This window comes from Parasteatoda tepidariorum, chromosome 9, assembly GCF_982258835.1.
Source record: "Parasteatoda tepidariorum strain Cologne lab strain chromosome 9, Ptep-v5.0, whole genome shotgun sequence".
Classification (NCBI taxonomy): domain Eukaryota; kingdom Metazoa; phylum Arthropoda; class Arachnida; order Araneae; family Theridiidae; genus Parasteatoda; species Parasteatoda tepidariorum.
Window position 1 is genome coordinate 10,665,328 of NC_141763.1, and position 60,948 is coordinate 10,726,275.

The following is a 60,948-nucleotide window of genomic DNA, read 5'->3' on the forward strand; positions in this document are numbered from 1 at the left end:
ATATGTTCACTTTTAAATAAAAATTTATAAAATAATTTATTTCTGTCCTATAAATACTATTTATTTCTATAAATACTATTTATCTCACCAGGTGAGCCTCGGCCTTCTTCAATTTGAAGATCTCATGTTCATTTTCGAATGATCAATAAATTAAAGTGCTATAAGTTCTGTTTACTTTTAATGCAAAGATATTTCAATTTGGTCACAGCAAATCTATTTCATTTGCAGTTTGTAATTTGATTTAAAGATTTGTTATATGCTTGTTTCTTGTTACTATATTAGAAAAAAAAAAATCATACTTCTGTCTTAACTACCACTCTTTTTTAAGAAGTTTCTTTTGCAAAAATGCAAACAGGAATCCCAACCACGTGTTAAGAGTAAATGAGCAGAGAAAGGCAAATTTTGTCGATAATGGCACAGATATTTTTACGACGAATGTAACATGAATTATGTTATAAGGAAAACTAGAATATGCTTTCGTAAATCTGTCGTAATTCAAAAGAATTCCTCCAAAAGCCATGTGTGATATTTTATAGTCAACGAAATCTACTGGTGATCTGTAGTATTAAAGAAGTTTATAATTTTCACTCTTAAACCCAGATAGCCTAATAAAGTTTGTAGAAACATTCCTTCATAGCCACTGAGTACATATTTTCCATTCGAAATTTTAGTAGCATTCAATACATCTTTAGAGAATCCCGCTGAAACTATTAGATATTTAAAATCACACATTGTTTTTAATGTTTGCAGTCAAAACGGCTTATAGTTCAATTTATAATTTACATTAAAATACAAATTCAGAAAATGCATATTGCATTGGACTATCTGGCCACCTATGATGATGATGATAATATACAAGTCAATCGAATAAATAGTTCAAAAGTTGAAAGAGTTTTTATGTGAGCAATAGTTTAAAAGGTTTTTGACACACAATTTTGATTTCTTGCTGTCCTGGAACTATCCGCACATGTAAGATTTTTTCGGATGTAATTTTTCACATGTAATGCGACTGATTTCGAGATGGTCCGACCGATAGTTCAGAAGTTATCAGATTATTTTAATAATAAAAACAATTCAAATATCGTCTTTGTGCATTTGGTCTCGTTCGATTAAATGAGAAAAAAATTCACAGAAAAGTACCTCCGCTGTCTACGCAGTTTTGTGAAATGCGTAAATAGGTACAAAATTGTACATTAAACGCTTATAACTTCTAAACTTTTAGTCCAGTCGTCTCGAGATTGGTCTCATCCAGCTTTAGCGTAAAGCAATACATTAGAAAATATGCCTAACTTGACTGTGTAAAAGAAGTCTGGTTCATGTACAATTTTAAAAGGAAGTTATTCTAAATTACATAAGAGCTTTTTTACAATATTCAAATTTTCTTTTCAGAAATGATTAAAGAAAAAAATTTTATGGATTTTTCGTTTGCCATTTAATTGGTGAGTAAAGTTATCCCATATTGCAAAATTTATTAATCAGATTAGCGCATTGAATTTTAGAGGTAATTTTAAGATTTTCATCTTTAAAAAAAAACAGGGTGGGTAGCCAAATTTCTTAACAAAAAATAAACACCTTTTAAGCACTCAAAAAATATTTGTAAGCACCACATACATTAACAAAATGCAAAATAATTTTTACAGACTTAACATGATCATGATAAAATAACTACTTTCTGACAAAGAACTCTTTTCTTGATTATGATTATATTAGCCACCAAATGAAGATCGAGAGATTTTTCGGTTCGATTTCAGAGGGTGGAAAATGAAGTCTGAAAATCAGAATATCTTTCAAAATGCAGCAAAGTTGCACACGAGATTGCAAGAATCTCATGCGTACTCCTATGTATTTCATCAAACATGTTACATGATAGGCCCTATCATAAGTTAAGGACAGATGGTAAGCCGGAATGAAATGTGGTACCTTCATGTATCATACTTTGTGCAAATTCGAATTTGGCACTTTTCAAGTGCTGCTATTCAGTATTATGTTTTTTTTTTAACGTTAAAAATGTGTAGAATTTGAAGATAGAAGTTTCCTTTATTACTACAAAAATTCTTTCGAATTTTAAAACAATCTCAGAATGCGTTTTGTTTATCCAATGTCAACGACTTTCTGAGAATGTCGGACGTCGAAAAGTGTGCGTGGAAACTTTAGCTGTGAAATGCAAAGACGTTGATAAAACAATTGTAGTAAGTGCAAAATATTTTATTTATATATTAATAAACAATTATATCCTGTTAGCGTTAAAAAAAAATTTGAAAATTAATAACAAATAAACGGAAAATGAAAAAAAAATGCACTGTGGGGTTACTTTGTGCAAAGTTTCATTCTTTTTTTTTTTTTTTTTCGACAGAAAAATGGTCCGATGTTATAAAAAAAAAAATACCTGGAACGAGAAACTACCGTGATTACACTTTAGAAAAGCTGCAACAATGTTTGCAAGCAGTTGCTGGTGGTATGTCGATTGCAGAAGCTTCTCGAAAGTACAAAATCCACAGAAATACTATCGCTAATAAAATTCACAAGAAACGTGCTGGTAAACTATTATTTTTCTTCTACAAAGATTTTTCCAATGAATTAATCAAACGATTTAACACATAAAAATATATTTTATGGGAGATCAGGTGATTTTGACAGAAACTGAAGAGCAAGTTCTGTCATGTTCAGTCAAGCATGTTATGTTCAAATTTATCAATATTATAAATGCTAATCAATATGAAATAATTATTATTTTTGAAATTTCATCCATTTCAATGTTCAAAAATGTATATGGTTTCCTTTTGTTTAAGCTCAAATGTTTTGAAATAAATATTCTTTTTAAGAAAAAATTCTTTATAAAAAATAGTTTTTTAATGCTGAAAATTATTTTCAAACTATCTTTACATATCTTGATGTTTCTGCTATTTAAAATGTCAACAATTAACTTTTTTAACAATTTTATATCAATATTTTACTAAAAACATGGTAACTGAATTCCTATCGCTGCACAAAGTAGACCCACTTGGGGGCTACTTTGTGCAAGCTATGTTTTGACTTATTATTTGTAAATATTACATTCAATCGAATTTTCTTGATTTCTTTTTTTAAAAAAGTGGTTCAAAGCTGATTAATTCCCTCTAACACTTAGTAACAACAGGGTGCGTAGCTGGATTTTTCAACAAAAATAAGTACCTTTTAAGCACTCAATAAAAAATTTTAAGCACTTTCCAAAAGAAATTATAAATAGGATATGGGCAGTAATAAAAATTATTTTCTTCTAGCATTAAAAGTTCTTCATTAATATAAAATAAACAAAATGCAGAAACATTTCCAAAAACTTTACATAATCATGATAAAAATAACTAATTTTTTGATAAATATTTCTTAGAAAATTGTGAAAATCTTATTTTTTTTGTAATTTATGACGACAATCGACAAAGCAAAGAAAAAAATCTCTTTTTACAATATCGAAAATTAAGCACTTTTTACTCCGAATAAAAAAAGCACCTTAAAGGGCTTTAAAAAATTGCAGATCCTAAATAAGCACTTTTTAAAAACACTAGGCACCCTGAACAATAATTAAAAAATATTACGCAACATTTTCGAAGCAGCTTAAATAGCTCAAAATGTTTTGATATCGATGATTAAATTGTTACAGGGGTGATTGTAAGCCCAAGTCAAAATTCCGGAAAATTTATTGAGTTAAAAAAAAAAAAAACAGTTTAAATTGAAAAAAATTTTAACAAGTTTTTTTTTTCTTTTTCTCAATATTTCTTAGTTTATTTAAAATTTTACACATACCTATGATGACCTGGAGAAGTAGTCAAAATTTACAAATATGTCTTTCGTTCTTGATTATGACAACTATTTACAGATAAAATAAAAAAAATGAATATTAATCATGAATATAAGCTTATAAAGTATGCCTCTCTCTTGCAGACCGCAAAATGCACCTTTCCATAATAATGGCTCGTAATCAATTTTTTTTTTCTAAAAAAGTAAAACAATATTTTTCTTTATTTTATTAATTTATTTTTACAGCAAACAATATGGTACTATTTTTCCTTTCACCATTAGCTCTATAAATTTTATTCTCAAAAAAAAAAAAATAATAATAATAATTATCGCAATTTAACTTGGGCTAGCATTTCACAATGTCAGGTAAAGTGCAAACTAAAGCAGAAAAATAGTGAACAATAGTACTAATATTGTTCGCTGTTTAAATAATTACACACTAGTAAAATGTTGCAGGTTTAATTCTGATTACTATTAAAAATACTTACTTAGTCAATATCTATCATTCTGAACTAGAAATTTTTTTTTATAAGTATCTCTTTTCGGAGCTTGGTATATTAAAATTTTTTACATGATTTTAAAATTTTTTAAATAAAAAAAAAAAAAATTTTTAAAAAAGCACCTTATGTCTATTTTTTCATAATTTTCAGTTTAAATTATAGACAAAAGCTTTCAAGTTTTTTTTTTTATCAATTACTCATTTTTTTAGTGTACTATTTTTTTGAGTGCACAGAGATTATTTTGCCAACATCCTATATTTATTAGCTACAAATTTTCCTTTATTTTGATAATGAAAGAATTATTTTCCGAAATATACACACGAGTGCAAGAGAGTAATTCAAAAATTGCTGAGAATCAAATTCAGTTATTACATATCACACATTTTTAAAATTTTTTAGGACGCTAAGTGATTGCTTTTTCAAAATTCAAAGAGCCCTTTTTTTAAGAGAAAGCACTCTGCCATTTTCTATTTTTAGGGAGAACGCAGGCATTACAATTTAGTCGTAATTTTTCTTTTTAAAAAATTTATAACTTGATAAATATACACATTTAATAAAAATACACATTTATATAATTTACCACAATTTTAAATCTCGAATTAGCATGTAAAAAAATTTATAACAGTCAGTTTTAAATATGTTAGGATTTATTTTAACATTTCAATTATAACCTTAAAAATCTGATAGTAAAATAAAAAAATCAGACCAAAATCCTCGATTCCTTTAAAAAACTGAATCCTGGTTCGAAGCTACTCTTACAATTTGATACTATAATTTAAGAATTTTAAGCAACATTTTGAATACAGTAGCTACAATTTTATATGTACTAAATTACTCAGGCAGATTTCAATTTCTTCGAATAGCACATTTAGTGTAATAAATTTATGCGATATTACTAATAATATTTACTCACTTGCCTTTAAATATAAATACACAAACGATTGCGTTCATGCCAGAGAGTGTACTTAAAATGAAAAAACTTACTAACTTTACATAAATGAGTGTAAAATTTAACTTCATTTTTTAATTCTATAGCTGTTAAAATATCAAAATCAATTTTTCTTTAATGCTTCAAAATAAATAAATAGCATATTTCTGTAAATAGGGTTGCTACTAAAATCTGGAGAAAATAAATTCCCAGTTTTCTCTGTATTTATCACACACAATATATTAAGAGGAAACACACAATCACTGTGCTTTTGAGTGACCTATATTAGTCTAGCTATACAAATTTTAAGTAAGGAACAGCTCAACATAGTTAAAACAAATAATGTTATAGTAAATGAAACATTTTAGTATAACTGAACTGTCATCCTTAAATATCCCATATCCACTTTTAAAAGACTAAAATAAGAAATAAAATCCCATGCATTTCCCAGTTTGTAAGAAAAAACTCAAAATTCCCTGCATTATACCTGTTATTATAGGTGATTTTTAAATTCCCTGTATCTTTCAGGTATTCCATGTGGAGTAGCAACACTGAATCAAATAGCATGAATGGTAAATGAATTGAAAATTCTTTATAAAACTGAAATTTGGAAGAAAAAAAAGGTAACAAAATAAAACAGATGTTTGTACAGAGACATTTTTTTATTTTTAAAATAACAATACTTTAAGCAATAAATTCATATGGAATTGGTTCAAGATATTGTGGTTCATTATTTGTCGTGCTTACAAAATGAGCTTTACGGGGCTTAACTGGTTGCCTCTTCAAGTTGACCTTGACGCCAGATTCCTTGGCAGCCTTCTTCTTTGCTTCATTTTCAACCAATCTTTGTTTGAAATCTTGCCTACACTTTGAGTGTTTGATGTGTTCCACCCTGATGTTGATACGCTTGGGGATGATGCGGTTGCGTACGCGCTTGTTCACGATGACGCCCACGGCGTGAGGGGTGACATTGAAGACTCTGCCAGTCTTGCCGTGATAATATTTGAAGGGCATCCCCTTTTGAAAGGCTCCATTCCCTTTGATGTCAACAATATCGCCTCTCTTGTAAACTTTTAAGAATGTGGAAAGTGGTTCTGTACCACGATGCCTGAACTTCCTTGCAAAAAGATATCTGGTACCACGCCTGTAACCTTTGGTATTAACCATCTTTTCAAGATTAGGTCAACCTAAACAGAAACAATAATAATTAAATATTTAGAGTAACACTGCCAAACACACACACACAAGGTGCGTAGACAAATCTTTCAACAAAAAATATTTGTAAGCACTACATACATAAATAAAATTCAAAATAATTTTCTAAGACGTAGAAATGAATTTCTAAGACAAAGAACTCTTTTCTTGATTATATTAACCACCAAAAAATAGTTAGAGAGATTTTTCTGCTCGAAAAATGAAGCCTGAGTTTGAGAATATCTAGCAAAATGCAGCAGAGTTGCACATGAGAGTGCTAGAATCTCACAGAACCCAACGCAGTAGACACACATGCAGACTCATCAAACATGCAAAATGATTGCATATGTAATTATTTCATCAAACATGTAAATAATTTTGCATAATATGTGAAGAAAATCGACATGGTAAAGAAAAAAAAAACCTAATTTTGAAAAGGGAAAAATCAAGCGCTTTTTAAAAACACACAACAAAAAAAACTCTTTCATAGGCTGAAACGAAAAAAAAAAAAACTCCTTTAAGAAATGAAAATAAACACCTTCACTGGTGACTGATAACAGGGTGGGCGTATTTAAATGATCTAAATTTTTTTAAACAGCACAACCTATAAATTTGTTCTTTAAATTTAAAATTTCTGTCTCATACATAAATAATCTAATTCACAGATAGTAAATAAAGCCCTACAAATTGTGCAACAATCTGAAAACAGTAACTTCTGAAGTTGCTGGTGAGAAAGATTTTAGAGAGCGGTAGTAATATAATAATTTAAAAAATTTTTAAAAATTAAGCTATTTTACCAACACACATACGGAAACTTGTATTAGTACAGAAATTGAATAACTCACGTACAGAAATAATATATCTAATATACATAGGCTTGAATCATTGAATTGGCGTGGTAAATAAAACCATAAGACTTAATGTACAATTTGTTTAAATTAAGACTTGAATTAAAATATAAATACTACTAAAAACGTGGGGGGAAAATTCTCAATAGCAGTACAATTTGGCACATATGCAGTTCTTCAACAAACGGATCAATCAAACAATGCACCTATGCAGCTCTTTAACAACGGATCTCTGCAATAAAACGGATTGGAATTATTTAAGATAAGAATTTATTTGGAATTCAAAAACTGCTTTAAAGTAAACATTGTGAACATTTTAAAAAAAAATTTCAGCAATTTAAATGCAAAAAATATAATGGAAAGGTAATAATCATAATACATTCCCATGCAACTAAGGAGATGAAAGGAAAGGGTGACTTTTCAGACATTTAATTGGTTTATTTGTATTATTGAATACAAGTTCTTTGAAGTGTCTTTATCATTTCTTCACTGTGTTCTTTGGATAAGACTTATAGCTTGAAAAACATGGCCAAGGGGCCAGCTAGGCTGAAGAGGTAATGAGAGTAGAAATCTTATGCGGAGGTCTGTCCAGACATTTTTTGTTTTTATAAAATTGTGAAAAAACTATTCATAATTTGTGAATATAAAATAAGTGTTAAGTCAAATTCTTTCAACCAGGGTCCCGCTTTTGTGAATTTGTGCAAATAGGGCCCTGTTATTGCAAGAACAAGATTCTGCTCAACAATTGCTGCTAATAAATTAGAGATGCAACATACAAATATTTGGTATTTAGCCTATACAGCTCAACACAAAATATTCAATTTGGACAAATAATGGAAACAAAATCACTCACATTTTTAATAATTTCAATTGACATATTTTAAAAAACGCAACTTAGTAATGTATCACTTTTAATGTGTCATGCATAGCTGCCCTCAGGCCAAAAATAGTTGCATTTTAGTCGCCTGTGGCAACCCTGCAATACAAATAAGTCAATTTGTCTCAAATGTTGCTTTTTCCTCTCCTTTACTCAGTCGCAAGGAAAAGTATTACGATACTTTACCCTTCCATAAAACTTTTCATATTTAAATTTCAAAAACAAAGTAATGAAGAAAGAATAAATAAGGCCAGTATTGTGCTACAATCGAGTTGTAGCGTAAACGCAACAGGGGTCTGCCGTCTCCGGTGAAAAATAATAGGACTCTGGTCCATGTTTATAGAGCTTGAATCCTTGAGAATTAAATATGAGCTATTGCCATTTGCTGTATGAGAGAGAAGAACACTATGTTTTATGCAGTTTCTTGAGTTTCAAATAGTTTCTTATCTTAAATGTATGTATATAGAACAGGGTGCATAGCAAATTCTTTTAACAAAAATAAGCACAATATAAGCACTCAAAAAACATTTTTAAGCACTATACATTAGCAAAATACATGAATAAATGTATTTACATGAATAAATGATCAACAGAATAATATAAAATGATCAAGAGATTTTTCGGTTCGATATCAGAGGGTGGAAAATGAAGTCTGAAATTAAGAATATCTAGCAAAATGCAGAAATTAAGAATATCTAGAACATGAGAAGGCAATAATCTCACCGAACCCAACTCAGTAGACGCACATACGGACTAGCGAGTACTTCCTCAAACATGTAAAACAGGGCTCGAAATTAACGGTGGTCCGTTGATCCATGACCACTAAAATCGGAGTCGGACCAGCATAAAATAATAAGCAGTGGTCCGCCGGACCACCATCCGCCGCAGCCGATCTCCGTTAATCTATTCTCGCAGCCGATCTATTCTCGATCTTACGAAACTTAAACGATCTTACTTAAAACTATTTTAGAGCTTATTCAAAATTTTTTTAAAAAATTTTTTTATAGAAAATTAATATTAATAAAAAAAAATGCGATTTATATCAAAAATTTATGATTTTTAAAAAAAAAATCATGATTTTTTCAATCAAAAATTTTAATTTTTTTTATTTATTTGCAGCTAATAGGAACGCGTAGACGGACCAGTAAAGTTTTGTGCGGACTAGTAAAATGTTTTAGTTACTGGTCCTATGGACCAGTAATTTTTTTTAAAAATTTCTACCCCTGTAAAATGATCGGCGCTTTAGCTATGGACCGCTGGTACGCCAAAATGAATTGTGAAAACGCCGAAAAACACGCGTTTGCATAATATGTCGCAAAAATCGACATAGTAACGAAAAAAGGGGAAAATAAAGCACTTTTAAAAAACATCCAATGAAAAAGGACCTTTAAGAGCTTTTAAATAATGAAAATCGAAAATAATCACCTTTAAGCACTTTTTAAAAATGCTACGCACCATGTATGATACTCCACCCTACAAAATTTGCTGATAATAAATACATGTGCATGGCTATTCAAAGCCAAATTCAACTAAAGATAACGAAAAACATTTTCATGTAAAATATTTAATAGGGTTTTCATTATCCCAAGAAATTTGAATTAAGTATATCTTTTCAGGGAGCTTAGTACATTAAATTTTAAAATTATCTTAAATACAGTTTATAAAACAATTGACCTGAAAATGTTTATTTTCACATAATTTTCAGTTTAAATTATAGAACAAAGCTCTCAATCTTTTAATCATTCATTTTTTTTTGTACTTTTTTGAAAAAAATTTATGCACAGGGATGTCTTCCAGCATGCCTTTAATTATTTTATTAAACTGCAAATTTTCTCTTATTTTGATAATGAGACAATTATTTTTCGAAATACACACATTAAGAGTACAGGAGGGTAATTTAAAAATTGTTGTGAATCAAATTCAGTTATTACATATTACAATTGAAATGAAACAATTAAATTACAGTGAACAGGGGTCTGTCCAGGCCAAATTTACCATTAAGCGGTACCTTCACAAATTTAACTTTAGGAAAAACAGTAATTTCACAAAATACTTTTTCTTAAAATTTTTTTTTTATCCCGTAAGAAACGATAAATCCATAATTATACCATATTTTTGTGTTGATTTACTTGGATAATTTATAATTTCCACAAATTATGTCTAAATTTTCACAAAATAGGTACCTCTCAGGAAAACCTAGACAGACCCTTGATTACATAATATTACACACATATTACAATTTTTAAGGTGTTAAGTGATTGCCCTTCTCAAAAGAAAGTGACTTGCCCTATTCTATTTCTAGGGAGAACACTGGCATTAGAATTTAATTGTAATTAATCTTTTTAAAAAAATTATAACTTGATAAATATACACATTTAAATAATTTCCCACAACTTTGAATCTCGTTTTAGCATACACTATGCATTACAGTAAAAAAATTTATAACAGTCAGTTTTAATGTGAGAGGATTTATCTTTAGAGTTCAATTTGTCAAATAGTATAAAAAAAAGTCCTAAAAAAATATCTGATTTAAATTAGGATAGAAAAAAATCCGGTAAATTTTACACACAGGGAACTTTTATCGCTATCAAAATACAAAAACTCTATTACAATAATAACTATAAATGGTCTGGCAAAGTTTGCATATATGATTCACATAAAAATTAAGTTTAATTTAAAATGTTTTTTAAATAATAATAACTCATAATTTTAAATTGTAAAAAAAAACAAGAAAAGAAAAACATTAAATTGATTACTATAAATGATGTAGCTACAATATAAACCAGTAATACTTATTAGCAATACTAATAACTAATACTTATTTAAATATTCAAGAAAGCAGTAAATTGTGAGAAGTTTTAAATTTAAATTTTTTCTTTTTTAGAGAAAACTTAGTCAATCTTAGGAAATTTTCTAAAATGTACAAAAAGTAAAAGAATCTTTATAAAACCAGTAGACCAGAAGAAACTAGCAAAATTCAGTAGAGTTGACAACTTTGCACTTCAGGGAATGGTAATTAACTAGGAGAGATTTACGTATCGTAATCTGTGGCAGAATAATCACCAGGTCTTGGAAACTTGTGGGCAGTGGCCCCCAAGTTACTAAAAAAACATCACAGAAAGGGACCAACGCGAATGGTATAACTCATATCCACCCCAAGCAAACGCCTACATGCTTTAAAAATTTGCAAGTTTAAAATCTATTTGACGTCTTGGCAATTGTAGTTGATGAGACAGATCATGATATTTATCTATAGTATTATTCAAGAATACTTTTATTTCATTCGAGTTCAATTCTTTTAGCATAGTGGTGTTACATCAACCAGTGTCAGTTACTGAAACTGATTTTATGCCCTTCAAAACTGTTAATACATTTTTCAGTTATTTTGTATTTCTAATTTAAATATATTTATATTTAAAAACATTTGGTTTTAAATAGATGACTTTTATTATCCTGTGATGCGGAAATTATAAATTTTTTTCTTTTAAAAATATAGCGAAAAATAAATGGTAAATTTTTAAGCAAATTTAATACCTTTTTTTAAAAAATTATTGTTTTTTAATATAGCACTATTTATCCTTATGCAAAAACATAACTTATCAGTATTAAAAGCATATTTATATTTAAAGGATAAGGTATTCACTTTTGTCGTTCAATGAATTGTGCAGCTTCAAAAATTATAAACCTTTATTTATATCCCACTTGTCCTGCCCAAACCAGTTTATGACATCCAAAACCCCAACCCTGAATTCAAAGCATCTTAAAATAAAATTTTTATCTTTTTAAGTTTCCAAGTGTCTGAAGTTATTCAGAAGTTACAAAATTTTGTACATTTAAATTTTTTTAATTTATTAATATAAATGATAAAAGATGTACTCACACTAAAACTTGAAACATGAATCTAAGAAATAATATTTAACACAAGAACTAAGAATAAGTCTATTATTTTGATGTAATTGACCATTAAAGATTTAATCAATAGTATAAATCCTTTAACACTATTATTGAACCAATTAAAAAAAACATTTGTATTGGATCGATAATAGGGGATTATTAACATATATGTGTGGGTTAATTTTGACAATGAGCTAACAACTAAAAAATACAATAAATTAAAGAAGAATTTAACATATGTATAGTTATAACAAACTTAACTTTCCTCATAATTTGAACAAAACTTCAAGCATACAGAGTTGAATGCGCAGAAGTTTTCGTGAGTGTTTAAGATAGTGTCAACCGTAATCCTAACAAGTTGAACCTGTCACAAGATAAATTTTCAATTCATATATTATTTTGGAGGAAGTGGTGATATAAGTTTAGTTTACTTAGACAATGATCTCTCCAAATACACATGGTTTAATATTCTTTGAATAACATTACAAGTTTAAACATGTTAAAAGGTTAACTAAAAATGCATACAAAACAGTTTCTTATATGACAGTAAATCCTATTTACGAAAAAATACTGAAAAACTAATGATAAAAAGAATTAACGATTGCTATAAAGATAAAATAATCGAAGAAAACCGTAAAAAACAAGTTATCAAACTATACACAATTTAGGGTTATACTACTGGTTTACATTGTTCAACACTTTTTAAAGTACAAATTAGTCCTATAATTAATAATTCGAAATAAACTTACGATTCAATAAATAATTTAAAACAAATTTAATAAACTTTATTTAATATTTAATAAACCAAACAAGTAATACTCACAAGAACACGTTGCTAGAGAATTTTACCGAGTGTTGCACAGACGATATTGTGTTGAGTTGTTTTTCTTCATATAAAAGTATTCTTGCAGTTACCGAGAATCTATTAATCACTCAGTATCATTCTCGCTGCGTTGTACTTCAGACGCATGGAATTTTTTTAACGGATATATTTCACTAAGCAGGTTCTTATTCAGCTCTCCAAATTCACAATTGTGAATTTTTCACATGCAAAGAGAGAGAAAAATCATTTCTGCTGCATGTAATTGATTTAGACAGGTTCAAGAGGGAGACTAATGTTTCAAAACTGCACATGTTCGAATCGCATAAACGTGCGTTTGCATTTACAAATCGCATTCAGTGAGAAGGCTCCATGAGAAAAGAGTTAGGTGTACATCCGTTTCCTGTTCAGGGGCATGTAAACTCACTAGACTATCGTTTGTGTGAATCGTATGCAGAAAATTGGTGCATATGCGATTATGAATTTTCGAGGGGGCCTTTCTCTATTCAAGGGATTACTAAATTGTGATGTCATCTCTTTGGATTATCTTCAGGAATGTGATTGACTAGTTTTTCAATGTTAAATACCTTTCACTAACAAACCTATCATTTGCATATGGTCCAACAGTGGTGATCATGCAGACAAGCTTCAAGTCAAAGACAAAGTCAAGCTTCATAAAGTGCTCGACGTCACGCGCACGTCGTAGGGCTGTGGCGTAACTACCACTATAAATATTGAATACCAATTCGCACTAGTATATAAGACACGTTAACTTGATTCCATCTTGTGGTACCTTTTGACAGATAAAAGTTAACATCGTCTAAGATTTAATCCCATCAGGGCTACCACAGCAGTTCTGCATAAGATCAGAATTGTGATGGCAATTGTCAATCTCACAGCATGTGGAAAAAATATCGAATAAGAATTCGGATAAGCGAAAGAGAACCTGGATGGGTTCTCGGGTGAAATTTTTATCATACAGCAAGAATGGCCCCTTAGAGAGACAATGCGAAAAAAGTAAATGATAAAATTTTATAACGTAGGTACTTTATTTACGTCGCCCTAGAGCTGCACGATGGGCGACGGTCAGGGAAGCATCCCAGAGGATGATCAGAAGACATGACACCGCAATTTTGATCCTCTGCAGACGATATGGCTCCCCTGCTTCGGTAGCCAGACAACCTGAGCGGGAAGTCGAGAACTTTACGGTACAAGTTTAACGGGGATCAATACCGCGCACCCTCGGTCCCAACGTAGGCTGATTAAAGTGGGCACCCACCCGCTTACTGACCGCAGCCAGTAATGCTTGATTTCGGTGTTCTAATGAGACCGCGTCTTTACGATCAGTCAACTGCGGGCAAAATTTTATTAAAATGTTAAAGTATATTAATTAAATTAATATTAACTCATTTTATTAAATTCACTGCATACGAACAGTAAAGAAAGATCTGTTTCACTGTCAGATTTGAAACTGAGTAAAACAATTCTTAAAGAATAGAATAAATAACAGAATACTTTTAAAGAAAATTAGAGAAAATTAACATTCAATAGCTTTATTCATCATTCTAAACCTTTTTTTTTTAACATATTCTAATATTACTAATAAAAACAACGTACAACATTTATTTGAGTAAAGTGCCACTTTCTCACCAGTTTGACTAAAGAAGGGCCGCACACATATTTAGACATGTTGACGCAAATATGGTCATAATCGAACATTTTTAAATAAACAAAAAATATATTCTTAGCACTAAATTTTTTTATCAGTAAACTTAGTAATACATTTGTAGAAAATAAACATTTTTTTTAAAAAATTATTCGAAAATTAAAAAAATGATATTTTTTTTAAAAAAATATCTCTTTTCTTATTTATTAAAAAAAATATGTATATAAAAACATAGGAATTTTTTTTCCTTATCATACAAAAGTTCATTTGAAAACAAACAAAACATCTAAAGGGGAAAAAAAAAAACTCATATGCCCATGGAATGAAAGAATAAAAATAAAAACATATTTTTAATGATTATTATAAATTTAAATTGAATATTTTAATAAGTGGAAATTTATAGCGTTTAAGCAAGAACTAAAATCAAAACGAGACGGTTAAAGTACAAAATGAGTACCAAGCATGCTTGAGAACTAAACACTGGGTGTTCCGCGTTCGGCTGACTACCTAACCGGAATCTGCTCTTGCAACCCAGAGCTCAAGAAAACTGAGATGGGCACAGTAGGCCTTGGCCCTCTATGGGCTGTCACGACACAGAGTTTAGCAGTATAGTACAGTGGCCCCCATCCCCCCCAAGCTCTTTAGCGCATTCATCCCCCCCCAAAAAAATTTGCTAACTTTCCCCTTCCATGTTAGCTTGTTCGAAATAGTGCTACGTTGCTTCTTTTATTTATGTACTTAAAAAAAATTCTCGCGTCTAAATTACCCCCCCCCAAACTATTCGTTTTATTAAGTGTAAAAATCCCCCCCCCCAAAGCTTTAAGTGGGTGCATCGTGCGTCCACCTTCTCCCCTGAGTTTCAAACCCAACCCAGAAGACAAGGGCTCTCCTGGATCAATCATTGGGGAAAACTAGCTTTTGTGGTAGGCTTTTTGATGGAATGGAACTAATCCGCATTTGCGTTACATTGAGAGGGAAAACACAAAAACTCTATTTAGCCTGACGGCAAGGGCTTACTCATAAACCATATACTAGGACAGGGCGATGTTAAGATTTTAGCCTCGTGATCTATCGTCAAGTTAACATCGCGATGTTTTGGTACATTAATGTTTTACATTTAGTACTGCGTAAATTCGAAATTATTAAATTGCATTTTTTAATTATTATTTATCAATATTTAAAGACGTGGATGTCTGCTAAAATAGCGGTTAAAAGCATTAAACGGCTGGATTGATTGTAAAAAAAAAAATCACAGGATTTGCACATACACAATTAAGAAAATAACTAAGAAATTCAGCAATTCGCGATCGCAACACTCGAATACGCCATCTGGGGAGAGACCGGTTTCATGCCTTTAGCCCTTCTCCCTTCCCTCTCCTCCTCTTTTCAGTTGTATAGGAATGTACTACGATAATTTCCCTTTTCTTAATATTTTTCCTTTTTATTTAATAAAAATATTTTTTAAAATTTCTATGATACTTTTCTTTAGAACTATGTTTAATGTAGTTTTCAGTTCCATATAGTTTTTCAAGTTAAAAGATTTTAATCTATGTGAAAATCAAGAGAGAAACTAACGTACTTCCTTCGTCTGACTTTCCACACGCTAATGGGGAAAGCATGTGAAGTGTTGCCATAGGAAAAGAGTTCTGCTCTACGCCACCTGCAGCCCATTTCGATCGCCAATTTGATTCTCTATCACATTTGGATTCATTATGTCAGCAAAAAAATGAGTGACCTAATGTAAAAAAGACGGGGAAAGATAACGATCATCGCCACAGTTATCACACTTACAGCGGAAAATGCTTTTTGAGCAAGTTAGCAGACATCGATGTCAACGATACATCTGGAAATATCGTACACATCTCAGTAAATCACAATTTCTGATGCTTCGAAAAATTGCCAATCCAAACCTCGGATCGGCGATGATTGCATAGAATAGATATTTTCCAATGCATCCATTTATCGCCCCGTCCTACCATCTACCACTGAGATATTTTAAATCAGCACTGTGGTCGTTGCGAGCCACCGCTAGGATTCGAACCTGGGTCACCTTTTTGGGAAGCGAAAACTCTATTACGAGTCTCAGCGGCACTCAAATAGTGTTTACTGAAATTTGTGTTTCATAACATCGTATTAAAAATAGTTGAGTTTTCATAAAAACCATGCGTCATTTCGTAAGCAATAATCGCTGAAAAAGCGATAGAGAAACAATATAGATTTAAAATAGAATCTGTGCAAATTGAGCGCATCAAAAAATGATGACTCGAAAGTATAATTCAAAATTTTCGGTATTTTATTTTTTTAAAATTTTTTTTCTTCGCAGTGTGTTTAAAAGCTCCTGCGGGCAGCAGATTGGTCACCCCTAGTCTACAGGGGGAAGAAAATTAACCTTGTCTATTTATATAAAATATTGAAAGCATCCTTTTTAGATCAACAAATTTGTAAAGAAAACTTCAAAGCCCACTAAATACACACACATACATATAGGGCGATACTTTAGTTACGTGTGTTACTTTTACATTACATTTTTCAACTTTTGCACCCTTTATAATTAGCTTATTAAATATTTTTTACAGTTTTCTTAATTAGTTGTTAAGTCTACATGTGTTCTAAGTTAGAAAAATAAATATTGAAGGCACAGATTAATTTGATGTTGAATAAAAAAATCTGAATATGAAAAATGTCCAGACATGACATGAAAAAATAAATAAAGTGTAAAGCACTTCTAACACAGGTAAGACTAACATACACAACTTTTTGTTACGTGTATTACCTTGAATAAAATTAATTTTTAAATAATAATTATTGGCAATTCTAATTCGAGAATTTTTCCTTTGAATATCTTGCCTTCATAATTTATAAAACAAAAAAATTTAAAATTTTCTATTTTACTAAAGTTTTTACAGAAAAAAATGTAAAATTATGTTACCTATGTTAATGGGAAATCAGAATATCTTTATTTATCAACTTTAAATCAGTAAAAAAAATGTAGGCCAAATTTAAGAAATATATAAAACAAATATGAAATAGTTATATATAATACTAAAAACTATTTTATTGCTCATCATTATTTTCAAAACTTAATGGGGAATATAACATAACAATGTAGGGTGTTTCACCTTTTTTTATGAATTTAACTAAACATTTTTTATAATTTAAAAAAAAACATCGTTACTATTAGAAAAAGTACATTTTCTAGATTCCAAAATGTTTTCATTTTTAATTTTACGAACATTTTGAATATTTAGTCATTCTGGACCACTTTTCGTGGAATCGCCCTATATATGTATGCACATACGTCAATTAGAAAAAGATACTGCACAAGAGTTAAAATATTTTAATTGAGAAAATAACCTTATTGTAATCAAATATTAAATCTCTAACAGAGTTCATGACCAAGCACTGCACAGCCAACTAGAAGTCTGCAAATTATGGGATGGGAACTGCTGACAATATAATTATTAGAATATCTTCTTTAAGGCAACTATAGAATAGTGTCCCAAAGATCTTTTATTGGAATTTAGTGGTTTACATTTAAACCATCGGGTAAATTTAGAATTATATTAAAACATATGTTTTAAAAAGTCAGATATTTAAAATTCGATTTCTTAAAAAACATACAATCAATTTTGCACAAATTTCATATTTTGCCACGCAATACATACTTTAAAATGATGTAAAAAATTGTATAACTTACAACACAACATTTTTTTGACTAATATTAAATAAAATAATAAATATTTACTAAAATTTATTTTTTGCTTGGAATTATATTTTGATAAACGGATGTTATAATGGTGTGCAAAATTTTTTCAATTAACTTAAAAAGTTCTCGAGATATAGCTATATACACAAAAAAATAAAATTAACGTTATGAGGTCCAAACTTTAAATCGCTCTCCTGATTAAACTATGGGGACCATACATCTCAGATTCCGGTTACACCCTATATTTTGGGGTTCAGGCAACTGAATCATTGAAAAAAAAAGGTACGTTTATTCAAAGAAAAAACTTTTTTTGTGTCTGATTTTGAAACTTGAAATATCGTCTGCATTAATTAATTAATTAGCATATTTGAAGTCACACCCTTGAACCATTAAGTTTGAGTTAAAACGTGAAGTGTGACCTGGAAAGGTGATCCTTTTTTTTTGCACTGTACATAAAATTAAATCAACATGTCACAGAATGAAACAGTATAAAACTAAAAAATTAATAGTAGCTTCTACTTAATGATAAGATTAATGCTTCATTATTCTTTTCCTAATTTAATTTTTCTGTTTGCTGCATAAGTTAACGGTTTTGCCTAATTGTTAAGTTTTAACATCATTAGAAGATAACACGTTGAAACTTCTAATGAATGGAAAAATTTTCAACTTTTATTAAGTAAAAAACAAAACATATGAAAATATTTATGAAGTAATAATTTATATAGAAGTAAATTCAGTAATTTGAAAGAAAAAAACTACAAACCTTTCATTGAAGTAATAAAATTGTAATGGATATCATAATTAATCTATGTCAATACATTAATGGAAGATTAGTTATTGAAATGTTAAAGTTACTTAGAGGAATATGGTCTTGCAAGTTAAAACTATTCTTTTTAATGCTTTTGTATAAAACTTCAAGTATTGAAATAATATAACAAACATATTTGTGTTAAAACAAAAATTAGCATGTTTAGGATCTGTGAATTAATAAAAGGAGACTTAAAATCAAAACATTTAATAAATTAACATTTGTGTCGAGTAAGTCAACAGAAAATTCCTGCTTTACAGACGTTGAATCGTAAAAAATGTCACACGTTTGACAGATCACATAGAAATGAATGTCAATAGAAATTTTAATTTACCCCTAAGTAGGGAAATTTATACTTGTCAACCATGACACATGCTATAACATAAAACAATCCAAAGTACAAATTCAACTTTGCTGTTTCTTTGGGCACTTTTTCCAGTGTCCGGTCCCTAAACATTCTCTCTAACCGAAATGCAGCTGGAAGAGTTATGAGGGGGAGGAAGAAGGAAAAACTATAGCGCAAACCAAGAAAAAAGAACAATAAATATGGCGTGAATAAAAGAAAAATGTATAGCACGTAGGAGCCAAAATAGCCAAAAAGGATAGCAAGTGTGACGACGCCAACTTTGTGATCGTTCTCCATGTCACGTGTGTTGTTACTGTGCAATATTGCCTCAGTGTTTAACGCCAGCGGCATAGCATAGAATAAAGTGTAGAAGTCCATGTAGCCAGTTTGCGCCATGAACGAAAACAGGACGCTCAGTGGGCCGAATGTCACGATGATCAAGACGTCACCCATAGCTATGTACTTCAATCCTATGCCACCTGTGTACAAGAAAGAACTCGATAAACCACCAAAATAAATTAGTGCCAGGTGCTCCATCTTAGCATGGGACAACCAAACAGTGCCGATGAAACCCACACATCCTAAAGTGTACAAAATGACTCCGAGGTGGACAATGTCATCTGGTGTCAGAATTTTGTCCACGAGAGTTCGATCATCGCAACTTCTCCGGGTGTCGATACCTTTCATGTAATCGAAATAGGTGTTCACCACATTACCGGCGGCATGAACAGTTACAGCAGTCAAACAAGTGATTAGAAATATGGCAATATCAAATTGCTCAGTTGATTTGTAGGCAAGGGCAGCCCCGATAGCTACGGGGGTGAGTGATGCACTGAAAGACCATGGCCTTAGTGCGTGCACATAGGTAGAAAAAGTAGACTGTATCGACGACCTTGAAGAGATGTCATTCGAGTGATTTGAGGCCTGGTCTTGAAACTGCAAATTTGGTTGACATTGTACTGAAGACATAGTGAAATTTCCTATAAGAAAAAATAATATATTTAAGAACGATATAAATATGCATCATTATAAATTGTAATATGAGAATAAATCATAATATATTATGTATAAATAAATTTCGAAATGTTTAAATTAAATTTTTTGTTTATCAGAACTTAATCTGAAACCGAAAATATAATTAAAAAATATTTTTAGTCCAAAAATTGTGCCCTGTGGCAGAATTTTTTTGGGTTATCTACGACAAAACTCTCTAGCACTAATATCTTTCTGCAAGATACTTTTAATAATAACAATAACTAATATACATGTTATTAATTAAATATACAGTAACAGAAATGTTGTATTTACAAAAAAAAACTAAGCTTTTGCCAAGCGTCCCCATTTGCCATGACCACTAACGAGAAGAAATAATGATAAAAATTTTTAACCTGATCTTTCTCACTCCCGTCAAAATCAAGGGGAGAGCTTTTGTCTTTTCCTATTTCTCTAACCTTTGATAATTCCATGCTAGAGCGTTCAAAAGTGATGCACCAGAAAGGTTTAAAAACATCTATATCTTGTGCCCAGAAATTTTTTTATTTCTTATTTTATACATTAGATGCTGTGCAGACTATTTTTAATGTAAATTGACTGTGATGTTGACCTTTGCAGCTCATGCTTTGAAATTTATCATACAGGAAATATTTTTTTTAAATATTTATTAATGTTATGCATAAGCTTAATAAAATTCTGTTTTAATGTTATAATGCATATTTTTTAATTTTTGCTTACTTGAAAACCAACATTCCGTCTCATTAACTCTTAATTGAAAGGTTAGTACTCTTAGTTATGTGTACACATTGATTGTTCTGTACAAAATAAATATAAGTCATATACAGGCTTTGAGTCCTCTAAAATGTTATTATCTAATATCTGTGATATAAAAAAGATTATTTAGGGAAACACTGAATTGCCAATTGGTTGAATGCTGTTGTATAAAAGATTAAGGATGGCCACTTCGTTCAAACCTAGTTGCAACATTTTGTTGAGCAGAAAATTTTAAACAAAAGGTTTGGTCAAGGAAAACCATGATATGCACATTCACAATGAGGCTATTTGCTTTATATTTACATTTTTTAAAATAAAAAGTGGTTCATTAAAAACCACCTTGTTTAAGAGATAAAAACTTAAAAATTTCAGTAGTTAATATTGTCAAAAATAAGTGGATAGTTTTTATTCCTCTGCCCTTGAAAGGGATAAAATAAAACAAAGTGCAAATTTTGCCTAAAGTTTTTTTAGAATTTCACCTTTTAAGGATGTTTTTCAAAAGCTCCATTGTCATATGAAATAATGATTTTTGCGAATAAAATATATTTCCATGTTGTAATATCATATTAAAAATTTATTCGAATTAATTGTAAACAAATAAAGAAGGGGACAAATATATCACATAGATTAAATAATTTGACTAATGATTCGAATAATGAACACATACTTAGAAATGTTAATGGCAAATATGATAATTTTTTTTAAAAACATTAGTGTTCTGAGTGCTAAATTTCTTTTATCAGAAAACTTAGTAATATATTTGCAGAAAATTAAACATTATTAAGTACAGTACAGGACCCGTTATCCGGAAATCAGAAAACCGGAACGAAACTCGATAAATTTTCCCACCATTTTTTAAAAAAAATTTTCTTCCTCTTAAGATTTTAGGATTTTTCTTTCTTTTTTGAAAGATGTTTACCTTACCATCATTATGGAAATAATCATTAGTGCATTACTTCATCATTTTTTCTTCTTTTTAAGATTATTTTCAAACATTTTTTTTTTTTAGTTTGGTTTAACAATAAAAAAAAACGGCTTTTTGTAGCGATTCAGAAAACCGGAAAAATCAGTTATCCGGAATAGCGATGGTCCCGATCGTTCCGGATGATCGGTTCCCTACTGTATTAGAATTCATCCAAAAATGAAAATAATAAATATACATCTATATAAACATTGAGAGAAAAGAAATGAGTTTCTTCTTTTACTACACCACACAATGCAAAAGTTCATTTCAAAATTAATTCTAACTACAGTCAAACCCCGCTATAGTGAACACGGTTTATGGTGAACTCCCGGCTACAGTGAACGAAACGTTCAGGCTCGTGCCTTGCTATACATGCATAATGTTATTTTTTATGGATATAGTGAACTAAAAAAGTGAGGAAGTTGGATATTATGAACTTTTTCCTCTCTTCGACTAATTTTTTTCTTCATTTTTTTAAAAATAATTTTGAAATGTCTACTTCAAAATAAATGCTTATATTAATTTTTAAAACCATCTATACAGAGGAATGTAGCGTTAAGCATTTTTTCTTTTCGTGTTTGCCTCTTTAATCCTACTTTTCCATCCCTAAACAAAGGCCAACCCAGGCAGATGTATGGACAAATTTTTCCCTGCATCCGCTAAAGATTACTAATTTTTTTTTGTACACAAGACGGAGAGTAATAAAAAAGAAAAGCAAGTTAACACATTTTTTGTTACTACGTATTATTTTTCAGTCATTTTTGTGTTTAATTTAATTGGTCATTTATTTAAAAAATGTACAGTACAGAACCTGTTATCCGGAAATCAGAAAACCGGAAAACCAAAAAACCGGAACGAAATTCAAGAAATTTTCCCGCCAGTTTTTTAAAAAATATTTTTTTTCTTCATAAGATTTTAGGATTTTTCTTTCTTTTTTGAAAGATGTTTACCTTACCATCACTTTGGAAATAATCATTAGTGTATTACTTAATCGTTTTTTCTTCTTTTTAAGATTATTTCCATAATTTTTTTTTTTAGTTGGGTTTAACAATAAAAAAAAACGGCTTTTTGTAGTGATTCAGAAAACCGGAAAAATCAGTTATCCAGAATAGCGATGGTCCCGATCGTTCCGGATAATCGGTTCCCTACTGTATAATAAAGAGTTCGGAACCATTCGTAAAAATTTTTTGCGGAACGGATATAGTGAACTTCCAGTTATAGTGAACCCTAGATAGGTCCCTTGAAGGTTCACTATAGCGGGGTTTGACTGTATAAAAAAACTGCAATGCTTACAGAATGAAAATATATATAAAGAAATTAAATACATGGGGATATTTCTGTATCTTGATCTGTTGCGGCAACTACAATCGCCAAGGTACTTGGCGATTATTCTGCCACAGATCAGGATTAATCTCCCCAAATACATATTTCAATTAATATAAAATTAAATAAAATATTTTAATTGAAAAAAAATTTATAGGCTTTACACACAAACCAAAAATTAAAACAATCTAGCAATAGTACCAAATAAGATTCAATATTAATTTGGTAATATACTTCAGATATTTCTATTTATTGAATTCTTAAAGGTTCTATAAATGTTAACAGGGGTCTGTCTAGGTTTTTCTGAAAGGTACCTATTTTGTGAAAATTTAGACATTAATTTGTGAAAAATTAAAAATTATATTACAAAATCAATACAAAAACATGGTAAAAATATAGATTTATCGTTTCTTAAAGGATACAAAAATAAAATTTTAAGAAAAAGTATTTTGTGAAACTACCGTTTTTCCTAAAGTTGAATTTGTGAAACTACCGTTTCACCTAAAATTGAATTTGTGAAGGTACCGCTAAACGGTAGTAAATTCGGCCTGGACAGACCCCTGGTTAAATTGTGAAAATTTTCCTTTTTTTAAAAAAAAAAAAACACATAAGCACCATAAAATTCAGAACAAAATTACAAAAATATGAGAGTAGCTTAAAAATTTCTATTTATCTCTGTTTCTGATACATTATGAATATTATTTATTTTGCTTAGAACAATCAATGCATACACATGAGTAAATATACACATAGAAAAGAATCAAACTAAAAAATATTCCTTAATTTGATAAACATTATGATTCATTAATTTCAACCAATGAAATCTAGATTCACTAAAATGCTTCCTCCTTTCTTAATTCTATGTTATATAACACTTTTAACAGATAATTAGTAACATCAATAAATTAACTCTATCAATCAACAGCTTGTTTAAAAAAAGTATCTTGCAGCATTAGTTTTTCTAAGAAACAATTTAATTAATTACTTCTGTTATAATTATAGTGACAATGAAGAAGAGTATACTCATTACACAACAAATATAACCTTTTGCAATGTCTATCAATGCATATGCATGTTACATTCACATTTGAAATGCGTTTTAATATAGATACATTCACTTTTAATGTACTTTCTGGAATTTATTATAATACATCTTAGGATATTTTATTGATAGGAAGCTGAAGGAAAGAAAAATAATTCGAATATGTTAGCTGTAATTTATCAAGAAAGCGATTTGAAGACAAGGAAAAATTGTTAACAGGAAACTCACTTTATATTATTCGTTAGAAAGGGTTTATTGCAAGCTCAAAGATCGTAAAAGCTCATTTATGTTAATAGGATACATTTTCCGATTACATATGTAATGAATACTGCAAATAAAATTAAATGCAATACATTAGCACATCCTCAGTAAAACTTTAATTAAGTGTTGTACGTGCACTATAATTCAAGAGAATATTTCATTTAAAATAAATGTAGTTAAGATTTACTGTTTATTCATCATTAGTAGAAATATTTTCTCATCTCAAATAGTAAATTTTTTTTTTTACTACATATTTACAATGGTGAAGGTGAGTTGTTATTTTTACACGAATATTATTTTGGTTCAATAACGGTTTGAACGGTTTATACGGTACGAAATTTTTCATCTTACTTTGTTCACAAAAAGCTTACAAATACAACAGAAAAACTATTTTATGAAATACTTTTTCAACTGTTTACAGTTTAAGATTATTAAAAATTTATTTATATGATTTTACGATTGATCCTTACCCGCATTTCAATTTCCAAATAAAAGATTTCTTTTAGATATTTATGATGAAATAGGCATATTATTCTTTTACGAAATTTCAGAAGCATTTCCTTCGGGGTAAAATATACATTTATCTAATAAATTAAAAAAAAAAAAATAGTTCGTAATATACGGTTGGCAACAATATTCATATTGTTGTCAAATAAATGTTGAAAGTGATAGGGACAGGTTTCGTTTTTCGTTATGGCTAATTCAAAAAATTACACTGATGTAGGTTTAAATAATGATAGAAACCTAAATATATCGAATAGTTCGCCAAGTAGTGATTTCGATCGTTTAGAAGACTGTAATGAGGCTGAGTTTCGTGGAGCTACTCTCTCATTATCTCGAGAAACTTCTCCACCGGAATCGGTAGCGGCTGCTGGTTTAGGTGACTCATCTCGATTCTAATCTTTGTTGCATTTTAGAAAAAATTATTCATCTAAAGCTGTTTAAAATAAATGTTTCAACTCTCCTTTGATATTTTTATTACATTAAGAATTTTATGTGATGGTTTAGTTACTTATTGAAGCTTACCGTATGGTTGAAATATTTACTCAAAACCGGCGTAAGTTGACTACATGCGGGGCATTGCTTGTCCTTTTGTGGTCAACTTAGGTGGGTGATCAACCTACTGCTGCTATAGGTGACTCCTCTCTTTTATAATCTTAGTTTCATTTTAGAAAAATCATTTATGTGATGGCTACTTTAAATATATGTTTCAATTTCTGTTAGATATTTTTATTACATCAAGAGTTTTTTTCTGGTTTAGTTACTTATTGAGGGGAGATTTCTGTATCGTGATTTGTGGCAGAATAATTGCCAAGGCTTGGAAGCTTCGGGGCAGTGCCCCATGAGAAACTTAAACGAACATCACAGAAAGGGACTAACTCGATAGGTATAACTCGTAGTTACCCCCGGGCAAAACATCTACATGTTTTTTTGTTTTTTTTTTTAAAAAAATTTCAAGTTTAAAATCTATTTGACACTTTGGCTATTGTAGTTGGCATGACAGATCAGGATACGGAAATATCCCCCTTATTAAAGTTTACTATATCGTTTAAATATTTACTCTGAATGCTATCTACTGTTATCTGTGTAATTTGACCACTTGCAGTGCATTGCTTATGCTTTAGCAGTCAACTTAGGCAGGTGATTGACTTACTGTTGCTTTAAGTAACTCCTATCTTAGTTTTATTTATCCGAATCTGTTGTAAGTAAATATTTAAATTTGCATTAAATGTTATAGTCAGAGCAAGAATTTCGTTTATATGATGGTTTAGTTAATTACTGAAATCTACTCTTTGGTTGAAATATTTGCTCAGAATATTATCTAGTGATACCTGTTTAAGTGCAGTGCATTGCTTTTATGGTCAACTTAGACAGGTGATCAACTTATAAAGTGGGATGAGTCGTCATTCTTATTTCATGTTAGTCTGACATATTACCTCAGAGAATGTATATAATTTATCACATAATCTTACTAATGAACTGATTGTTTTTGAAAAACACATATGTAGGTATATATTTTGTTAATGATGCATACCATTCATAATTTATTAAAATTTTATTATGCATGAGCATATGCTATTAGAGCATTATAATATCATACCGAGATGAAGGGTTTAAAATACAGTAAAGAACCGATTATCCGGAACGATCGGGACTATCGCTATTCCGGATAACTGATTTTTCCGGTTTTCTGAATCGCTACGAAAAGCCGTTTTTTTAATGTTAAACCCTACTAAAAAAAAAATATTTGGAAATAATCTTAAAAATAAGAAAAAACGATGAGGTAATACACTAATGAATATTTCTGAAATGATGGTAAGGTAAACATCTTTCAAAAAAGAAAGAAAAATCCTAAATCTTATGAGGTAAAAAAAAAAAAAATTTTTTAAATTGCGGGAAAATTTATCGAATTTCGTTCCGGTTTTCTGATTTCCGGATAACGGGTTCTGTACTGTACCTTTCTGTAACAAACCTGAATTTCAATTTAATTCTGTGTTCAAGAGACAAGTAGTCAGGTTACAAATGTTTCGTTTCCTTTTAATTTGTAGGATAAATTGGGCTTTTGATAATGGTGGTCACAGGGTTGCCACAGACTACTAAAATGCGACTATTTGCTACTATTTTTGGCCTTAGGCGACTTTTTTCGCCTGAAAAGGCGAAAAAAGCAACTATTTTCAGGAATAGGCGACTATTGGGAGACTTTTTCTCTTAGCGAAGTTTTTTCTCAATAATGAACGTTACTTTTCAGTCCCCTCACTGACACATACTTATTGCCGCCTACCATGTGCGTAGTGCAGTTAAAACAAAAATTTTTTTTAAAAATTAAATAAAGAGTTTAGTAATGATTTGACGCTTTTTAATAATTTAACATTAGTACTTAAAGTATTCTTTTTTTTTTTATTATAATATTTTAGACAGTCAGTATCATTTTTAAACAAATAAATCTTTAGTCTATTTTATTTTCAAAAAGGAAAATAATGGAGAAAATATTTTTACATTTATTAAGTACAGAATTTGACCATTAGTCAATAGTACTTTTTATTATTTTAAATAATTAAATAAAAGACGGTCTAATGATGTTTCAAAAGCATAATTTCTTTTCAACAAATAATTTAAAAGTAATAATTTTTTTTTTTCGAAAATGAACATTTCTTTGGTTTGTTTTCTACTTTCGTTTTTTTCTTTTAATTTTTAATTTATTTATGCAAAATATTTTGTTACAATATTATTTTTAAACCAGTAAATCTTAAATCATTTTTATTGAAGAATAATGAAATAGAACTTGGGTTTGCTTTTACTTTGACTTCTTTATTATTTTAATTGAAAATATTAAGCAATGATATTGATATCATAGTGGAATATGTTTAGAATTAGTATTTTCTTTTGTAATAGACTTATTTCTTTTTATTTATTTTTGATTGATTTAAAGATTTGCCATTGGTAATTTTTGAGCAAATTTTTGATCAATTTTTGACCCTGTTCAGGCAACTATTTTCGTAGTTTTAGGCAACTATTTTCCTTCTTGAGGCTACTAAAAGCAACTATTTTTGTTCCTCTTTTACTGTGGCAACCCTGTGGTCAACTGGACTGGTTTCACTGTACATCTATACAGGGTATCCGCGCACCTCGAAAGTCATGAATTTTGGTATTGAACAAAATTTGTCATGGTTTAACTATTTTTTATAAAAAAAATCATTGAAAGTCATGGATTTAGGTCAACAAAAAATGTAATTTTCAAAATGGATTTTACCCTTCCCCCCAATTTCATGGTGTTCAAATATATGAATGTGTAACAAAATCCCCACACACATCAGTCATGTTTTATTAAAATCAGGGTTGGAATTTTTGCCGGCAAAAAGGGGTTTTTGCCAGGACAGTGGCAAAAACCTGGTAAAAACCGGCAAAAACCAAATTATCTAACTAGCTGATTAAATATTATTACAAAATACTTGAAACAAATTTAACTCAATCATAAGGAATAATAATTTTGATACATTACATGAAAAAATTATTTTTAACATATTAATAATTAATATAAAGGTAATAATTTTTAAAAGATTGAAAGTTTTTGATCTCTTTTCATTTTAGAATCCTAAAATAAGTGTTTTTTTACAAATAAATAAATATTATTATTTGTATAATATTATTATTTATTATAAAAAATTATTATTTGTACAATGATTAACTACACATGTTGATAGATACTTTATGCTTTAAATTATAGTTATATTAATTTAAAATAAGTTCATTTCTCTGGAAAAAAGAGAATAATCACAAATTTTCCAATCAATAATGTTTTAAACTACTAAAATGATATATTATTACATTATCATTTAATTATGGAATAATAATTTTGTTAATTTTTTTGTAATTATTTATATTTATAGTATATATTTCAATTTTAGGAATAATTTTGTATCAAAAATGTGTTTTTGTCCTCTCATCTTGGAAAATATAGGTTTTTGCCAATTTGCTTGGCAAAAACCTGTTTTTGCCAGGACGGTTTTTACCGGTATTTACCATGGTTTTTTCCACCTGCGGCAAAATCTTGCCAACCCTGATTGAAATATAAAATTTTTTTGTCTTGCTCTTTAAAAATTATGGTGTTCTTTTAAAAAATGAAAGAAAAAACATCATTTCAAGAGCGAATTTGATTTCAAAATTTTTATTTGTATTTTTATTTTATCTATTTAAAATTCTAGCTGAAGCAGGCCAGTCATTGGTGAATTTTTTTTTGTTCCGAAATGAGAACAGAAAAACCAGGAGTATTTCTTTCCTTTCCTATGAACAAGAAAAGTATCTTTAGAATATAATTCTGTGGAGAAAAAAGAAAAAAAAATTTGCTTTGGTATTTTTTTTTTAGCTATTTTATTGCTTCAACGCTTTCTTTACTCTGTTTTTTTTTTTTTTTTTTTTTCTTTTTTAATTTTGAAATCTATGATTATAAAGATGCAGAGTGTAACAGTTTTGGTTATAACTATCATTTCAATTAATGTTATTATAATGTTTTTTTTTAAAAAATTTATTGCTGTGTTTTTGTATAACTTCGTTAAGTCATGAAAAATTCTCGGAATTAGTTATGAAAAGACATGGATTTGAAAATCTAAAACGTAGCAGATACCTTGTGTATAATATAGGTATCAAGATGCTGTTTAAGTAAATTGATACTCTATTTCGGCTGGGAAACTGTAGTAATTACATAAAAAAAATATTTTCTTGTAATAGATGCTTGCCCATGGCAGAATCGGGGTGACACAGCAACACTATCGCAGAACGCTGCTGAGTTCTTACAGAAAGATTTTTCCTTTGAGAAGTAAAAAATTTTGCTTTTCTTTTCTGCAGAAATTTTTGAAATATTTTATCTTTCCTTCGGAATTATATTCAAAAGATGCCTTTCTCGTACATGATAGTGGAGAAAAAAAATGCTTGTGATTTTTCTATTCTCATTTGAGAATAATAAAAAACAAAGAATAATGAAATAAAAAAACTTGGTTTTCTTTTCTGTAGAAGTTTTCATTCTATCATGGGTGCAAGTCTTCCGTCCCCAGGACGGATTTCCGTCTTTCAAAAATGTCCGCGGACGGAAGTAAGACGAAAACAAGACTTACTCGAAGACGGAAATCAGAATTTTTTTTTTCTGTCCTTAAAAATATTTTTTAGGTCTGCTTTATTGGTCTACTTTCTTATGTCCTTCTGTTATTTTATCAAAAGAGAAATGAATAAATATTTTTTGTATAGTATTTAAACTTGATGTATTATGGTAAAGCTTTCTTAGATATTTTGCATATGTCGAAGGGGTATTGTGTATGTTCGGTATTTCAGTCAAAAAATTTTCAGTCTTGGCCTTTTTTCCAACTTGCACCCATGCATTCTATTTTTTTATGCAGTTATTACTATTGATTTCCACTTAGTTTTTAAAATCGGATATTTAAAATATGCTATTATTTGTTACAACGACTGAATCTTGAAATGAAAACACGCAATTAGTAACCCCTTTTTGAAGAGTCCGTTTCGCGTGATTTCGTCATCGGTATATATATTTTTTTCGGTGGTTACTGCTAGGATTTCACTTATTTTTTTTTTTAATGTGATGATGAATTACAAAATGCAAAAAAAGAAATAATTAGTGTGTTATCCCCCTACAAAATGCAAAAATATTGCCCAGAATATTATAAAAAAATATTACATATTTCAAATAAAAAAATTTTTTTATCTGATTCGAATTTTTTTTTGTTGAATTTGTTGCTTTTGTTACTTTAAATTAGTAATATCTATATTTGTTATTTTTATAAGTATATTGCAGAAAGATTTTAGTATTAGAGGGATATGTCGCAGAAAGCCTGAAAAAATTCTGCCACAGGGGATGCTTGTTGTTTTCTAGAGTTTCTGAATAACAAAATAAAACCGTATATTCGTATTCAAAATAAAATGAGAGTAAAAAAAAAAGAGGTTAAAATAAAAAACATTTAAATTTTTTTCTTATTTTTAAGTTTTGGGTACATAAAGTAGAGTAGTAAAGTAGATCTAATTTTGCTTTGTTTTCAGAAAATACACTGTTGATGAATTTGAATAAAAGAATAATCAGAAAAATACATTGAAAATCCAAGTTTTACCTTTGAAAAGAATTAAAACTAGCAAAAATAATAACAAAGTTAAAAGAGTAAAAAAATTTGTAAACTTGCTAATTTAAAAGAAATAAATTTTTAATGTCTAAAACTAGAATGGTAGATAAAAATGTGGACATGCTCAAAATTCTTAAAATAATTTATTAACTTTCTTTTGTCTCCAACGTAATGCCAATTAAAATGTATTCATTTATAGCTTCATTAAAGATATATAACCCTATTATAATTAACATTGTCACCCGATTTTCGCGTGGTAAATCAAATTGTGGACTCACTCAAAATTCATAAAAACGTCAATTTTATTTTAAATTAAAAATGTTTTTCTCCGAATTATTTTGATTTTGAAATTTTAAAGATGATAAAAAAAAAAAAATATTTTTTAGTTAAATAGTTAAAAGTGGTATTTTAAAAATTAAATTGAAGTGTTAACCAACATTTCATAAATAATGGCTATATACTATCAGTTGAATCTGACCGTTCAATATAGGGAATATATTGGCCGAGTAGGGATTAAAAAATGTGGTCTGAATCAGATAATTCTACATAGGGCTGATATTGGTTGAAAAGTAGCTATAAAAAACAGGCGAATCAGACAAATCTATTCCGGGCCAATATTGGACAAATAAACACTATGAAATATTAAGTGAGTATCAAGTGAAAATAATGGTCCTTTAAACCCTTAATGAGCCAAGATCCATGAATATTAGTCTAATGAAGTTACAAGTTGTTTTGCTGCTTGGATTGCCATGCTTTGAGTGTTGTTACCTTCAGTTTTTTTTTATGTTTACAACTAATTAAATTAATTTTCAAATTAAATAGTAAATATTGCTACTGATATTTGTTGATGGCGCAAGTACAATAATAATATAGGATGGCATGCTGATGACATAAAAATAAGTAGTAGCCAGATTTTTTTTAAACAAATTTTAACTGCTAGTGCCTCCTGAGTTTAGCTTTATGCAGTTTAGCTTATGCGGTTCTTATAACGTCGTAGAAAAAAAATAATCAACTTTCAACCTTTAATGTTTTGACATTGAAACAAACTTATTATTTATTTTCTAATTAAATTTTTTCTTATTTGGAATAATAATAATAAATGCTTCATCAGATGATCTTAATGGTAATGTTGGTGCTGAAGCATCTGGAGACGATAAGCGGCGTCCTTCTTCGACTCGTCTGGCACGTTCCACCAATGTTCAAGATTTCTTTGCTGTTAGAGTAAGCTTATTTATTACTTGTTTTATTATAAAGAAATTACCCATTTATATTTAACGTTTTTTTAGTTGGCGGCTACTATTCGACTTGTGCAATATTTTTTTTTGTTTATGTTTTTTTTTGTTCATATACAAGGTTGCCACTCCACAGGGAAAACCTGGAAAATTCAGGGAATTTAAAAAGTCACCAAAATTAACAAGGAAAATGCAGGGAAGTTTATTTTTTATTTTCATCTTTTAAAAAATGGTGACTACACAAAGGGTGATGTATGGGATATTTAAGGAGGATATTTTACTAGGTGCATAGTGTATTTAAAAAGTGCTTAAAGGTGCTTATTTTTGATTTGCTGTTTTTAAAAACCCTTAAAGGTGCTTTTTTTTTATTCAGGGTTTGTAAAAAGTGCTTAATTTTCTATCTTTTAAAAAGAGATTTTTTTTCCCTTTGCCGTGTCGATTGCCATTCTAAATTACAAAAAGTACATGATTTTCATAATTTTCTCTGCAATATATTTCAGAAACTAGTTATTTTATCATGATTATGTAAAGCTTTTGAATTTTATTTATGTTAATATATGAAGAACTTTTAATGATGGAAATTTTTTTTTTTTATAATTGCACAGATCTTAATTATGAAAGTGATTAAAAAATATTTTTTGAGTGCGTTAAAAAGTGCTTATTTTTTGTTAAAAAATCTGGCTATACATCCTGTTTTAGCTATACTAAACTATTTCATTTACTTTAACTTTATTTGAGTATGTTCAGCTGTTACTCTTAAGTTTTTCCACCAATTAAAACTAGTATAGTTAGCCCAATATAGCTCAAGCAAGAGCACAGTAATTCTTTCCTCTTAATGTATAATACATACAGAGAAAAAACAGGAAATTTTTTTTCCTCCTGATTTAAGTGGCAACCCTGATATAGTTCAGTAAATTACTAATTCATTACATGAAAATTAATAATTCATTGCATGAAAATTACTAATTCATTCCTATGTGTTGATTAAAATTTTAATACCTGATAATTATGTTGATAATTTTTGTTAATAATTTTTTTTCACCTTTTTAAAGTAATGAGTACGTAAATAGTCTTTATTCTTATTATGCTCGCAAATTGAATTAAAACACATAGTTAAAGTTTGCAGGGTGTGTAGCTTTTTTAAAAAGTGCTTAAAGGTGCTTATTTTTGATTTACGTTTTTTAAAAGCCCTTAAAGGTGCTATTTTTTTCTGGGTTTGTAAAAAGTGCTTAATTTCCTATCTTTTTATAAAGAGATTTTTCTTTGCCGCATCGATTGTCGTTTTAAATTACAAAAAATTTATGATTTTCTCTGTAATATTTATTAGAAACTTAGATTATTTATAGTCTTTGAAAATGTTTTTAATTTTATTGATTTTACGTTTATAAATTAAGAACTTTAAATGATAGGAAAAAAATAATTTTTATTACTGCACAGATCCTAATTTTATATACATATATATATATATAGGCAAAAGTATGGCTTTCACATTGTTCTATTCAATGTTTTCACAATTAATTAAAAAAGAATGAATTTCAACGCACTGTTGGTCTGTAGCGCGCTAAAGCGCCAATCATTTAAAATGTTTGATGAAATACTTGCGGGTCTGCATGTGCGTATACTAAGCTAGGTTCAGTGAGAGTCTTGCACTCTCATGTGCAACTCTGCTGCATTTTACAAGATATTCTCAGTTTCAGGCTGCATTTTGCAAGATATTCTCTGTTTCAGGCTTTATTTTCCACCCTCCGAAATCGATCTTTTTATGGTGGATAATATAATCAAGAAAAGAGTTCTTAGTCAGAAATTATTTTATCATGATCATGTAAAGTCTGAAAATTGTTTTGCATTTTTTTAATGTATATAGTACTTAAAAATATTTTTAGTGCTTAAAAAGTACTTAAAAGGTACTTAATTTTTTTGAAATATTTGGCTATGCACCCTTCCCCAATATTGAATTGAGTTAGCATGTCTTATACACTAGTGAATTGATGTTTAATAATCGTAGTGGTAGTTACGCCACAAGTTTATAATTGATTTATATTTGAATTCAGGAGGGTGCTCTCCAGAAGGCTGCCGAGCAATGTCGCCCAGTACTCCTGGATCACATGGATGGTGATTTGAGAGGCATTTGGTTACTCACAGAGTGAGTTGATATTTTAATTTTAGTTAAGTTAAACACTTTCCTTTGGGCCATGCTTTTTTATTATTGAATAGAATAAATATATTAAGAGAATATCTATATAATTCAATTCTATAAATCACAATTGAATTCTCATGAACCACATTAGCAGTTAAGAAATTTCTAAAACAAAGCAAGAGCTATTAACCTCTTTCATCGTTTATTTAATTGTTCAGTTTGCAGTAACTGAGATAACCAAAACTGATAAATTTGTTTGTTATTTATTTTATTCTTAATACTTTAAAAAAACTCCAATTTTATTCTGTAAATAATAAATACATTAAGAGAATATTTTTGAATTCAGGGAAAATCAAAATAAATTTTTACCAAACATCTGGAAAAAAAAGTTCAAAACCTGGGACAGAAAATTAAGATTTTCAGGCCTTTCTTTCTCTTTTTTAAAGAATTTTAAAAAGTCATAATTTTAGAAAAATAAAATACTATACGTGTTTGGTTGCTTGTGGTAGTAAATGCTTAAAGGGTTGATTTTGCATTGATTTTTATTTACTTTTTATTTATTTTTTTCATGCTTGTAAGGATTTGTTAACCTTAGTTGAACCGCTTTTGTTTCCCAACTGCTTTTGTTTTTGTTGTTTTGTTAGAAATTAATATGTTTTGTACACCAATGTTATAATTTCTTTACCTGTGTTACTTTGCAAGTTTTTACTTTAGAGAAGGGAATTTTTTCACCACAGAAATTGAGTATAAACCCTGTTTAACACTAGCAGAGCAAAGCTTTTCTTTTAATGTGTATGGTAGAATGGTCCCCATGTTTTTATCAAAATATTATCGGTGCTGATACAAGGTTACAGCTCCACAGGAAAATACAGGGAATTTAAATATCACCTAAAATAACAGGGAGTTTTGAGTTTTTCTTTAGAAACTGGGAAAATACAGGGAATTTTGTTCCTTATTTTCATCTTTTTAAAAAATAGCAACCACTCGAAGTGAAAACTGAGGGCTATTTAAGGATGATATTTCAGCTATATTAAACTATTTCATTTACTATAGCATTATTTGTTTTAAGTATGTTTAGCCGTTTCTTTTTTCTCTAAGTTTTTTCATCAATTATAATTAGTATAGTTAGCCCAATGTATGTCACACAAGAGCACAGTGATTGAGTTTTTCCTCTTTATTATGTATACTATGTACAGGGAAAACACTGGGAATTTTTTCCCTCCAGATTTGAATGTCAGACATATGATACTTTTCTGCTGTATTAGGCTGGCAATGTTGTGATAAAACAATGCGCTTGATCCAAAACAATTCAATTGAGACTTAAAGTAAAGAAAAGTTCTGTAAACTAACACCAAACTGTCCTTCTCAGAGTCAAATGTCATCTAGTATGGATCCCATTTTAATTTTCTATTCAAATTTCCTCCAAAAAAAGTATATAATAATTTTTTTCAGTGTTTATTTTCCTTATATGTGTTACAGGGTGCGTAGCGTTTGTAAAAAGTACTTAAAGGTGCTTTTTTGGGGATTTCGTTTTTAAAAGCTTTTAAAGGTGCTTTTACAGCTGGCGTTTTTAAAAAGTGCTTTTTTTCCGAATTTTTTTTTCTTCTCCCTTCAGTGATATCTGGTGGATCCCATGCATTTCTAGAAAAATGGGAAGTTTGCTACGTAATCACTCATGCGGATTTCGTGTCGTACCCACGTTATGACTTGTGCATGCGCGCACACTTTAAACCGAAACCCGAGTGCTCCAATTCGGATAAAGAATATCAGATCCTTATGAAATGTTTTTCTTTTTAATTTATTTTAATTTTGTTCTTGTTTATTTTATTTTACTTCTAACACTTTTTTGACGTAGGGGGGTAAGGGTACTTTTGTTCTGAGTCTAGGGCCAAGTTGAATACACTCGGTGATGTGGGAAAGTACTGATTGTTTCGATTTACGCCCGTTTTTTTTTTTGGTTTTTTTTTAACGCTAAAACTGTTTATAAAAAGTTTTTGTTTTTCAATAATATCATTGATTGAATATGAATTTTTTGAGTGCTTAAAAATTTTTGTAAAGTGCTTGAAAAGTTTTTAAAAAGTGCTTATTTTTGATTCGAAGATTTGGCTATGCACCCTGTGTTAGTATCTATATTTTTTATTATGCAGAGAAATATCAATGTACATAGTAAATAATGAGAAAGTAGCATACTCATATAATGAAATAAAAAAAAAAATTCCGGCAAATTGCTAAGTTGAATCCTGTCTCCTTGCATTAGAACAAAAGTCTGTATTTTGAAATATTTTTAGGGATGTAATGAGATTTCTTAAAATAATATAGATTAAGAATAAAAAGCAGAAGTCGTAATCAAAATTAATTCTTAAGAACAGTGAAATTCATAAATGATCCCACTTCAATTTTCTATTCTTAATTTTTGTATGAGGAATAATAATTTGGTTAATGCAGAATAGTTATAGTCTGAAAATTCCTCATATTTTACAAGGATCATACAATTTATTTACATTACTTATTTAATCTCACAAAGTAGTTCAATTAATTTTGGAAGAATTAAAAAAAGGAAAATAATTACTCTATTATCTTTACGTTTTACTAGTTTTTTTTTTTTTTTGATATCTAAATTGTGAATTGTTACAGGATTGATCATTGGGATACGGAAAAAGAGCGACTCTTGTTCCTGACGGAGAAGAGCCTGATATCTTTAAAATATGATTTCATCACCCTGAAGCTTTTAGAATATCAGCGATATGATCTTAAGAAATTCTCCCAAATAGTCATAGGAGAACTGAAATATCCTGAAAAGTCATTAATGCCGTAAGTCACTCGTCTATTTTGAAAATATTTAATTTATTTATTATTACTTTTATAACTCTTAATTAAGTGTCTTTTATCGCTGCTTGAATTTTTTATTATTTGGTGAAATATTTCTGTCCAATTTATGATTGTACTTGATTAATGCCCATGGACAGTGTTAAGGCATTAATTTCAATTCCATACCTAAAATGTTTTTGTATGATTTGAAGGAGTTTCATATTTTTTGTCAACTAACTAAATTATCTGAAAATAAATAAATTTAAAATGTTTTGTTTAGTAATACATTCAGTTCATTTTTCAGTTATTAATATATGAACTTGTTACTGTTGTATTCGTAGAATTATTATTATTTTTTTACAACTTTATTGCATACCTGCCAACTCTCCTGTTTTTTAAAGAAGACTCCTGTATTTTACGACTATCTCCTGTTTACCCATAGATTCTCTAATTTCTCCGTATTTATTGAAGAAATTTTTAAAAAAATTTGGCGATAAAATATCCACTGATGACAAACATACTTCTCTTATTCCTCAACAAATAGTGCTATTGCCAGTACTACAGTGCATGTTGAGTGTTAATAAAGTAACCCTTGCCATCAGGCTAACTGTGCGACGTTTTTGCATACCTGCCAACTCTCCTGTTTTTTAAAGAAGACTCCTGTATTTTACGACTATCTCCTGTTTACCCATAGATTCTCAAATTTCTCCGTATTTATTGAAGAAATTTTTAAAAAAATTTGGCGATAAAATATCCACTGATGACAAACATACTTCTCTTATTCCTCAACAAATAGTGCTATTGCCAGTACTACAGTGCATGTTGAGTGTTAATAAAGTAACCCTTGCCATCAGGCTAACTGTGCGACGTTTTTGTGGTTTACCTCTCCATGTAACACAGATGCGGGTTAGTTCCATCAAAAATTCATCCACAAAGATAAATTTCTCCCAATGCTTGATTGATTCCGGATTTTCCATGTCTTCTGGATTAGGTTTCAAAATTACAATGCTACGAAGTTGAACATAAGCACAAAAAATTGAAATAGTAGTAGTACAAAAAATTATGAAAAAAAATCTATGAAAGTAATAAGTGTGTTAAAGATTTAAAATGAAAATGGCTTATCTTAATTCAAAACAGGAGAAAGCAATAGAGCAAATTATTTATTATTAAGTCATTGTGAATGATTTTACTAAGTTTAACTTAGATTTTTATAATCAATAATGTTTACTGCATGCTTATCTGAATTTAAAATGAAAATGTAATTTACATTACTTTAAATGTTTCATATGTTTTATTGTAACCCTAGATTAAATAAAATTTTGTATATTGGTAAAAACCAGGAACACACACGCACACATATTTTATGCTTCATATGCTTTTATATCATATGCTTCATAATGAATTAATGATTCAAGCAAGTTCATTAAAAAAAAAAACTTTTATTTTAGTGACTTCAAATGATACATAAAACTGATTAAGCAATTTTTTAATAAACTAAAGTTCTACAGACTATTTTAAAAAAATGTTAAAGAAAATTTTGGTTAAAGTTATATACAACTTAAATACAACAACTTAAACATTTACATACTTTTCAAAGAAAAAAACAGACTTCAAATTTATATTTTTTGATGAAGTGGAATTTATTGACACTTTTTTAGTGGTACATTTTCATTGAATCAATGAAACAACGTTTAGTAGTTAAATTCAGTTTACTTGAAAGGTTATTTGGCATAAAATTTTTTGTGTGTGCTTATAAGATTGTTTTTTTTAACACACTGAGGACAACATTTTTCAACTAATATTGCTGATTTAATTCCCATTTTACTTTATTCAATTATAAAGCAACACAGCCGAAACGTCATTGTATCTATTTAATAATTTAACAAGGAGTCTTTCTAATGTAATGCTAAAAAAAAGTTGCTTGTTTTGATCATCAAAAACTGTTAAGACATTTCTTATTCCCAGTCAAATTCCTTTTTCTAAAATAACCAAAAAATAACTTTATGATAACCTTGGGTAAAAGCCTCCATGGCATAAAATTGTTACGAGTTATTAATCTATAGGTTTGTTATTGTCATTTTAACTAAAAATGCATACAAACGCATAAGAAATGCTAGTTGTTTGAAAATGTTATTTTTTCTAATATAGAAAGTAATAGCGCTGGTCAAAGTTTACAGACTATCACAGTTATATAATATAGGCTACGCAAGCCATGCATGGATATAATTAATGTTCGTTCACCAGGAGTTGGCACTTGGCTCAGCCTTCATCACATGGTATCCGACTATACTAATTTGCTATTTTTGGGAGAAGGATGTGAACAATTCTGAACAAGGTTGCTATTTGACGATCGTATGACAAAAATATTTATTTTGCAATCTTTATGTTAATTTTTTAGCATTGAATATTTTTAACATTATATGTTGATGATATTTCTCTCTTTTGAGTGAATAGTTTGTCTCTTGAGAATCACTGAGCTAGAGTAACAAAAGGTATAATAGCAGATGATAAAGTAAGGTAAGTGATTAAAAAATAATTCACTATTTGCGTTTGGCGGGCATTAAGGAAGGATTGTCTCAATTTCAAGCGTGGAGACGTTTCTCCTCTTATTCCCGCTCTGAAATGAACTCTTTGTCCAAGGAGATGGAGCTAAGTGCCAACTTTTGGTGAACGAACTATACCAAGATTCTTAAATTTATTTGTTCATAAAAAGAGGCACGCCTTGAGTAACGTTGGAGAGAGAGAATGTTAGGATTCATTATTATAAGAATTTGACAGGGTGCGTAGCATTTTTAAAAAGTGCTTATTTTCGATTTTTGTTTTTTTAAAAGCCCTTAACGGTGCTTTTTTTATTGGATGTTTTTAAAAAATTGCTTAATTTTCCCTTTTTCAAGGTGAAATTTTTCCTTTACCATGTTGATTTTCGTTATGAATTATGCAAAACACAGTTCACATTGTTCTATTCAACGTTTTCACACTTAATTCCACCCCAATCTATTTCGGCGTATTGTCTGTCCGTAGAGTATGAAAATGCCATTCGTTTTATGTGATTCAAAATTTCATTATTTTTGACGATTGTTAAAAACAGTGAAAATTTTTTTTTTACGTGACTGTAAAAACAAGATAAAACCGTCAATTGTCAAAAACTTTCCAAACCTGCCTAATTGTGATATTTTTTTTAAAGTGCTTAAAAATATTTTTTGAGTGCTTGAAAAGTGCTTATTTTTTGGTGAATAATTTGGCTATGCACCCTGATTTGAAAATGTATTAATAGGAAGGCTCCTCAAGTGAATTTTTCTTTAAAAAAAAAGCATGTAAATTCAGGGGCTGTGTGTTGTTCAGAAACAATTGTGTGTCCTCTGTGTGTTTTTAAACAAATTGTTGAGACTTTGTGTTAATAAGTGCTTTATGTGTTAATCTCCTTTGTGCTGCCTCTTCTTTCCTCTGAAGGAAGATAAATGGAGCAATGGACTTTTTAAAGCAAAGAATTATACCCAAGTTAAGAGTGGGCCGCAATTTCAGACAACCTGTTGAGCAAAACCCTGCCAAGATGACAGTCGTTGCCAGTAGACCCAGATCGGCTGTGTAGGTGTTGCTTTCAGCTTCCCTCTCTCTTCCTTCTTTCTTTTCTTTTCTGTGTGTTTCTTTCTTCTTTTCCTTTCTTTATTTCACTGACTTTACTGTTTTGGCTTTATTTTTTATTTACTACACATTGCAGTTACTTATTGCAGTTTTGCGTATAAAGTTGTTGAGGGAACGTTGATCTAGAATAGCAGCAGGGTCAGGGAAAACCTGGAATTGTCAGGGAATTTTATTTTAACTCCAAAAATCAGGGAAAGTTGCAGTTTTTTTTTTTTTTTTTTTTTTTTTTTTTTTACAAAAATTTGCAATATTTTCTATGTATGTCATACCTGGAAAATAACCATTCTTAAAATTGTCAGTAACAGTAATCAGTTATTGAGATTAGAGTTAAATAATTCTTACATCTATTACAATTATTGAAACTGAAATGTTTCCATCCTCATTTAATAATATTTTTTGCACAGAAAATCTATTTCACGTAACAAATAAAAGAATCAAAGTTTTCTGATGAAAATATGGTCTCAATTTTCATTGAAATTTACCTGCTATACCTGGAAAAGTCAGGGAATTTTTCCCCCCAATTGAGTGTGAACCCTGTAGCAGATTCCAGTTTTTTTCAGTTCTGATCTATTTTCTTTCGGTGGTACCCTGACACTATAAAGAATGCGTATAAAGGCAATTGTGAACGTATTAAACAACTAAACTAACCATTTTGAGTAATTACCCACTATTTTGAAAATATATACTGAGAAGTTAAAAAAAAATTTTTATCACTTTATTAATAATAACATTAAAATTATGTTTCTTGTTCAGCAATTTAATTTGCAGCTTTGAAGAAGCATTTAGTCTAGTTCTGAATTTGATTCTATTATTTGTATTGGTTGAAAACTAATAAGATTAGCAAAATTACTGTTTTCTTCGATATTAAAAGGGAGGAAAAAACTTAAAGGTTGAAAATGATTACTAGGAAAAAACTGCATAACCTTTCCATAATTTTTTAAATTATTAGGAAAGTTATATTTTTTAAAAATTTTATTGTTTTTTTCCCCACTGAAATTTTATTTTAAATAATTTCACAAAAGCAACCACAATTTTTAATAAAAATCGAGCTATTGATTGGGTCTAAATATAGTTAGAGAGTTCAAAAATCATTACTGGTTAAATAACAATTCTCACTCTCAGAAACCATATAATGCTTCAGCAGATCTCTTCCTAAATCTGCTTAACATAGTGATCCTAAATTTTAAATCATTACAAATGTCTATTATATTTTAAAATAATTAGCTTGTTTCATTTGATTCTAATTGTAAAAGTTTATCTTATTTTCTTGATAACAATGTAGAATTTACATAAAGAAGATACTTATTAAGTTGGGCCGTATAAGTCAAAGTATTTTTAATTTTTAGTGGTGATGCTAGAATATTGTCAACTGACTTTATTTACCCATTTTCGGCCAAATGCGCATAAACGTACCACTTCAAACAATATTTTTTATTAGCCCTGAGACTTATATTTTCACTCATTTTATTTTTCTTCTATTTTTAAGCGTTCTGAAGAGATCTCTAATGTTTTAGTAATTCAATTGGAGTAAACACTTTCGATTGAAACATTTTCAAACTACGCTAGTTTCTGCAAATAAAATTGTTATTGTAAAATTCGAATATTTGAAAATGTATAATTATTCCACTTAAGTTTAATCATGTGTTTTTATGATGGATTAAAGTTGCAAGTTCTGCAAATAAAATAAAAAGTAAAACAAATGTCATAAAAAAGCTAATGTTCAAGAAAGCTAAAGTAATGTAAGTGATTTGTCTGTTGATTTGCCTAATGGTGCCTGTATGCACCATTTTATTTCTTCAATTAAATATTATTTTTCATGCGTGTTCTTGTGTTTTAATGAATGCAATTTAAGCAAATGTTAACAAAAATAATACAACATTTAATAAAAATCCTATGCTTGGCCTTAAATGGGCTGAGAGCGATATCGTATCAGATTCCATATTGTTTGCCACCTCAATGGACCAATCTAAACTTAGGTGCCATTGAGGCAGCTGAAGATATTAAGAAGTTAGGTATCTAAAATTTTGTACAGCTATTCTTGTTAAAAAAAAAAATGATAACTTTTAAACTTTACTTCAAGCCAATCAACTTCATTCACTAATTTCAATTCAAGTCTCTTTCTTTCACTATGTCTGGGGAATGGGAATTAAATCACTTCTTATGAACGTTAATTAAATACAATTCCACTGAAGTAGCATGTTGTTGTTGCAGGCCATTAAGGCAAGGGGTGCGATTGTTCTTGTTTTTTCAGTGGCGCCATCTGTGGACAAGAATTTGACTTCTGTCACACCCGTTTAGAAAACGGATCCATCAATCCATCTATCCATTCATCTATAGATCATAATTTTAACATTAACCAGAGAACGATCAATCTCTAATTCATTACCCCCAGAGTTATAATTTGTTATGGGAACAGGGAGGACTTTGTGACCTGATAGATTTAGCGTGCACCAGTCACCATTCACTGCATGGGGAGTCTGGCCAGCTGAATTCAAACTCCCCTTTTCGCGAATGTGAGTCCAGCACCCTACCGAACAGGCAGGCTATCCTGGCCACTGAAGTTGCGTAATTCCATATAAATGGAACAACAACAACGCATACATTTTATTTTAAAACAAAGACTTGCTATTCCAAATTTAACTTAAAATGAATACTATGGAAAGAAAAAGCGGTATTACCTTTAAGGTAACTCCAGTCATATCATACTATCCAACAAAATGCCTTCCGAACAATATAATGTTTCTAATTCAATACTTTAATTCACTAACTGGAAAAATGAAATGCTAGCTGACTCACATTAATTGAACATTACTGAAACATTAAGCACGAAAACGTTAACTGAATTGGGGTTTCCTTGTTAATGTTGTACTAATGCTACACTAACTATTAAGTCATTTACTTCATGTGCTTTTGCTCTAATTATGCTTATAAACAATAACCATTTGTAACTCTTTTTTCTTTGCAAAGCTATTGCTTGGTAAGCTGAATGTAAAAAAGCATTTTAATTTTTAAAGCATAGAAAATAGTTGAGGAATAGCATCCGGGTGATTAAATTGGCTGTTGAATGTTGCAAAAAGGGAATTTATTAAAGTAGAACTAATCCCGCCAATACACGTTTGTTGCACATTGATTTATTGTTGGTTTGTATTTACACACACATTACCTTAGTAAACAAAAACAAACAAAAAAAGTCTAGAAATGAGAAGATTTAAGAAATTTTTTAAGAATTTTTTTTCTTACGAATTTTTTTTAAATGTTTTCTAATTTTTAGATATTTACAAATATATCAATAGAAATTTCTGTTTTCTTTGCTGTGTTTATTATTTCTTTTTAACTGAAATAGATTAATTAACTTTGAAATTGGTTTAAATTGGAAAATAAAAATCACACATTTTCCTGAACATCTGAACTTTTAACTATAATATTACTCAATTAATTAAGTTTTTTTTGCCAAATCTAAAGAACTATAAAGTACAATAATTGATTTAAATTCCAGTACTGTGATATAATTTATAAGATTGTGGGAAATCACCTAACATCTGCAAATTAAATTTATCAGAACTTTATTAAAACTTATTTTGTTTATCTGACTAATATTCATTCTTAAATTATTATAGTCAGGTTTTTTTAAATTCTTCAGTTATTGTTAAAGTCAAGTTGAAAATGAAAAGAAAAATGTTCATTTTTAATAGCTTAATGATTATTTATGCATTATACCCATTACTCTATATTTTTTTGTTTTTTGCTTTTTTTTGTACTATGCATGCAAAATTTGTATTGATGAGTAGTATTTAATTAGTCAATACTAGTACATATTTAATGCATTCATTGTTGCATGTATGTGTGTGTTTTTGAATGATGGTGGCTAAAATATAAGCGCATTCATTATGAGATTCATTAAAAATAAAATTTTATTGTTTCCTATAAATGTTATAAATTAATATTGCCACAAAAATTAATTTAAGAAATAACTTTTTAACTGTAGTTAAGCAAATTTTTATTCTTGATCCAATGTTATTGTTGCCTTCTGCCTTTGAAATTATTTTCGTATAAAGGAGTAGAACATCATTTTGTGTTTTTATAAAATATATTTAATTTATTAAAAACTGGGTGGGAAAAAATTATTTTAGAAATATTTAAATTTAGGTGATTTAATTCCGGATGTTTTTTCAAATATTTTAGTTTGATGTGTATTAAAAAATTATATATATAAAAACACAATCTAAAGCATTTTAAACATAAAACTCAACAAAATAATCCCATTTTTACAGGTCATGAAAAACAAAGTAGTTTTCAAATCTTTTTGAACAAACAGTATCTGATTTGTTAATGAGTAGAATAAAATATAGTTTTTAGTTGAAGCATTGTTATTGTGACAAAAAAGCAAAATTTATCTTACATGATACCTTGTATTTCAAAAAGTAAAATTATATTTTACTCTGACTATATAGATTAATTATTAAAAATATAATGACTCATTGTTTCATATGTTGTGCGAAAAGTAAAATGTTACATTTTGGCTGATAATTGAAACTTGAAACATTTAAAAATTCTGAATGGATGTCAATTTTTTAAAAAATATTTATTTTTTATCAAATGTCAATAAAAAGAAAGAATCAGGACGATATTTTTCCAAAAAAATCTTGAAGTTTAATTGAATAATTTACAAAAAAAGAAAGAAGATAAACAGCAACATTAAAGAAAGAGTCATTTTCCCTACTTAAGTCAACAAAAAAATAACGAAATATACTGTTTTTAATTTGAGGATTACTTTATTTAGAATAGAAAGAAGAATTGTTAATTATTAACAGAGAACTGAACAACTCATAGTTTGAAATCAATAAATTGAAAATTCTTATATTATCGTAGCATTAAAAAAAATAAATAAAAAAAAACAGTATAACTTATTATATAACTTATATTCCCACATTCTGACATTTAGTTAAAATTTATAATTGAGCTTAAAGCTTCCTTAATCAAATAATTTTAAACTCTTGTTCTATAATCTTGAAACAAAAACACAGTGAATGTGCTGCCTCATATTTGAAGTGAAAAACAGTTTTGATATGCAATCCCTTATACTCAAGTTTCTATTTACATAAAATCTTTCACCCGAATAAGTCAATTATGAAAGGTTCCTGCTAAGTAGATAAGCCAGAGTGCAAAAAGTCTCAAAAGGTGATCTTTTTTCAACAAAAAAGCAGGCTTACCAGTTGCTTACATTCTCTATTAGTTTATCTGAACTCTGAGTTTGTTGCTTTCTCTATAGTAGTTTTTCTAGTATCCTTATCATCATCATAGTTGACCAGGCAGCCCAATGTGGGTCAATGCCTTTTTCTGAAGATTTCTCCATAACGACTTCCGATTTATCTTGGATCTCTAATTTTTTTCTATAATTGCAAGAAAATCAGACTCCACCGAATCAGCCCGTCACTATCGCGGCCTTCTCCGCTATCTTGTTCAGTGGGTCTAAAAAGCAATATCTTTTTTATTCTATCGTCATCACTCATTCGAATCTCATAGGCCATCCAATTAATTCTATTTATTTTTATGTATGTAATAATATCAGGTTGTTTATCAATCTTGTACAGTTCAAAGTTAAATCTCCTTCTCCAGTTTCTCTAGTATATCATAGCTAAATATTTCTCTGTGTTAATTAGGCATTAAGGAATCTATACTATTCTCTTTAGTTTGGGGTAGGATAAATTGCCTTAGAAATTACAAGAATTGGTTTAGTTGGAAAGATTATTCTCCTTAAACTGGATAATTTTACTAAAATATATATTTCGCATAAAAAGCTACAATTAATCACTTTATGTTATTTCTTTTTTGCAAATCCTTTCCTTAATTTATTATTCTAATCGAAACACTTTCTCACACTTTTAAATTCACATCCTGTCCTTAATCTATTTTTGTCTCAAGCATGCATTAATTAAAAGTAAAACGTTTTTCCTTTTACTTTTTGTGGGAATCGCACGACCTATTTAATAAACCAATTGTAATTATTAATGTTTTCCTTTTTCCCTAAGATATAATAAAATAGAGGAAAATTTATTTGCTACTTTCCCTAGGATAAAAGCTAAAGAGCAGACCGTTTTTGGTCTGCGAATTTGGGCTCCGCCAATGATCAAAAGTGTTTTGAACATGCAATGTGAAGCTAAATAAAATATTTTTGCCTTCCAAATGCTATCTGCGTGACTGTACACTCAACCATGACTGTCACCCTTATATATATATATATATATATATATATATATATATATATATATATATATATATATATATATATATATATATATATATATACACACTGAAGAGCCAAAAAAACTGGTACAGGCATGAGTATGCAAATAAAGGGGTGTGAAGCCAATCAAAGTACAGCGCTGCGATCGGCAGCGCGTATATAAGACAACGAGTATCTAACACAGTTCTTAGATCGGTTACTGCTGCTACAATGCCAGGTTATACAGATTTAAGTGAGCTTGAACGTGGTGTTATAGTCGGCGCACGGGCGATGGGACATAGCATCTCCGAGATAGCAATTAAATTTGGATTTTCGCGTACGACCATTTCGCGAGTATACCGTGAGTATCGGAAATCCACCAAAATCCCCAGACACGAACATTATTGAACATATTTGGGATGCCTTGCAACGTCATGTTCAGAAGATATCGCCAAACCCTCTTACTCCCACTGGTTTATGGACAGCCCTGCAGGATTCATGGTGTCAATTATCTCCAGTACTACTTCACACATTGATCGAATCCATGCCACGTCGTGTTGCGGCACTTCTGCGTGCTCGCGGGGACCCTACACGATATTAGGCAGGTATACCAGTTTTTTTGGCTCTTCAGTGTGTATATATATATATATATATATATATATATATATATATATATATATATATATTATGCTCTTTCTCAAAAAAATCATTGTAATGTAATGAAGTTTTAGCCACTATATGTTCTAATTATTATTTTAAAAAGTTGTAAAATATTAATTTCTAATCAAAAAATCATTTTCAACAAATTGTGTGTTTATTTTTAGTGCCAGAAACGAACTTGGTGTGCAGTGTTCCTGGGGTAGTCTGGAACAGATCCCCGCCTTGAAACGCTGGAACCCCTGGAGCCGAGAAATTCCGTGGGCCACTTATACTTCGCATCCTCTTTTCAAAATGGATACGGCTGAGAAGACGAATTACAACATAGAAGATTTTTCCAAAACTCTGGTCAACACTCTTTCAGAGGGTAGTAATTCTGCTACCCCAATGGCATCACCCTCCACCCCCCTTTGCAAAGTCCTCTATCAGCCAATCATCATTGAGAGCTATGCAGGCCTGGCCGCCGCACTTCACAATGCAAATGAATTGGGTTTTTTTAAATCCCGTGGTAAAGTCAGCTTCTAAGTGTACGACCCGAGCTTAAAACAGAAGTGACAGTGGATGAATACAATTGGCTGAAATTCTTTGAGTATTGTTGCATGCATGTGTCCTAGTCTAATTAAGTAATCGGATCTCTTTGCAAGCCAGTATAGAGCAAAATTAAGAAATTCTCCTACTGGCCTGTTGTTGCAGACCACTTTTCAAAAATCGCAAAACAGTATACTCTCGATATCTCAAAAATCGCAAAACAGTATACTCTCGATATCTCAAAAATCGCAAAACAGTATACTCTCGATATCTCAAAAATCGCAAAACAGTATACTCTCGATATCTCAAAAATCGCAAAACAGTATACTCTCGATATCTCAAAAATCGCAAAATAGTATACTCTCGATATCTCAAAAATCTTATTATATCAAAACAATATTTTACCCTTTGGTGTTATATATCCACCTTATGTTTATTTAAATTCCTATGTTGAAGACTTTCTTCACAAGTGGAATTTTTTTTTTTTTTTTTGAAAAAAAGAATTTTTTCGTAAAATTTACAATGTAAGTTTACTATATACCGATCTATTTTCTATTTAATGCATAATTATTTTTGTCTTACTTTTAAAATACAATGATCATTGTTGTATTTAGACTTATAGTCAACTAATTAAATAATATAGTCCATAATTATCACTAGTTATCCTTATGTTTCCGTACTTTTTAGAATATATTTTTCTACTTTTTAGAACATGTTTAATTCTGAACTTATCTCAAAAACTTGCTATCTTGAAATTTTTTTTAGTGTCCCTTCAGCTTTGAGATATCGCTAGTATACTGTACATTAAAAACAAACTGTTGATAATGTAAGTCTAAATTTGAAGCATTTCTCAAAACACATTAAACATTGTAAGATTCGTCTTCAAAATGACGAAACATTTTAATACACCAATGTGAAATAATAAAATTTTCATAGTAAATATTCATAATAATTCCATATTTATTAAAAATAAATATTTATAATTATAATAAAATGCACATGGGGGGCATTTTAGATTTTTAAAAAAGTGATTATAGGCAGAATTTTTTTTATCGCCATTTGCTATATTCAGTCTTTTTGAGGCCATTGGCAACAGTTAATTCTGTCCTATAACCGTTGGTGTTTTGCTGTAAACCAATCTAATATAAAAAGGCTATTTTTTTCTAACAATTAGCCTACCGCATTTTAGGTTCATTGAATTGAGCTTGCATACCTTTGGAGTATTTAGAAAATTCCTCATTCATTGTTCAATTACTCTGATTTATTTCAGGCAGTTTGTAATAAACCTGAAGTAGTAAAGGCTTATTGTAAATAGCTTTCATAAGGGTTTATTACAGTAAGCCTAAGAAAATGCAGTCTGAGTATTGCACGTTTTCTAATTAGCCTAAAAGCATATAGGCTGATTATGATTAAACTTAATACATTTTAGGCAAATTAAGAATTATTAAAGAGATATGGAATTAGCCAGGTGCATTGCAAAATGTTAGAAACATTTGCAAAGAGCTGGATATTTTAATTAGCCTACGATGCATTTATATATTCTTTTCTCATCATTTTGAGTTATGTTGCAATTTTTTTAATCTTTTTTTTTTTTTTTTTTTTTAGAAATTTTTTATCAGAATTGTTGAGAGTGAGGCTACACATTATTTCATTGTTTTTTTTTTTAACTGTTTAATTTTAGGGCAGTTTAAATCAGGTTTGGGAAAATTAAATTTTTTAAAAATATAAAAAATTGCGTAAAACTGTGTTATTTAAAAAAAAAAAAAAAAACACTACACCTTAGACTCAGTTTTAGTATGAATTATAATTTAAGTTTCAGATAATTTTAATGTGAAACTAATTGTTTACAACAGCATTCAAAATACTGAATATAAATCCAGCCTATAAATAAAAAATTATGATAATTTAGTACAAAATACAATTTTAATTATCCAATGTTACAATTTTAATTATCTAATTTTTTTGGATGATTTTGTCTACATTTTATGTTTATATGCTTAAAAAAAATGTGAAAACTTGCCCTGAATAACCGACAATTTAGTTTTTTGACTTACTTGTCCCAACTCAGAGTTTATCTAAACAAAATAAACTTCTGTAACCTTTTTAGATTTTGAATATAAACTAATATTGTATGAATTTCTTTGCTGCATAAATCTACTATTGAAACAACTTGCATTCTATTTCTGTGTCTTTGAAATCAAAACTTTTAGTCATGAAATATTAATTTTTATTTCATTCATCCACTGTCACTTTTGGATAAAAGAAGAAAAAAAACCCTCTTATCTTATAACAATTGCCTTCAAAAACAAATAAACAGCCTTTTGTGAGGAAGTTTGTGAAGCTTTTTGCAGTCGGTGTTCTTTTTCCAAATACGCTTCGATTATTCCTTTTTGTTTGCTGTGCCAAATTAAGTTTTTGATTGTCATATAAATATCTATTCTGGTTGATCATGCTGCAAACATTGAGTGATTGATGATAAATATATCTATGTGCATTCCTTTATATATATATATATATATTTACCCCTATCTTTGAATAGTATTTTGTTACTCTCGTTCAGGGTTGGTAATTTTGCTGGATAATTGCTAATTTGTTATAAAATAAAATAAGGATTGCAATAAAAGATTTGAAACCAAAGAAACCTGCCATAAAAATAGCCAGTGAAAGAATCTTTACTCAAATCTTAAAAATATTTGCATTTTTATTACATATTTTTATGTTACTATATTGAAAAGAAATAATTTTTGCACAGCAAAATGAAAATCCACACTTCAAATACTAAACAAAAATTATTTAAATATAATTTATGTTTAATTTAATGATTACCTAGCCAATTATTGTTGCTCAAAAATAAGAACTCGTATTATTAAAAATTTATTACCTAGTCTTTTCTTGTTGATCAAGAATAAGAACTATTATTTAAAATTATTATTAAAAATTTATTACCTAGCGTATTCTCGTTGCTCAAGAATAAGAACTCATATTATTAAAGATTTATTTATTGGGTAATATTTATTTAAAAATTAGTAGAGTTAGTAGAATAAAGAATTACAGTCTCTATATGGTTTCTTTAACCCACTGACAGTTTAGTGCAAAATTGGGAGAATGTTTCTCCCCTATATACTATTTCTCTCTCTAATAACATGGAAAAACCGGGTTTGCTATGCAGGAAACACTGCAGGTTAAAATACTACTTTGTACGTGCAGAACGGTCTGAGGGTTAAATAAGTCATCTATTTTATTTATTTAAAAAGATAACTATATCAAAACTATATGAAATTTGACTTTGAAAAATTATACAAAAAAGATGCGTTAAATCATTGATTATTACTGGTTGTCCAGTGAAATGTTTTATTTTAAGGTATCTATTTGTTTTATGATTAGATGGTCGCATTTATTTTAATTGATATTGGTTATTTGTTGTTTAAAATTTTGATTTAAACACTAAACTTATAAAGTTAAAAATACTTAAGCTGTGCAAAAGTTTGGTATTAATAAAAGATCTCTTGGATTTAAAATTATTGAATAAGTTGCTTGCACGAATGATACGTACTGAGAACCTTTTGGTTTTAGGCCTTTAATAAAAAAACTTTAGGCCTTTAGTGTATACCTTTTGATATTTATTGAAGGCAAAATCTTGCTAATCCTGACCAGATTCTTTTATTGTTAAAATTTTTGAATTTATAAGAATTGTTAAGACAATTTGTATATAAATATATATGTAATGCTTTTGGCTGCATGTTGTGTGTGAATTTTTCGAAATATATCTTCTAGTCAGTGACATGTTTGATATGAAGTATTATATGGTGCTTTGTTTCTTGTGAGAAGTACTTTTCAAAATACCCCCACCTTTTTAATGCTCTTGTGTTTTTTTTTCTGTGTGGCATCCTTTTAAATAATTTTTGTTTATTGAACTTAAATTTTTTTGTTTATTTTTATTAATTCATTGTGCTTAGCGTTTTTAAAAAGTACTTAAGGTGCTTATTTTTGATTTACGTTTTTTAAAAGCCCTTAAAGGTGTGTTTTTTTTTATTCGGGGCTTATAAAAAGTGCTTAATTTTCTAGCTTTTAAAAAGAGATTTTTTCTTTGCCATGTCGATTGTCATTCTAAATTTCAAAACATGCATGATTTTCACAATTTTCTCTGCAATATTTGTCAGAAACTAGTTATTTTATCATGGTTATGTAAAGTGCTTGAATTTTATTGATTTTATGTTTATAAATTAAGAACTTTAACAAACATAAAAAAAATTATTTTCATTACTGCTCAGATCCTAAACATGATTTTTTTTTTTTTTTGGAAAGTGAACAAAGATATTTTTGAGTACTTGTTTATTGTTGAAAAATCTGGCTTTATTCCCAGTAATTGATTTTGTGTTTTTCGTCTATCTGTTCCCGACCCATTCGATGAGCGGGGTAATGCTTGGCACTCACACGCCACTGGTTCTGGTTTCTATCCTATAACTGCACAAGGTTGATTCAGCGTTTCATTCCTTCAGTGGGTTCATAAAATGAGTAACTAGTGTGCTCGGGAACTAAACACTCGGAGTTCCATGTTTGGCTTCTTACCTGCACCCCAGACTTCAAGGTCAAGATAACTGGAAAGGGCACAGTATACCATTGCCCTCCTTAGGCTGTTATGCCACTAAGTTAAGCTTCCAAAGGTTGTATAATTTCCTTATTTTGGAATGAACACGCATTTATTTTTAGTGACTTCTTCGCAATTGCAGCGATTTTTTCTTCTTCATAGTTATTATTATCTGTAGTTATTTATTTTGATTTTGAAAATAAATATTTTTTTAACGCTTTTAACTGTTATTCTTAATTTATGAAATTTAAAAAAATGGAAGTTTGTTTTATTTTTCAAGAGAAAAAATGTAATTTTTGGAATATCAGTGTATTATTGCTTTCCCATTGCATTATATTTTATTGTGGGAAAATGTTATCAAAATATATCTGTTAGAACAAAGTAACTCTGTCACTTAAAAAAAGTATCACTATATGTTTCCATCCTCGCAATTAAAATTATATTTTACACGAAGATTCTTTTTTTCCCCTTTGAAAATATGGCATATTCCTGATTTTCAGGTTGAAATAGAAAAACTTGGATGATTCAAAACTTTTTGTTTAAAAAAGGGACTAAAATACCTTTAAAAAGACTTATGTAATGTTTTCATTATTTCAGCATGATGTATGTTTGCTGATGAAGCTTATTTAACCGTATATTTATTATAATGATGAGCTATTTCTTTGTGTATCATTAAGTCTAGAAGATTCTCCATTTTTTTCAACTTTTGTATAATCTCTAGATTTTATTAAATTCAAAGCATTTATCTTGTGCTTCATAGATACTCTATACAGGGTAGGTACCGTTTTTTAAAAAGTATTTAAGGGTGCTTATTTTCGATGTCTATAAGCCCTTAAAGGTGCTTTTTTCATTGGGTATTTTTAAAAGAATCCTTTATGTTCCCTTTTCCAAAATGAGATATATTTTTTTATCATGTCTGTTTTTGCCACTAATTATGCAAAAAGCGTTGTTTTTACACTATTCTATTCAATGTTTTCACAATTCATTCAACCACAATAATAATATTAGAATATGCACACTTATAAAAAATTTTTCTTCCTGTTATTGAAATAATAGGAAGAAATTCCTATTATTCCTAATATATTCCTATTAGTATTTCATATTATTGTCTACCAACTACAATCGCACCTTGGTGATTGTAGTTGGCACGACAGATCACAATACAGAAATATCTTCTTATTTTTTTTTTTTTTAAAAAGTGAAGAGTTTAAGATTATTTTTTGATTGCTTATTTTTTGTTCAAAAATTTGGCTACACACCCTGTCTATAGTAAAGGTTTAAGACTGAATTACACTGGGGAACAAATTTTTTGTTGCATTTAAACAAATACTTCATCTTAGCCTAATTTGGTTGTGTGGATTTCAAATTAGTTCTGTTCCTAAAGGTCCCAATATACAAGTTTAAAACTTTATATATATTAGGGGATCACATAAGTAAATGTTGTAACAAATTTCTGAGAGAGTTTGGGCAGAATTACATAGGAACCAGTTGCAAAAGAATTGCATAAAGACGCTTCCCTATTTCGATCTGTACAAACGCACATGACGGAACAATTCATAATAGGGAGGCACCAGTTGCGGCGTTTAGCAACATTTCCAGGTATGGGTTCCTATGCAATTTTAATCATGATGATGTGTCCTAACTCTCCTTGAAGTTTGTCACAACACTTATGCGACCCCCTGTTATATATAACAGTTTTTAAACTTGTACATTTGGACTAAGAATGTCATTTAAAAAAGAACTTTAGGCTTTTTTTTATTTTATTCAAGAACAAAATGATTCCTCGTGCACCACTGAAAAAGTACAACACGAGGCTTACAGACGTAAGTATGGTAGCAAACAATGTAGGATATTTAAACAGAAATACATACAAAAGAACTTTAGGTTGGAGAGAGAAAACGATATTACAGATTTCTGCCTGACCAAAAGAGGGCGTTGTTATCACTTTTGTGGCAGGCAATAGATTGAACTGGGTGGCTCATTGGAAAGCCCTATTTCGTTCCATCTTATTGTTTTACTATTATTAAATTTGTTTGTTATTAAATATGGTTTCTTTATTCAATGCACACATTCGCCACTGAATCATTCTGCAAAAACCGATTGCAGATTTGAAATCAACCATACAAAAGTATCTAAGATCTTCCAACAGAAAAAGAATATGCTGTGTTCAAAGGGGGGGGGGAATTTCCATTGATTCATTGTTAAGGCAATTTTGTTTCAAATTCACATACATTATTTGGCAACAAATTTTGTTTTTTTTAGTATTGCTAAGCAAACGAGATGTCTTTTAAGAAATTTACTCGAAACGCTGCAAAGATTTCTATTCTTAATAAAATAATTATTTCAATTGTGCGTTGAACTTGTTTTTGGCTGGAAGTGAATTAATAAAACTAAAAAGGCAAATATGAGTAATATGTAAACAGAAAAATTGGGATTTACCGTATTTTTACTTTTTAACCATTATTAATAAAAAAGATGTATCTTCTGTTATAATTTTTTTTTCATATTGTGCTTCCACACGAAATTTTTACTGTGAACGCTACAATAAACCAAGTTAATATAAGTTGTTACTTATATTTATGTTATATAAAGTAGTGTTAATTTTTTTTTTTTTTGAAACTTGATTCTGAAATTGATTATAGTTTAAAACTTTGATGCCATACACTTGTATTATGAGTTTGTTAATATGGATAGAGTTCTATAATGAAATGTATGTGATCCAATTTCTTGAATTTCATATCAATGTGTTTGACTTTTATTTAGTTACGAGTATTTTACTACATTTAAAATAATAAAAACAATTTAAATCTAAACTGTGTTGTCATTCCAGAGCTTTTTTTTACAGCATTCGGCATCCAATTTTGGAATCTTTTTTTTTTTTTTTTTTTTTTTGGTTAGCTTTCTGAACATTTATGGTATTGGCGATCGCAACACTCGAATACGCCACCTAGGGAGAGACCGGTTTCATGTCTTTAGCCCTTCTCCCTTCCCTCTCCTCCCCTTTTCAGTTGAATAGGAATGTACTACGATATTTTCCCTTTTCTTAATATTTTTTCTTTTTATTCAATAAAAATATTTTTTAAAATTCTCGTGATACTTTTCTTTAGAACTATGTTTAATGCAGTTTTCTGTTCCTTATAGTTTTCCAACTTAAAAGATTTTAATCTATATGAAAATCAAGAGAGAAACTAACGTACTTCCTTCCTCTATGACTTTCCACACGCTAATGGGGAAAGCATGTGAAGTGTTGCCATAGGAAGAGAGTTCTGCTCGACGCCACCTGCAGCCCATTTCGATCGCCAATTCTGATATGATCATTTTGAATGATTAGAATATTGATAATTGATCGTCATTTTAACGATAACAGATTAGATTGTATAAATTATTTCGTTTTTAAAATGATATTGCAGGTTATGGGATATCCAACTTCATTATCAGACCATTCGCGAACGCAACGCCATCTGGGAACAAGACCGATTCCATGTTGCATGGGAATGTATGACAATATTTTTCGTATTTAATAATCAAAAATATTTTTTAAAATTTCCACAACGCTTTCTTTTAGAATTATGTTCGATTTAGTTTCCGAACTTAAAAGTTTTTGATCTATTTAAAAATCAAGATAGAAACTAGCGCACTTCCTTCTCCTATGACTCTCCACACGATAATGGTTGAATGCATACGAAGTGTTGCCATGGGTAAAGAGTTCTACTCTTCTCCACCTGTGGCCCATTTCGATTGCCAATAATATTGCAAAAGTAAGAAAGTGAATCAATGTAAAATGAAGTGTGTTGTAAGCCAGGTGACCAAAGAAAATAAATCCCTGAGCAATGTAAAAGTGAGTTTAAATTATAGCAATCAAGCTTGATAACCTAATTACCCTGTTGATGAGCTTTTAAGTCCATATGCCTATGCTCAGTCACTAGTCAGATGTGCATCAGGACTTTACGGACGCACAGTTGATCAGAGATTTTTGATTTATCTACCTATAATAATTAAATGAAGAATTTGCATGTGTGTCTCTCTAATAACTCCAGAGCATCCTGAACTTTGGACAGTGGATGAAAGGGACAATTTCAGCCCCCACCCTTGAACCTAAGAATCGTTCAAAAATTCGTATTAGATCGTCCAAGAGAAACGTTTGAAAAGCGAAATTTTCTTATAGGTTTTGAGCTAGCAAGACAACACTGATGTAAATGGAACGGCAGACGATTTTAAAGATAGCATGACGCTAAAGTATAGCTCTCATTAATCTAAAAAGTAGTTTATCCAAACCTTACATGTTCAATTATTTTTTATTCTTTATACTAGATAAATTCAATGAGAGCGTGATAGTATAGACGCCTTACGTCACGAAATTAGTATTTCTTAAGCAATACGAAATCACTTGTTAATTTTTATATAATTACTTCTATCGAACTAAATAATTTAAAATTAACTGAAGTTTTTAAAAAAATTTATACGTGGTGAAAAAAAAAATATTTGAGAAATAAAACTAGATGGTCAAGGTGAAAAGTACAATAACCGCCATACTATTAATGTTGCTTGATTTTTTTTTTGGTAAAAGGAACTAATTGGAATGAAAATAATAATCTACATTCTAAAAAGAAAAATTAATAGAAAAATGATACAAATTCATTTAGGAACGGCGTAGTAGGAATGCTGTGTGAAAAGGATAAGTAACAGAGAAAATCACATCATTGTGGTATATTTTGACAATAAACGAGTTGGCCTCCGGCAATAAAATCATTCCAGAAGATACCGAATTCAATTAATTGTTATTTTGATGGGCAACTGAAAATGCGATTTGCTTAGTCTAATAACGCTAAATCAGCTGCAAAGAATCAAAGAAAAAAAAGAATTATTTTAGCTTAAGAACACTATTTTAAAATTAGGAAGAGCGAAGACAATTTTCAATGTTAACGTAGAGCCCGATATCGGACCTTAATATTGACCCATAATATTTTAATTGGACCACGTACTATATTACCGGGTAATAGTGTACCCTAACAGAGAAAATAATTTTAGGTCAATTGGGGGATACACAATGAGGCCGTGTATTTCACTATGTAGCCGTATCTAAAATAAGTGTTCGGAAGTGCTTAAATTGAGGAAATTCGCCTTCTAAATCCCTTTAAAATTAGGAAGAGCGAAGTCAATTTTCAATGTTAACGTAAAGCCCGATATCGGACCTTAATATTGACCCATAATATTTTAATTGGACCACTTATTATATTACCGTATAACTGGGAGAGCAGTCACATTAGTATTTTCAACTTGAAATACTGCCATATTATGTACTGCATTTATTCACATACTTGCTAATATATTGGATGCTATTCTTTTAAGGGCGAGCATTTAAGTATTACAGTTTAATATGACTTGTTGCAACGTGCGTGAATATTACTTTTGATTAATTATGTTTCTATGTCTAGTTTGGAATCGTTTACATAAAGATATACTTAAAATATACGTTAAATTTGTCCAAAAAAATTAGTTATAAACCTTTTCTCAGACCTATTGAATATACATACAAAATTTCATCAAAATCGGTCGAGCCGTTTAGGAAGAGTTTAACCACTAAAACTGTGACAAGAGATTTATATATATATATATATAATAGTGTGTTTAATAGGTTTAAAATCAGGATATTCAAAGTCAATATTCTGTTTTTACTCATGGCCCGATATTTTCCCTTAATATTGACCCATAATGGACCATGTATTATATTACCGAGTACAAGTGTACCCTACTAGAGGAAATAATTATAGGCTTAATAGGGAGTACACAATGTTTTCCTACAGGGTACTATGCATGTATATTTAAAATAGTGTGTGGAATAGCGTTAAAATAAGGAAATTCGAAGTCAATTTTCTATATTAACTCAAGGCCCGATATCTCAACTTAATATTGACCCATAATTTTATTACCACGTATTATATTACCGGATACTTTTGTACCCTTCCAGATGAAATAATTATAGTATTAGGGGGTACACAATGTGGTTCTACAATTTAGTATATATATATAATAGTGTGTTTAATAGCTTTAAAATAAGGAAATTCTAAGTCAATATTCTCTTTTAACTCATGGCCTGATATCTTACCTTCAAATTGTTCCTTAATATCTATATTAGACCATGTATTATATTTCCGGATAATAGTGTACAATAGCATAGGAAATAATTATGGGCTTAAAAGGGGGACCATAATGTTGCCCTATAGTTTACTATATATGTAACAGTGAGTTCAATTGCGTTAAAATGAAGAAACTCGAAATCAATATTTAGTTTCAATCGATATTCGCTTGAAAATGAGGAAATTCGTTTTCTAAAAACCTTTAAAACGAGGCGATTCGAAGTCATTTTTCAATATTAACGCAAGGCCCGATATCAGAATGTAATATTGACCCATAATATTTATAATGGACCACGTATTATAGTACCGAGTGCTAGTGTATTCTACGAGAGGTAATAATTTTAGGCTTATTAGGGGGTACACAATGGGGCCCTAGAGGTTTCTATGTATATATATATATAAATAGTAACCTGTATATACAGGACCGGATTAACCTATAGGCACACTAGGCACGTGCCTACGAAAAACTTGGGAGAAAAAAAAATTTTAATATTGTATTGTATTGTAATAAAAATATAATATTTTTCGGTAATCAATTATTTTGCAGAATCTTATGATCTAATATATTACTTTTTTGCGATGTTTGGATTCAACGAAATCTTGTATCATGATGTCGAATTCCAAACTACGCAAAATGTCGTATTCAATAGACATAAGTGCGAGCGATGCCAAACGATCTTGATTCATTGTTGAACGCAAAAACATTGGTCAATTGCTAAAATGACTCATTTGAAAAAACGTGACTAACATTTTATTAAAATAGTATTAAATAAATTTTTTTCTATTAGTAAACATTTAACCTACCTTGCAAATTTATTTATAAATAATTTCAAAAGATTTACTTTTGACAATGTTAATTTCCTTCACTTAGTTATGATAGTAGTATCATGAAAACTATGAAGCTATTTGTAGTATAAATATTTCTTGTAATTAATCACACTATCAATTTCACTGTTTTCTTTGCTGGTTTGTTGTTGTATTGTTGACGTGAAGTGTTTACATAGTTATCGATCGAACTAATCATAATGGTATTATCGATATCAACTGCAATATCGGCAGTATGTCGGGATTGCAGATAAAGTTCGATGTAAATTAAACAAATTTGACAATTAAACAAATTTGTAAATTAAAATCCATATTAATAAAAATGTAAAAAAAAACTATGCAAGAAAATTTTAGCATATATTTTGAAAAGAGGGGAGTGGGGGAAGGAGGGGAGGGCCCAAAAACGGCTATGCCTAGGGTCTACGAAAGGTATAATCCGGCTCTGTGTATATATATATAAGTATGTTTATAGATAACAGTGGATTCAATAGCTTTAAAATGAGGAAATTCGAAGTCAATATTCTGTTTTAACACATGACTGGATTTTGTATCTTAATATATATATATAAAAAAAAACAAACTAGTTTTCTTTAATAAAGCATGTTTTTTTTAAAAATTTATTTTTATATTTCAAAACTAAATAAAATACTATTTTTATACATAAAGAACTTTATTGGCTAACAATAAAAAATTCAGAAGTAACAATTCACAACTTCAGTCATGAATACAGACATTTGATAACTTGCATAATTAAGAGGGCACTTTAAGTTTTCCATCATACATAAAATATTATAAACAATTGAATATGATTATGAATTATATTTTGATGG

General features: G+C 29.4%; 4 protein-coding genes across 12 annotated transcripts in view; 2 read left to right on the plus strand and 2 right to left on the minus strand.

Moving 5' to 3' along the window:
- Positions 1 to 64, plus strand: part of LOC107455024 (uncharacterized) — a 16,979-nt gene extending 16,915 nt beyond the window's left edge. Inside the window, exon 6 of the mRNA XM_016072422.5 lies at positions 1 to 64. This exon is cut by the window's left edge and continues 132 nt beyond it. The gene's annotated coding sequence lies outside the window, so the exon portion shown is untranslated.
- Positions 65 to 5,845: 5,781 nt separating this feature from the next.
- Positions 5,846 to 12,995, minus strand: RpL21 (ribosomal protein L21). Of its 4 annotated transcripts, none has more exons than XM_087150859.1 (3): positions 12,839 to 12,883; positions 7,246 to 7,476; positions 5,846 to 6,389 (listed from the first exon to the last, which is right to left on the minus strand). In XM_087150859.1, the coding sequence occupies exon 3, from the start codon at positions 6,367 to 6,369 to the stop codon at positions 5,887 to 5,889; it is 483 nt and encodes a 160-aa protein (XP_087006985.1). In that variant the 5' UTR covers positions 6,370 to 6,389; positions 7,246 to 7,476; positions 12,839 to 12,883; the 3' UTR covers positions 5,846 to 5,886. The 4 variants fall into 4 exon arrangements, with proteins under 4 accessions (XP_087006985.1, XP_087006986.1, XP_087006984.1 ...); XM_087150860.1 differs by having other exon boundaries at positions 7,362 to 7,476; positions 12,839 to 12,881; XM_087150858.1 differs by lacking the exon at positions 7,246 to 7,476 and having other exon boundaries at positions 12,839 to 12,995.
- Positions 12,996 to 19,206: 6,211 nt separating this feature from the next.
- Positions 19,207 to 25,307, minus strand: heix (UbiA prenyltransferase domain-containing heix). Of its 5 annotated transcripts, none has more exons than XM_016072531.4 (2): positions 25,189 to 25,307; positions 19,207 to 20,341 (listed from the first exon to the last, which is right to left on the minus strand). In XM_016072531.4, exon 2 carries the CDS (start codon positions 20,328 to 20,330, stop codon positions 19,341 to 19,343), a length of 990 nt encoding a protein of 329 aa, XP_015928017.2. In that variant the 5' UTR covers positions 20,331 to 20,341; positions 25,189 to 25,307; the 3' UTR covers positions 19,207 to 19,340. The 5 variants fall into 5 exon arrangements, with proteins under 5 accessions (XP_015928017.2, XP_071043175.2, XP_015927989.2 ...); XM_071187074.2 differs by lacking the exon at positions 25,189 to 25,307 and adding an exon at positions 25,070 to 25,114; XM_016072503.5 differs by lacking the exon at positions 25,189 to 25,307 and adding an exon at positions 24,686 to 25,095.
- Positions 25,308 to 25,411: 104 nt separating this feature from the next.
- On the plus strand, positions 25,412 to 48,962 carry LOC107455095 (tumor protein p63-regulated gene 1-like protein). Of its 2 annotated transcripts, XM_043043419.3 has the most exons (6): positions 25,412 to 25,598; positions 32,453 to 32,562; positions 34,625 to 34,716; positions 37,345 to 37,521; positions 40,969 to 41,103; positions 48,208 to 48,962. In XM_043043419.3, the coding sequence occupies exons 1-6, from the start codon at positions 25,412 to 25,414 to the stop codon at positions 48,563 to 48,565; spliced, it is 1,059 nt and encodes a 352-aa protein (XP_042899353.1). In that variant the 3' UTR covers positions 48,566 to 48,962. The 2 variants fall into 2 exon arrangements, with proteins under 2 accessions (XP_042899353.1, XP_042899354.1); XM_043043420.3 differs by lacking the exon at positions 40,969 to 41,103.
- The last annotated feature ends 11,986 nt before the right edge of the window (positions 48,963 to 60,948 follow it).

Coding starts and splice junctions, on each gene's coding strand:
- RpL21 (XM_087150858.1), bottom strand. CDS start 6,369: ATGGTTAATACCAAAGGTTACAGGCGTGGTACCAGATATCTTTTTGCA.
- heix (XM_016072531.4), bottom strand. CDS start 20,330: ATGTCTTCAGTACAATGTCAACCAAATTTGCAGTTTCAAGACCAGGCC.
- LOC107455095 (XM_043043419.3), top strand. CDS start 25,412: ATGGCTAATTCAAAAAATTACACTGATGTAGGTTTAAATAATGATAGA. Junction 34,717..37,344: donor GGCATTTGGTTACTCACAGA/GTGAGTTGATAT, acceptor GAATTGTTACAG/GATTGATCATTGGGATACGG. Junction 41,104..48,207: donor AGTAGACCCAGATCGGCTGT/GTAGGTGTTGCT, acceptor GTTTATTTTTAG/TGCCAGAAACGAACTTGGTG.